At 39.7% G+C, this 72,089-nt stretch overlaps 2 protein-coding genes and 3 pseudogenes across 2 annotated transcripts; 3 read left to right on the forward strand and 2 right to left on the reverse strand.

Moving 5' to 3' along the window:
• Positions 1-2,629: 2,629 nt before the first annotated feature.
• Positions 2,630-3,964, reverse strand: LOC143570621 (uncharacterized). The gene is made up of 2 exons (XM_077056228.1): positions 2,969-3,964; positions 2,630-2,885 (listed from the first exon to the last, which is right to left on the reverse strand). The coding sequence occupies exons 1-2, from the start codon at positions 3,962-3,964 to the stop codon at positions 2,643-2,645; spliced, it is 1,239 nt and encodes a 412-aa protein (XP_076912343.1). The 3' UTR covers positions 2,630-2,642.
• An 8,798-nt stretch (positions 3,965-12,762) lies between these two features.
• LOC143570613 (UDP-glycosyltransferase 76H1-like) lies at positions 12,763-15,366 on the forward strand (annotated as a pseudogene).
• Positions 15,367-33,218: 17,852 nt separating this feature from the next.
• On the forward strand, positions 33,219-35,438 carry LOC143570622 (alanine--tRNA ligase-like; annotated as a pseudogene).
• A 4,040-nt stretch (positions 35,439-39,478) lies between these two features.
• Positions 39,479-39,916, forward strand: LOC143570623 (copper transporter 1 pseudogene; annotated as a pseudogene).
• Positions 39,917-66,282: 26,366 nt separating this feature from the next.
• On the reverse strand, positions 66,283-69,462 carry LOC143570614 (uncharacterized). Its single transcript, XM_077056223.1, has 5 exons — positions 69,310-69,462; positions 67,623-67,716; positions 67,344-67,522; positions 67,197-67,260; positions 66,283-66,635 (listed from the first exon to the last, which is right to left on the reverse strand). The coding sequence occupies exons 1-5, from the start codon at positions 69,406-69,408 to the stop codon at positions 66,619-66,621; spliced, it is 453 nt and encodes a 150-aa protein (XP_076912338.1). The 5' UTR covers positions 69,409-69,462; the 3' UTR covers positions 66,283-66,618.
• Positions 69,463-72,089: the final 2,627 nt, after the last annotated feature.

Below are 72,089 nucleotides of genomic sequence, written 5' to 3' on the forward strand. Positions count from 1 at the left end.
CGAACACCGCCGCCACCCCTTTCATCACGGGCGATGGATGAATAAACGTGATGGTGATCACAAGTTATGGGGATTTAGTGATGGAGATTTCACCTATTTCCCCTCCCCCCCCCTCTCTCACTCACTCTCTATATATATATATATATCTATATCCTTCATACTATCATCATCCCCACTAAATTTCATCACTAGTGATAAAATGTGGTGAGGTCAAGTAGCACAACACATCACCATTTGATATGGTGAGTGATGGAAATTGGACCACCCACACCCCCCTTAGATTATTTCAGTTATAACTCAATTATTTTGTCTTCTATACTCATAAACCATAGAGTTAAGTGTCATTTTATTACCCTGTGGTTTTGGTCAACTACGCAACTTTAATACATATTCTTTATTTTGTGCAAATGGCTACCTCAGTTTCAAAAAATTTGCATTTTTAGTACTTTTTTCTAATGCCGTCTATTTTTTTCCGTTAGGTTAGGGATCAGTGGCGGACCCAGGATTTTTTGTCGATGGGGGTCCCAATTTTTCGGTTTACAAAATTTTTCGGGTCGGTCGTTATTCGGGGTCGGGTCGGGTCGAGGCGAGGAACATAATAAAACACGGAACTATGGTGTAATTGGAAACGAGTAAGTAGAAAGAATCTAAATTAGAAACTAGATGAAACATACACTTTTAATTCATACCCGAAAAACATGAACGTAATCTGATGGAAGGTCTTCCAAATCAATTTTCTTAGATGTATTACTTGAAGAAGACGAGGGCTCAAACTTTCTTTTCAATGATTCTTGCATAATTAACCCTAAAGTTCAAGTTTTTAAGAAAACTAAGTCACAATCTAACAACAATATACAACATACAATAACCAACATGAGTATAAATGTATAATTATATATAAAATCAATCAACTAATTAGCCCTAAAATTACCTTTAGTTTGAGACAAATCAGAGGAAACAAAGACTTATAAGACCAAAGAGGGGTGAACAGTGGCTGGAGTGAGGCGGAGGCTGGCGGATATGGACGGAGATGGGCGGAGGCTGGCCGGAAAAAACTGAGAGGAGAGGCGTGAGTTAGGGATAACTGGATAAGCAGTGGCCAGTGGGGTTGAGAAATAGAATTGAGATGTGTGTGGAGGCCAGGAGGGTGTTAGTCTGAATGTCTGATGAGTTGGGTTACTGGGTTAGGTACTTGGGTTGGGATATGTTAAAACTTAAAACCCATGGGCCAAAAGTCAAAACTAAAATTAATATAAAGTAATTTTTTAAAAAACGAAATACATAAAAAAACGGGGAAAGAGCAAGGCTCGAACTCGGGTCATTCGTGTGGTATTGGAAGGGGGTTTCCACCAGACTAGAATGGTAATATTGATATGGGGTCCAAATGTTAATTTATATGGGGTCCTTCAAAAATTTTCTATATCGCTTCTAAATAAATTTAAAAAACATTGGTGTCCCGGGACCCGACGGCTACTATGTAGGTCCGCCCCTGTTAGGGATAATTTGGTAACTTCGTTATTTTCTTTTCTTTTAAACACTTATAGCTTGTGAACCCTAAATCCCCAAATCAAAACCATCAAAATCCAAATCATAAATCCCCAAATATCGTAAAAATTCAAACCCTATGATGATATGGAGAAAGGGTTCAGGGATTTAGGATCTGGATTTTGATGTTATGATTCTGGATTTGGGGTTTACAAGATATAAGCGTTTAAAAGAAATGAAAAAAACAATGAAAATAATGAAGTTACAAAATTATCTCTGACTTAACGGAAATAATAGACGAGGTTAGAAAAAAAGTACTAAAAATGCAAGTTTTTTGAAACTGATGTAGTCATTTGCACAAAATAAAAAATAAGTACTAAAAATGCGTAGTTGACCAAATCACATATATTAAAATGATACTTAACTCTAAACCATATAATAGTGAATTACTAACACACAGTTTTTTTAGAACAGTTTGTCCAATGTCCACTGAATTTATAATAAATCAGAGTGGGCTGAATGGTGGCCCGATTAAGTTGAAGGGGCCCATTATATCAACGGATAATTTCACATTTTCACATACAATATACATAATATGAAATGGTTAATGTAAGAATCACAAAATTAAGAAAAATTTTAAAAAACTACTATCAACCAATCAAATTTTATAATTTGTTTTAATTTTCTTTTAATTATAAGGTTGGAAATCTAAAAACGATAAAAATAAAATTATACATGATCTAGGTGCGGGTAGATCATAGCTCGACGACTCGACCTTGCTACGCCTTGGACAAGACCAAATAAGTCAAAGAGTCGAATAATAGAATGATTGGTACATGGTTTAACTATGAATAGATCGTGTCATATCTTGTCAAATCGAACAAATTGAACAGCAATTTCAAGTGGAAAATATCCTAACTTCATTAGAGATGATTGATGATTCCTATTAAGACTAGGAAGTTTGTAAAAAGATAAGAAATTCTTAATCGAGGAACCAAGTGGACGCAAAGTGGATTAATTAACATTCACGCGGACCACTATATATCCCAGTGATTGTATGGTGAAATCTCTCACCAAGTGATGCATATACATTCATGAATCATTAAAAAACATTGCTACAAGTCATTTACACCAAAATGCACCATCCTATAGGACTTTTATTTTCGTATATTTAACGGGATCCTTCCAAGAGGTAGAAGTGAATCGTACACGTCATCATCGACTTGTTTGGCAATATATGTTCTCAGTTCTGCATGACGAGACGACTTTCTGCATTCAATGACGGATATGCATATCGAGAACGCATGTAGAAGTGGTAAAGATGAGTCATAGTCAACCGAAAACATCCCTTCTTTTACTTGAGAAAGACTCAAGAATGGTCTCTTGTTTATAACATCTCCCTTCAATATAAACAATAAAAATCAACAGAATTTATTTAACAGATTTTATAAAATATGAATGTTGAAATAGAAACGAAACAAACCTGAAGAAAAAGGTCAAAACTTTCATGTCGGTTTGACCTTCTATCCGAATGCACCTTGTTAGCAAGTATTCTTAATCTGCAGCCTATATCCCAACCGTCACAATCACATCTGCCGCCAGATCTCCATCGTTCAATTAGCGGTGATGGTTCTCCTTTTCTTGGAACACTATGATGACCGCCGGGCAGAATAACCGTCATGCTAAAACAGTCTTCATTCTTTACCACATCCTCCTTTCTTGGAAACCTTACAACAATAGCTGCCAGCTCATTTTCCACCTGGACATCCAAGATTTGGCGGTCGGGTTGACCCGAGTCAACAGACGATAAAACAAACTCCCTAGTGGTACAATTAGTGATTGAAGAGTTTGAAACCTTCATTTGGGCTATTACATTAGGAAGATTCAAATAATCGTAGTCTTTATCTTTGTTGCCATGATGTAACCATCCGCTTTTCTTTTTCTTAACTTCTTGAATCGTGAAAAATGTATAAATCCATGTGTCGTGTTCATCTTTCCCGGTCGAGTTTCTTACCGTTGCTGCAACTAAATCATTGTCTTTATCATCAGTTGTGAACGTAAACAAAGGACGCCCATTTTTAATCGCCATTTGAAAACGAGCTTGTTTTCTTGATTCCGATGATGATGAATAATCCACTTTCGCATTTTCTTTAATTTTTGAATCTTGAAAATTTTCAACATCATTTACCACCTCATCGTGAATCTTCGTCTTCCCATTTGAAGAAGATGTTCCACTAGTCGAAACGCTGCCAGGCGGACGTTTATTGGCTCTGGTAACATGTTGTTTGTGATGATGATATTGCCATTGCTCTAAACGCCCCCAATCTAAAACGCCAAAATTCAAAGCTCTATCTTGAATCGGTTTCCCTCGTTCCAAATAACTTGGCAAATTCGACATGTGTTTAACGATATCTTCCATAGATTTGCTTCTTACATGTTGTCTTCGGTTGCGATTTGAAGACGACGACGACGACGCCATATCTACTAGTTTTTCAACATTCTAAACTCACTCCTAATTTAGACACATTAAAGAAAACTATGATACAAACAAGTACAAATGTACAACCAAAGCAGGTTCACCAAACTGAGCCCATTGGTGTTTAAGATCACAAATATGCATAACTGCAGCATAGTGACAGGCTGCACTTCATGAAAAAGGACAAAAAGACACTGAAAATGAGACTATGTGGTCCTTGTTCCTTAAACACATCATTAACAACAGAACAACACAATAACACAACTCATAAATGATAAACAAGACTCCTTTATGATGAGAAAGAAAACTGAATAAACATTGATTAAACCCATTAAGCTAAGCACGTTGTGTCATAATTATCATCCTTTTATTTTATATTGTTTTAGTATAAAACTATACTTTCTTTTTTGGCTACCAAGTTGTCATACCAATTAATTATTCCAGATTCTTCTGCCTTTTTCATAACTAAATTCTGCATGACTAGTAAAACTACAACTCAGTTATTCTTTTTAAAACTACTTCATAGAATGCTTATAAAATTATAGAAGAAATTGATGATTTTTAATTCCTTTTGAATTATTTACTTTTTATTTTGAACCTAACTTCAACAATAGCAAAAGGGTGTATAACCATCATACACGAAAAAAAACATCAAGATTTTAGCAAATTACTCAGTGAGGCAATTCGTCGAAAGGGTTCATATCGGATGTGAATCATTCGCTAATGGGTCCTTCAAAGGAGGTGGTGGACACGATATAAAGTGCCGGCAATTCGTGTCTTAACAGGTAAAAAAACGCGCTTAACACAAGTATCAAACACGAGTATGACTCGTTTAACTACTTTATATATCATAACTATAAGATAGTTTAAGTTTCATGTACCAATAAAGGAAAATGACTAGTGCTAATTTCAATTATTTAAGAAAATAAAAAGTAAAATCACATACCACGTTTTACTTTTTTTTTTATTAACAGGTCTTATCGTGTCTTAAACATTAAAAAGCTAATGGATTTGAGGTTTACCTGATCTTGCTTCCGGTGGTACTTCAAACAGAAACTTTACAGGAAGAAGCAAAATGAATTGGCGGGTGGTATTTAGAAAGAAGAAAACATATAATGATGTGGGCCATTGGAGTGTACCTTTGGATGTCAGCCTCAAATCAAATCTTGGTTTAAAAGTCTCATCTTTACTATTTTTGGGGTGGTTTGCATTTAAGGTTTTAATCAGTTAATAATCAGAGTCCTATTCATGATATTTTCTTAAGTGGGTACCACTAGGACACCTACACCCCTCCTATACGTCTCGTATAGGGCTATATGGAGGGCCAATACGCCACTTAGCGAAATCAAAAGTCGGGGACACCTAGAATGAGAACCAATCTCAGCATCTAAGTGAGCATTTGTTGCATCATGATATTTTGAGATGCCAACGCGTAATAGTTAGTCATGTCAAAAATATGGGTTAAAATGTTAAATGATCAACAATCGGGGCTTATTGGTGGGTTTTTTTTTAGCAAAAAAGGGTGGTGCCACTAGAAAATCCATTTCTTAATGGTTATTTGGTTTATTTGGAGGGTAAGGAATAAAAAGATTTTCCAAACGAAAACTACGAATACAGAGAAGATTTTTCACAAATATGAATAAAATTGGAGCTCGTTGTGAGAAAGTTGATTGTTGTATTGGTGTTTTTTTGGATTTTAGCTGTTTCTTATATTTTTTATTTATAAAATCTTCGCTCTTAAAAAATTTATCATTTATTTTTATCGTATAGTTATATGGAATTATGGATGGATTAAAACTTTCAATCATATAAAATATAAATCTACTAGCTTTTGAACCCGTGTATTACACAGGATTTGTAAAATAATAAAGATAAAAAGATCCATTATCTGAAAGAATGAACAAAATTATTGATAAAAAGAAGATAAAATATATATTACAAACAATAAGAAGTCTAGAATCTCAAATTTACAAATTCGATTTTTTTATATACAACACTAGGTTAGAAACCCGTGTATTACACGGGTTTGAAAAATTAAATCTTATTCATTATCTTATTATATGATTATGTTTTTTATATTGCAATAAGGTTGCTACTAAACATATCACATCCCCCTCATTTTTACTAAATATACCTCATCTCTCAAGTTTTTCATTAATACAATTCAAATTTTTTTTGTTTTTTTTGTTGTCATCTTGTTATTATTATTTTTATTGTTTTTTATATTTTAGAAATGATTTTTTTAAATAACAACATATCACCTTTTCTTATTTATAAAAAAAATTTTTATTATTTAAAAAAATGTTTTTTTCTATAATTGTTTTATTTCTTTATAAAGAGAAAACTGATTCTTGAACCCTCTTCACGCTCATGTCACGTCAAGGTAGTTGTTTTTTTAATAGTTTTTAGATATAGTTTGCATTTTTTTAAACAAATTTCATATTATGAAAGTTTTCTAATGTAGCATTTTAATGCGTGTGAATATGACCAAACATATATCACTATATACATACATACATACATGGATATTGATAATAATAAAATAATATTATTATGATAAAAAAATAAGCAAAAAAAGAGTGATATACAAAAAAAATATATAAAAACAAAAATTTTATAGTTTTTGGTTTGATATTTTAAAAGAAAACTATAAAATGTAAAAAAAAATTAAAGAGAAGTGATATGTCAAGTAAAAATGTTAAAAGAATGAAAAGTCTAGAGAATAGGATATGAGAAGTAGAGGAAATTACCAAAGTATTCAAATTGGGGGTTTAATGATGTTAATTAATTAACCATCCATAACTAATAAAAAATAAACTTGTGTGGCTTACTTCATGTCTTATGTTATAAAATTATAAGCAATGACAACTACATATTTGGTAATATCGGCAAAGAAAGTGTAATACAAATAAAGTTATAGACATTTTATAACAATTGTTTTTCAGTTTCAAACATGTCGTCTTACTAAACTTATAACTTTAGATAATATTGACACATTTTACTTAACTCCAACAATATACAAGAAACTTAAAAGTTATAGTGAGTTTTATATTTGTGTGTAAAAGTAAAAAAACGTGTACTAACCAAACCGGTTCTTATGTGTTGCGCCGAGTGTCACGACTCGTTCTTTTTGCCAGCTATAAGAGAACACAAGTAGCAAATTTGACCCGTTTACTTAAAGGGTCGAATATAAGTAGAACTTGCCCAACATGTTCCAAGTCATACTAAAAGTGGGTCTGTTTCAAGTGGAACTTGTTGTGACCTAATACGTAAATCAAAATAAAAAAAATTGTTGCAAAGGTTTTATTCACAACAAATAAGTATCTCACTAAAAATCAAACCATCATTCCTCCCTTATATCAAACAATTTTGAGATTCTTGTATAAAAGATACATACAACAAAAATAAATCATAATATTAAACAATCAACTTAAAAGAAACAAATTATTATTTCAGATGCCCTGCTGATGATCTTACAATGATTTTGTATAGAATCGCTTTGCAACACCCATAATTACAACCATTTTCCTATCATTTATAGTAGTCAATTATACTTTATGGTCTCAACTTGCAAAATTTTTAAAAAAAAAACAAAACAAAACACATGAGTTTTTTTCCTGTAATTGACAACACAACGATAGTCATCCAAGAAGATATGAATTTCGCTTCATGAATATAATGGATATAAACAAAAAATCACTATGGTACCACTGTATTACGGGGATCAAAACAACTCTATTTTTATATTAGTTTGGCCCGAAACTCTAGTTTATGCAAGTTTGTATAATACCTTGACTGCAAATGAAGTATAACAAACACAATGAATTTTACTATCAGTTAAAATGTGAAATAAAAATTCACGTAGTTATTAGATATAAAAGAGAGAGTACTGATATGGGAGATCATCAATCAATTTTCCTCATTGAGTTTTGAATAATGTCACTTTAGCAAAAGTTATCAATACATATAAAAAAGTTGATTATATAGAATTAAAAGTAAAAAGTAATCAAGCGAGATGAACCATTTTCGTATTGCTTACAGTAAAGACAAATATTGACACATTCTGAATTAGTCACTAATAAACTAAAAACATATAACAAAAATTTACACTCACTAAAATGAGTTTCATAAGTTTTACATATACTCTTTTATTCAAAATCATAGATAAATTATTAAAATGGAATGTTTAGAATATTTATTAATTGTTTAAATTAGAAAGTTTTGACTTTCAATGTTGAATAATAATCATGACACTTGGCACAAAAATAGGACAATTAGGTGCCATGTGGCACAACAATGATTTTTATTTATTATAATAGGAGATATACAAAAATTGTTTTGACCAATTACCCGTGGATAGCTATGATAATGAGATAAGAGATTAAAGAATTAAAAGAGAATTATAACCCATTTCTCAAAATTATTTTGTCCCATGACCCATGAATAAGTAAATTAGATAATTATAAATTAAATTATAACCCATTTGGCAAAATTATTTTGACCCATGACCAATGAATAATTATGATGAATGAGATGAAAGATTAGAGAATTAGAAAAAAAAAATTATAACCCATTTGACAATATGGTTTTGCTTCATAACCCATAAATAAGTAGGATGAATAAGAAGAGAGATTAGGCCAAAATAAATGTAGAATTACCACATAATAGGTAGGATGAATAAGAAGAGAGATTAGGCCAAAATAAATGTAGAATTACTACATAATCCTTATTATTTTTTTTTATTAGTATAGTTAGATTATGGATATGGATTATGTTGTTTTGGATTGGGAATATTTGGGATAAATATGTGTCAACTATAAGATAATCATTGATTATTGTGCAAGATTGTTTGGCTTCTAAAACCAAGAAGCAAAGCATTGCTTCAAAGTCTAAAGCTGATGTTGAATGCATGATTATGAATATAGCAAGCTATGAAATGATTTTATTTAAATATATAATTAAAATTAAATTTAAAATCAAGTATTCTTTACCTATAAACATGTAACGTTATGATAGAGTTGTTTTGGTAACAACTAATCAGGTCTTTTGTGACTACCAAATATTCAATAACTATCTATACGTTTTCCTTTTTAGGGTGGAAGAACTATTCCCAACATTTACCCAAAATATCAAAATCATCAACTAACCATATGATGACAGTTCATTTTTATCAAAAATACCTATAAAACAGATGTGACACTCCTAAACTTTTACGCAACTTCCAATCCGAACTCAATTTCATGTCGTTCATCATCGAGTTTCACAAACCTAATTTTCTCAAAAATAAGTCTTTTAGTAGAAAAGACCAAAATTGCAAAAACATAAAAACTTTAGGGATGTTCAATGCACTTATTATATATATAGATAAATATCAAATGTTGATGTCACAACCTTTTTTAAAAACTAAATGTTTTAGCTTATGTGTGTTTTGTTAACTTCTTTGGTGTTAATCCATGTGGCTGTACATATGCATTAACTTATTTATTTTTTATTTATTATTTTAATTTTGATGGGATGTGATTTTTTTTGGAATGTGTTATTCATACACCCTTTATAAAATGTAGTAGAGATAATATGTGTGTTAAAAAAGATGTGTGAATATCCAAAAAAGATGTGTGAATGTCCATGTGGCTGTATATATGCATCAACTTTTTCTATCTATTTATTGTTTTAAATTTGGTGGGATGAGATTTTTTTTATCTATTTGTTGTTTTAATTTTAGTGGAGTGGGACATCATGTTTTTGAAAGGCCTTTCAATTTAGATTCTTTTTTAAAATATCTTTTTTAAGTATAATAATTTGAAGAAATTAAGTTTTAGATTTTGTTTTGGTATTGTAACGAATTTAAACGACGCAAACTAAAAATGCAATGCCTCGTTTAACACCTGTGTTATTGTTTATTTAATTCCGGTATCGTAACAACCCTAGCCAATAACGGAATTATTTTTTTATGTTTACTTTTGGTACGATAACAAACCTAATCGTTACCAACCGAATATATGTCGATTCGTCGCAACGCCCGTGTTTGTTTTGTTTTTGTTTTTTTGTTTTAATTATGTTAAGTTTTCGAAATTGGCGAGCCTATAGATACCGACCAAATTTTCGTCATAGCGCAAATAATTTGCCAACCGAATAAACATCGTTTTACTTATATTATTTTTTTAACATAAGCTATGCGTTTACTAAATTATTTTTTTTTTATCAAATACCGACCAAATATGTGTCACTTTCATCATAAGTTGTACGTGTGCTAACACTATTTTGGTTGTTTTCATATAATTTTTTGATTTAGTGTAGATGTTGTGACGAACTTAGCCAATATCGAGCGAATTAGCGTCAAACCACCGTCGTAACGCGGCAGATTAGTTGAAGTTGAATGACAGCCAACAACCACATCAATTGTAATTTACTCTATTTATTACCATTTTAGTTATTGTTAAGTATTCCATATGGTAATTTTTACTCTATTTGATTGATGGAAGATTGTAATTTAACTTTTTTATCTGTTTATATTATTCTTTCCTCACTAATGTACTCTAGAATCTACATTTACATCTTTTTTCCTTGCTAATTTTGTGTTTGAAAATTTTATTTCTTTTAATAAAAACCTAAAATTTTAAAATTGATATAAATAAGTTGTCTAAACATACCGAGTTGAGTCTGAACTCGTCAAAGTCTAATCTCGACTTGTTACAGGAAGAAGCAAAATGAAGTAATCTGGTAAATTTAAAGAATTTAATGAGTTTTTGTTTACATATATTTAAGATTAAGATAAGATTAAGATTTTAAATTTGTTATATGAAATTAAAATGATTACATATATATTATCAGATGGCTCGGGCTTATTTATTACTAAACTTGGGCCTCAAGGTGGTATATGAAGCCCATTCTTTCTAATCCATTATATGGAAAGTGGTGAAACCAAAAGACGTAGAATTATAAATTTTTACTCAAGTCACCCATATATAAATCCAAATATAATTCAACTTTCCAATTTTTAAACCGCCTATGATTTATGATTATATATATAAAGTGTACAAAGTCACATTCTCCAAATTATAACACATCAACCCTAAGAAACCCCTTAATCAATGAAGTTCGATATGACAGAAGCCTCAACACAAGACTTCACACAAGTACCCCTTTTTTCTCCCCAAATTGTTCGTTTCACCATCTTGCCTACCCAAATTCTCTAACACACTCGAAGACGTTGCACGCAAGAGAGCCGAACTGTTAAACGAAACCACGAAACGTCAAGAAGCAATGCAAAAGAGAGACCAAGAACGCGTGCATCAACTCGGTAACAAATGTGCAACGTTGCAATTAAATATTAAAACTCTAGAGAGTGAAGCATATGAGATGAGGTTGAAGCTAGTGAAGCAGATATACGTGGAGGTGAGTTCGGCTAAAGAGATAAGAGCGGTGAATGAGTTGTGGTCCGGGACAGGTGCTGGAGCAAAACCGGGCATGAAGTGTTTTCGAGGATCGGTTTATGTGTCTATGAATGTTCAAAAAGATGTTATGAAGGCTATAGTTATGAAGTGTAAAATCAATGATGGACCCGTTATTCTGTTTTACACTGGGTACGATTATGTGGTATCATTGTGTTTAACTAAAGGGATTCTTTATCGGGTCGGGTCACCGAATTCTTTTTACCGGATTGAGTTGGATCGTTTTGAGTGTTTTGGGGTTTTGAATGTAAAGATGGAATAATGATTTGATTTTATTTTGTACGGGCTTTTAGTGGTGATTTAAATTTCAAATTTAGTTTTTTTTTATGAACATTGCTTAGTGTAAACTTTTTGCTTGGGAAGAAAGTATTGGTTGTATACGTTTAACTAAATATTAATTACTAGTTTTTATGTTACATAGTATAAACCACTTGTACAGAACATGCTACTAAATCAGTACTTAGAATGTTAATTCGAGGTTACAAATTCAATTGTGGTAAATGATGCGATAGGTTAATTAGAGAAGCACACCTTTGAGAATCTTTTTTGCTGTTAAAAGAATTATAAAATTACTGTTTGTTTATACTCGTAACAATTTAAGTATTTAACAACACATTAAACAGCGAGCCAAAAGCGGTCAAAAGCTCAAGACTTGAATTTGAAAAATTATACTAAAAGTTATGAACTTTTAAAAGAATTACCCATTATTCAGATGTAGCTTGGTTTGTGTTTATACGTCAAAGTTATATATTTTAATTTAAGATCATTGCATTTAAGTCTTTAAATTTAAAATATAGTTTGTATAAGTAGACGAGTTTAGATATACTAGATTTTAAATTTTTATTATGCATTTGTAATGACGTGTGACATACTTTTGTTGATTATATATATAGTTTAGTTTTAGTATCCATTTTTAATACGACCTAACCAGATACAATCCAAACCGAACCGAAAACTTCATAAATATAGCAATCGACAAATGACCACTATTTATTTTCACCCTCCATGAAAAAATTTTCTAGGTCCGCCACTACCTAAAGCGTCAAATAACTATGGATGGTTGAAATTCCGTCACATATAGACTCTGAAAAAAATAATTAAAAAATAACTCATTTAAAACCAAATTGAAACCGATTAAAACCAAACTAAACCAGCTTAAAAATTGATCATTTTTCACTTGGAATCAAGTTTTAAAACCGAACAGGTTCGAAAAAAATCCGCTTTTAATTTTTTGTTGACCAAAACCAAACAAGTGTTTTGTCACTTTGTGCACCTCTACACACATATATACAACTTTATCAACAATCAACATCAAACCAATAGGAAAAAAAAAACACAACAATCAAAAAACCAAACATATGGAACAACACAACACAAGATCACGGTGGCCACTGGTGGTGCTAGCATCATCTCCATTTCACGGCCACATGACTCCAACTCTCCAACTAGCCACAACCCTCCATGCAAAAGGCTTCCACATAGCCATTGCTCACTCGAACCTAAACCAACCTAACCCATCTAACCATCCATCCGGCTTCACATTCCTCCCCCTTTCCGGTGACTTACCGGCCATTGAAGACACTGGCAGCTTCGCTAGTTTCATTAGCATGCTCAACAACAACTGTAAGGAGTCATCCAAGGAACACTTGAGGAGATTGATAAGTGAAGGGTGTTATAAAACAATAGTTGTTGTTTATGATCATGTTATGTTTATGGGTGGAGTTGTTGCGGTTGAGCTTAATCTTGTGGCAGTCATGTTCCGTAGTAGCAGTGCAATGTATTTTTTGGCTTTTCTTGCAAGACAAAACATCTGTCAACGTGGCAAGTTTCTTGAACAAGGTAAAAATTAGGGTAACCTTATCCGACCGAACATGAGATTTTTTTTTTTTTTTGAATGTTAATGCTTTCCTCCTACTATTTACAATATACCACCATTGCCAGGAATCGAACCCTGGACCTCTCACCCAAAGGCCAAAGCCTTTACCATCCCACCAAAGTGGAGATGGCGAACATGAGATTGATGTTTGAAGTTGTACACTTGTACTTTATTCATTAACAATTATTACATAATTGAGTTTTTAAAATAAAATTTTTCTAACGGTAATTTGAATAACTGACGGTCTATTGGTTCACTTGAATATATGATTACTTGAGTACAAACTGTGGGGTGCTAGGCTGGTACGAGCTCAAAGAGAAATTAACTCGTACATCAGCTCACTCCGTCAATCTCGACCTGGACCCTGTGTTGTCAAATAAAGACTTGAATTCATTACCTTCTCCTTTTCAAACAAAGTTCCACTTGGACCGAGGTTCATTAGTTTCGAAATTAATTAACTGATGGTTGAAATTAGAACTATTAGTTTCTTATTTATTTATGTATTTATGAAAAAATAATTGAAGTCGTTGTTGATGGCATATATGATGTAGTGTAGATGTTCATAGAGCATTCATAGTTTCCTTTTCCTATACCAATTTTATCTCAATAAAACATGACAGAAAATTTAGGGGTTTTGACAATATCTCTTTGTACACTTGATTTGGGGCTCAAGCCACTTCAAACAAGGAAATATATTTAGTGTTTTAATCATACATGTATCATATAGAATTATAAACAATCAAGCCGATCTCACCTGCGCTCGAATCCGGCTCGTTTCAAGAGCTATATATGTCTAAAGTTGAGTGTGATTTGTTAATTATTTTCAAAGTCGAGCTTGATATGAGTTGGGTTCGTTTTGATTTATTTAGTATTTAATTATATTATTTACATACATATAATTACATATATAACTTTATAAATTTAAGGATTGTAAATTTTAATATATACAAATATATATTATTTGGTTATTAATGTTACAGCTTTATGTATAGTAATACTTTATTGTTTAGTTTCATATAAATAAAAGTTGTAATATTTATATAGATAATAGGGTGACTTTAAAGTTTATATGCCACGGACTCGAGCTCTAAGTCAGACTTGAGCTCGAGTCGGAGGTCGTTTGCACCTCCTTAAATAAGTAATATTGACCAAAATTAACAGTTTTTATTTACATGATATGAAATAATGCTAATTACCATTTTCTTAAAAGATTTGAAATGCAGGAGGTTGTGCCAAATCTTGATCCCCTTAGGTACAAAGACCTTCCATTTTCGAAACTGTCTATCGAAGATTGGAGACAAAACGTCGCAGCCTTCGGCCAACAAGCACAACCTTCAGCCGCTATCTGGAACACCGTCAAATTTCTCGAACATGAAGCCTTAACCCGAGTCCACAACCATTTACAAGTTCCTGTTTTCGCAGTCGGGCCTTTACACAAGATAACACCAATGCCCCCTAGTGGTTCTCACCAAGAAGACACTAGTTGTATCACATGGCTCGATAAACAACCTCCTAAATCTGTGCTTTACATAAGCTTCGGAAGCCTAGCCACAATGGATGCGAAAGTGTTGATCGAGATGGCATGGGGTTTAGCTAAAAGTAACCAACGGTTCCTATGGGCGGTTAGACGTGGCGTAGTTAGTGGATCAGAGTGGCTCGAGTTATTGCCAGACGGGTTCATAGAGGAAACGAGAGAACGAGGCTTGATTGTGAATTGGGCTCCCTAGAAGGAAGTGTTGGACCATTTTGCGGTGGGTGGGTTTTGGAGTCATTGTGGATGGAACTCGTGTTTGGAGAGTATTTCCTCAGGAGTTGTGATGATATGTCAACCACTTATTGTAGACCAAGGAGTGAACGCGCGTTATGTGAGTCACGTGTGGAAGGTCGGGCTTGAGCTGGAGCGGATCGAGAGAGCGGAGATTGAAAGAATGATTAGAAGAGTTATGGTTGATGATGAAGGAGAGGAAATGAGAGTTAGAGTAAATGACATGAAAGAAATGATTAAAGAAGCTATGGGAAATTACGGTTCTTCCAAAGAATCATTGGATGGTTTGGTGGATTACATTTTGTCATGTTGATGGTTAAGATAAAAATAAAAATAATAAGAATAATATATTAGTTAGAAATTTAAGTGTGTTTATGAGTTTAGACCAATAAGACACGTTAAACTCTTATAAAGTGATAATATAAAATATTTCAGAGTAAATATATCAAACTAAGTTAAATATTTTCTTTTATCAGATATTTTATGAACTCCTAAAACTGGATCTTTTTGTTACCAATAAAAACTTTATATGTTCTTGTCTAAGCTTATGTTAATGGGGTAAAATAACATTTTAATAGATAAACTTGTATCTATACCTATTGAAGAAACACGGATCCGATCCCCGGGTATGGGTCTTGGATCCAATGAGTTTACGGGGTAAAGTACGATAATTACAACTAAGATATGAGTAAAGCTTCCCAAAGTCCAATGACCGGAACCTGCAAAACAGACACCGTGAGTCTCGTTACAGGAAGGACAAGAGGGGGGTCTTCCTGTAACCACCCTCCGGCATGAGAATCAGTAACCTTCGTAAATGAAGAAAGTACTAAAGTAAGTAGACTAAGTGTAGTCAGAATGCAAGTGAGTGAATGAATACCTCATACCGTTTGACAAGGTATTTATAGCCGAAGGATGTAGGAAGATGATTGGGCCAGCTGTCCTCTTCCAGAAGATCTTTGATAACTGCCTGGACGCGTGTCCTCTTGTGATAGGTTGAGCTATACGTCCCATGTGCATGGGCATAACAACCTGGACACGCGTCGCCCGATGATAGGATGGATTGCACCCTGGCCATGTGCACGGTTATAACAAACTGGCCAGGTGTCCTTTATTTATTGGCTGTTCAGTCACGTATTCTCCAAGTAAGAATCATGAACCTTCTTCTAGAGAGTATTTGAGTTATGACAGCTGTCCCGCTGGCCTTGTCTTCCGGACGTTTAGGCGGATAGATATCCTATCCTACGGATGACTTTTGAGGAAGCCGGGATGCTTCCGCATGTGTTATGAGGACGTTCCTCCTTATTTGTGATATGCGGGTGATCCATGTGTCCCGCGGGTGGTTTATAAGAGGATTCTCTGTAACCCGCGGGTGATACTTAAGGGTATTTGGGTCTTTTTGGTACCCTACCTCTACAAGTCCCCCCAATCCAGTGTTTCTTTCGTGTGAAATCTTTATTCGGGTGAAATTCTGGACTTAATGCGTTTTGGGGATTTTTATTGTTCAGAAGTTAGGTAGAAAATATCTTTTGATGATATGGATAATCATGAAAAATGACAAGTTGACCACTCGCAGGCGCGTGAACAGGTGATGGGACGTTTTTTTACGGCTGTAACTGTACCCGACTGTACAACTTTTTCTCTTTTTCGAATTTCCCGTGTGACGTGGCAGTCCCTGGTTGGATGATGTTTTTCTCTCTCTACTGTTCATATCACATCGCATTAATTGCGATTGGTATAAATAGTGGGAGTTATCTTCTATTTGAAGTTTTATCGTCTTTATTCTCTAGCCATCTTTTTGCTTTTCTCTCTGATAAAGTATCAAACTTTCTTATATGTCCTCCTTGAATCTTCCTAAGATGTCAAACGTTCAAACAGAGGTTGACGAAATAGAGATTTTATGGGATTATTCTGACTATGAGAAGTTGTTAGAGACTTATGGTATTCCATTAGAGTGGGAACCAGAGTTCCCAGGCCCTGGTTCGATAGCTAGTTTCCCACCTTCTGGGAAAATGGCTTTGTATTCTGATTACTTTGTTCATGGGAATTTCCGTTTACCTATAACGAAATTCCTTGAAAAAGTGTTAATCGTCTATGGGATCCATATATCCCAACTGCATCCACGTGCTATGATGCGAATTCGTCACTACGAGTTCGTATGTATAGCACGTGATATTGTACCTCATGCTGACCGACTTCCAGTTTTTTATCGTCTTGTTAATCGTAATGGCTGGTACATATGTCAAGAAGTTTCCGATCGGCGTATCGGATACGAAGTTAAAAAGCTTTCTACGGACTGGCGGAGCAAATTCTTCTGGATTTCTGAAGACGTTATTCCTTTATCTATGATCCGCCGTCCGGTAAATTCTGCTCTCCAGAATGTTGTGACGGCTGCTCACGAAGGTCGTGACTGGTATCGTATTCTCATGACGGAACCAACACCTATGCGTGCATTGCCAGAGGAAGCCCTAGTGTGGGCAGGCATGAGCCGTTTGTGGCCGTTAGAATTTATGGAACCTATTTTTGTGGACCTACATGAACGTAAGTTATTTGTTATCGTGTTTTTTCTTACTTGATTATTCTTATAGATCAACTTTTATGTTTTCAGGTCGGAGTTCCATGCTTAATGCCCTTTTTGAGGACAAAGGGTGTGTGCGTAAAAGCATCCGCGAGGCGGGGGATCAACCCATCCTTGCTAAGACTAAGTCTCGATTCCTTTTTCCAAAAAAGGTTCGGGTTGAGCCTATCACTTCGGATGCCACCTTCGAAACAGGTGCGTATGTTTTAAACCTTCCTCCTCTTACTGCTGTTACTTCCGGCGGAACGATTGCCATCTTATCATCAAGTGATGATGATGGAGATGATTCTCGGTTTTCTGCTTCGGATGAGGAAGAAGATTCTGATGAGGGTGCTTTTGAACTTTCCTCTGTCTCATCTTTATTAGCAGAATTGGAGAAAAAGAGAGCTTTTGCAGCTTCTCAGACGAAGCACACAAATGTGAAGGTTGTGGATACTGAAGCGGGGCCATCGAAGAAAAAACGAAAGGTGCACCGTCCCAAGAAACCACAATATAGCCTTTCTGACCGCATTGATACCGTTGAAGGTATGTGTCTCTCTTCAAATACTGTATTCTTTCTATGAGTGTTTGGCTAAGTGTTGCTTTTTATGTAGATCCATTGATCTTTAGTGAGGATATATCTGAGAAGCTACTTACACCAACTCCTCATATTGAAAAACCATCGTCTCCTTCTCCGAGGGAAGATGCTGAGGTTAATCTATCCACTCCGCCGAGTGGCCTTAATGTAGAAGGTCAATCGACCCTTCCTCCCAGTGAAACTGTTGTGGAAGACAGGGTGCCAACGCCGCCAGCTGATACTGCGACAGAGGAAATTCATACCCAGTCTGGACGTGATACTCGTTTTGACTATCTGTTTCAGGCTGGGGGTGGTATTGGCGAGCAGGAAAACAATCCTGTTGTTAATGAGGAGGGTTTCCGGACTGAAGAATCTCCTCCTCGTCCTCCTCCACAACAACATTTTTCTACCCCAACTCGTCTTAAACCTTCGGGTTCCCATTATTACGGGGATACGGGTCTGGGTGACACACATGAACTGTTTGTCCCTTCATGGGGCATTACTAATGGGTCTCGATTTTCTCTCCCTGGAACTTGCATGGATTTTCTCGAACATTGTACGCCACCTACTGAGATGGCGTATCAACGCGATCTTTCCCGTCATGATCTTCATACCAATGTGGCCTATCACCTGGCCAATGCTTTAGCCGGTAGCCAAGAAGTCCTGAGTGAGTGGCGTACCTTAGGCGGGAAAGTGGGAGAGGCTCGGCGGGCCACTGAGGCTGCCAAGAAAGAGGCTGAGGAGCACCGTATTGCCGCCCAAACTACTAAGTGGAAGCAGGCTGATGCGGAGAATGCTCTTAAGAGCGAGCTAGATCGTAATGCTAGCTCCGCTCGCCGATGGAAAGAAGCTTCTGAGAAGCAAAATGCCATCCGTGAAGCTGATCGGGCAAAAGCCCAAAAGGACAAAGATGACTTAATCCGTGTTCAGGAAGCCAACTCTGCATTGGAAAATCAAGTGGCCCTTCAGGGTGCCCGAATTCATGATCTTGAGGCGGAGCTAAAGTTGCAAAAAGAGCAGGCCAAACTTAAGGATCAGAGTGCTACTGAAATTCAAGGTGCCTATGACTCTCTTCTTCAAGCTCATGAGGAAGCTGTCGCGGAATCGAAGGAGTTCCAAACGCGGTCAGAACGTGTGGAGCAGGACCGTCAATGGTTCCTTACTCGGGGCGTTGATGATGTAAGTTTTCTATATTACTTGTTAGTTTACTCTCACTTTTTGATACTGGGAACTTAAGTTTTTGTCTTAACAGGTAATCCACCATATCAAAGGAAGTAAAGAGCTGAATGATAGTTTCGCCAATGTGATGACTGCTTCTTCTTCCCTTGGGCGTGTTGCGGGCTTTCATGAAGGAGTGAGTTACACCCGAAGTAACCGTACATTCAAAGATCATCCGCTTTATGGAGTTGATGTTAAGCAAGCCCGAATTACGCGGGTAAAAGAACATGAAGATCTAGTGTTCTCGCTGCAAAAAATGCCTCCGGAGTTTGCGTCCGCTGATGACGACTTACAACTCTTGAAGATCTATCTTGGTGAAGAGTTTGAGGACGATTCTTCGGAAGATACCTCATCAAAGGGTCCGGAAGGTTAAACTTCCACAAATTCGTAGAATGGATTCGTAGGTTTTTGTAACTTGTAACGTTTTCTTTTCTCTTTTTGTAATTATTTTTTGAATAATGAGAAAAAAATCTTATCTTCTGTGGATATCCTTTTGTTCAAAGAAAATATCTTTTTTAGAAGATATTTTTGAAATCTTCAATATTTTGAAATGTTTGAAAGTTTCGGATAAATATGCTGATGTGGCGGAGAGAGAAATTTCTTGAGGGCAACTGATAAGACGTGTATGACATCGTTGACAGTCTGATTGCACTATCTTGAATTTCCCGCCTGACGTGTCAGCCATCTGGTGGTCCGCGGTTTCTCTCTCCTCTGGCACTTCATGGATCGCATTTATTGCTATTGGTATAAGTATGACCCTAGTGATTTCCATTTAAATCTTATCGCTTTCAGATTTCTCTCAAGCAGACAAAACTTTTCATCATTCTCTGAAATTTCTTCCCCTTTTCTGTGATTTCTTAATTTTCTTGAAACTGAAATGGCGAAAGAGAAGAAGAATACTCCTACTATCAGCGACGTTGTCGTATGCCTTAAAGAAGAGGACTATAATGACGTCGTTAACGTTTACGGATTAACGACGGAGTGGGAGCCGGAGCGTCCTGCTAGTGGTTCTATCGCCACTAGTCCTCCTCCGAATAAAATGGCTGTCTACGTGGATCATTTTACCACGGGGAACTTCTGGGTTCCGATTACCAAATTTGTCGGATCGGTCTTAACGACTTACGGGATTCATCTGTCCCAGATCCATCCCTTTGGGATGTTGAGGATTCGACATTTTGAGTTTTGTTGCCAAACTCATAACCTAGAACCGACTGTTGGCATGTTTGCTGTTTTTTATAAGATGACTTTTCGCGATGGGTGGTACAGTTTTGCAACCATTGAAAAGAGGACCATCGGAACGGAATGGCTCCGCAGTGTTCACAGCTGGAAGCCCAAATTTTTTCTAGATTCATGAGGATGTCATTCCTTTCAAGATGACCAAACGCAAGGCGGACGCCCCCATGCCTGTGGTTCCCGCTAGTGCCCATGAGGACCAAGCGTGGTATAAAACGCTGACATCTACGCCAACTCCCATGCGCCCAATTCATGAAGGGGCAATGGTGAGTGCCAAGATGAGCCGCTTGTGGCCATTTCCAAGTCTGGAACCGTATTACGAGGAGACTAACAAGAGTAAGTTTGTTGTTATCTCTGTTTTGTCATTAAGCATTTTCTAACTTTGTTTTTTTATGTGTAGGTGAAGGTTCCGCCTTTAGTACTTTGTTGGATCGCGAGGGGGGTATGATGGTGCGACGTCTAATCGATAAGAGGGATGCGCCTTTCCTTGAGCGCACCCGTTATAATTTTATATTCCCCACAGCTTTCCGCCCGGAACCTAAAGTTTCCGAGGCGATGTATGCCAAAGGTGAGGCATATGTTAAAGATTGTATCCAGAAAGGTGAGGGCATTTTGAACTCAAACCTATGACTGCTCTTTCTTCTAGCGGAGTGATTGTGCTCTTCTCGTCTAGCGAGGAGTCGTCACTTTGTGAAGAAGTTTGTTCAACTGATGTTAACAGAGCTGGGAACTCATCTGCAGGTCTTACTCGTCAATGTGTTGCGTCCCACCAAACGGCGGAGCAAGACGATGCTACCACTGTAGCAGAAGGTAAGAGACCTGTTGCTGAGGACGTCACTGCTGAGGGTGATCGTCCAGTTGTTGATGCGGGTGCTTCCAAAGTGGCGGGCAAGCGCAAGGTTAATCCCGTAAGATTATTTCTAAGAAGAAAAAATTTAAAAAGACAAACCCTTCCGCCTTGGGAGCGCGCCTGGACCAGCTTGATGCTGAGGATCCTTCGTTAGGTATGCAAAGTTTACCTTACGTTCTCTTTATTTATTTTTGAGTTGGAATATTTCTAGCCCACTGTTAATGGTCTTTAGTGAATCTGGATAACCTGTCTAAAGGTATTTCCAGTTTAAAGGATTCCCCTGTTCGTCCGCCACCACCGCCTCCTAATACTGCCGAGGACCCGGTAGTTGTAGCGGATGATTCGCCTTTGAAGGGTAAGGGGGTTTACACGACTGATCATGCCAAGGTGTCGCCCTCTTATAATGTTTACCGTTTTAGGGATCAAGGGGGGGGGGTAAGCACGTTCCCTTATGCTTCCCAAACTTCCCCTACTCCTGAAGAGGAAGACCCTACCCCGCATCAACCTAATTGGACCTTACGTCGGGATTCGACATTCCGTGACGTGAACGCATGTTATGAATTTCTGCGGGAGGGTCTTCCGCATGGTGAAAAGGAAAGACGTCGCCTCAGCGTCCGCCAGGAGTTGCTGAACTCTCATACTTACTATGTGGAAAATTCTATTTCCACTACCCATGAGATAACCAGAGACTGGCTGGCGATGAATGAAGAATGGGACGAACTGGCGGCCTCTGCTTCTGATGCTAAAGAAGAAGCCCTTAGGGCTATAAACGAAGCTAGAGAAACCGGCCAAGCCCTGGAGGCGGAGAAGGTCGCTCGCTCCGCAGCCGAGGAAGCTAAGGTTGCCCTCCAGGGGCAACTGGAAGAACAGGCCAAAGCAATGGCTGAACAGGCCAAGTTGATTGAGGTCTGCAGGCTGAATCAGCGGCCAAAGACAAGCGTCTTTCTGATCTTAATGCCAAAAATCGTGACCAAGCTTTGGAGTGCGCTGGTCACAAGATGGAGCTTGTGTGGGCCAAGGCAGACCAAAAATGGCTACTGGCGGAAGCTATTCCCAAGGTATGTATTCTATTCTAGCCACAAATAATCTAAGTGTTTAGAGTTATTTATACGTGATGATTTTGACAGGTCATTGCTGATGTTCGGGCTAGTGATGTGCTTGGGAATTGTGTTGCTATCCTTCTCAAAGCTTCTAAACAGGCCGGTCGCCAACTAGGCTTCCAAGAAGGTTATCAGTTTGGATTAAACTCCAAGCTTCCTGAGGAGTATGTCTTAGCTGGTCAGGATACTGTTGCCATCCTTAAGCAGAAGTCAAAGGATTTCGATTTATTGAAATTCTCCTTGACGGATCAGATATCCGGACTTACTGATAAGGAAGACAGCATCTAGCAGCTAAAGACTCTTCTAGAACTTGATGGAGAAGAGGAAGAAGAGGAAGAAGAAGGTGCGGGAAACGATAATGCAGAACACAACGATGCCGCGCCTTAGATAGATTTTTCTATTTTCTTCTTAATTAAATTCCTCTATGTCTTTGTAATCCCTTTTTGTATGAATAAAGAAGGCTTTTTATTGTATCCGGCTCACTTTGTTTATATATATTTTTTTATAATATAAGTGTTTTCGGCGGATCTTCTTTGTGTACGAATAAAGGATTATGTAATAATACAAGTCTCAAATGACTGAAATGAAAATTTTCATAACTAAGGCATAAGCCGAATTACAAGAAACGAAATTACAAAGGTTCTTAGCATCTAGTTAGGCACACAGGCCAAAAGAAAAACCAACTAAATGTAACATTTTCTCAGTTGGGCCCCATTCCAGGTTCTAGGGATCTCTGTCCTGTCCAACCTTTCGAGTTTGTAAGCACCTTTAGATAGAACTTTCTGAACTCTATAAGGTCCTTCCCAGGTAGGGGCCAACTTGCCCGAAGGCTCTTAACCCGAGGCTTCATTACTGCGGAAGACAAAGTCTCCCGCGTCAAATTCACATCTTTGGATCCGAGAGTTATAATATTTTTGCAACTGGCGTTTATAGTTATGCTCTCGGATCGATGCAAATTCCCTCCTTTCCTCAAGGAGGTTAAGGTTCATCCAGAGTTCATGATCATTATCTTCGATCATGAGAACTCTGGCGGATGGGATTTCGATTTCAGCCGGAATCATAGCCTCAGTGCCATAGGTTAGACTAAAGGGGGTTTCGGAGTTGCTGGAGTTTTTTCTGAGTGCGGAAAGCCCATAGTACATGGGGAAATTCGTCCACCCAACCCGTCCTTTTAGTTCCTAGTCTGGCCTTGATTCCTTCTTTGATGGTCCGATTAGTTCGGTCAACTTGACCATTCGCTTGCGGGTGAGCAACAGAGGTGAAGGTTTGAGAAATGTGTAATTCTTTTAGCCATTCTTGTAACCCACTATCCGCGAATTGTGTTCCGTTGTCACTAACGAGCTCTAGAGGGAGGCCAAAACGACATATGATGAATTCCCACAAGAATTTTTTAACACTCGCTGCTGTTATAGAAGCAAGTGGTTTGGCCTCCACCCATTTTGTAAAGTAGTCAATGGCTACTATTAAGAATTTGACCCGTCCAGGGGCTTCAGGGAAAGGTCCCATGATATCAATAGCCCATTTGTAAGGCCCTGTTACCGGTAGCCCTACTTTCGTGTTGGATTTACTCATAAACGCAGTTCTAAATTTCAGAGTTAATTAAAACATTCGCGGAATATAAAAGCTTTCATAAAACATTTCATAACAAAACACATCTTGTCTTAAAACGTCATCTTGTCTTTCAAAATAAACAAAACATTAAACTTAAACGTCTTGAGTCTTCCGATGACAGCCTCTTATTCAGTGCCACGTGTCTCCTCAAGCGAGCTGCCTCATCCTACTCACCTGCGTGCATACTAAAAGTCAGCTACGCTGAGTGAGTTCTAGTTAATCATACATTATACAATACACACAAACTTATATTCTTTCATTCATACTTTCATACTTTCAAACTTTCATACTTTCATACTTTCTTTTGTATTAACTTGCTTTCATATCTTACGTTATAAAGAGCATTACGCCCTACATTCCTCGAGTATTATTAGGGCTCGGTACCCTCCTTCCTCTAGTATTATTAGGGCTCGGTACCCTCTTTCCTCGAGTATTATTAGGGCTCGGTACCCTCTTTCCTCGAATATTAGTAGGGTTCGGTTACCTAGTTCTCGAATATTAGTAGGGTTCGATTCCCTCCTCGTTACCATACAACCATACATCATACCTCGAGTATTATTAGGGCCCGGTACCCTCTTCGTAACCATACAACCATACAACCATCCTTTCTTTCTTTTATTAACTTTATCACATTCATACACATAAGCATACATATCATACTTACCTTATACATAGCGTTACAACCTGACAGTACGTGCAATATCCGAAGATCGTTCACGTACCATCAAGCAATCATTCATACATTTCACATTATTCACATAAGGCATACACTTATCTCTTAGGATAAGCGTATTAACAAACATATTGAGTATGCACAAAGCCCCGAAAACATAACACATAAATGGGGCTAGAAACTCACCTGAATCCTGTTACGCTCTCCGTTAATCGTTATTCCCTTCTTGAGCTATACACCAGTAATCTCTTTTCAAGTCTTGGTACATCTTTGTAGCTCATGGATGGATTGAGTACCTTGACTTATGAGCTTTATCTAAGATTCGACTTCTAAGATCACCATGGCGTGGGATCCACATACGGTCGAACCTAGTCTTGACCCCATGAGTGTTTTCCATCAACTCATCTTGCTGGCCATAAATCCTTTCTTTCTTTACTAACCCTTCATCTACTAGCACCTCTAACTGCACCTTGATGATTTCTTCAAAAAGACTTGGGTTCATGATTAACTTGTATGAGTTTACTGTTGCAAGGACTTCCTCGTTCTTACGACTTAACGCGTCAGCGACTACATTAGCTTTACCGGGATAGTACTTAATGTCGCAGTCATAATCCTTAATCAACTCCAACCATCTTCTCTGCCTCATGTTCAATTCTTTAATGCTCGAAGAAGTACTTTAAACTCTTATGATCTGTATAGATAGTACACTTAGTACCGTACAGATAATGCATCCATATCTTAAGAGCATGCACTACAACTGCCAACTCTAAATCATGCGTCAGATAAGTACTCTCATGGACTTTCAACTGTCTGGACGCATATGCTATGACCTTCCCTCGTTGCATCAAAATGCAACCCAGTCCTTGATGCGAGGCATCAGCACAAACAACTAGGCGAACTCCATTAACTGTCTTAACACATTTTTCATTAGGTTTTTAATTTACTTTCTAATTTGCTAACTCCAGCGAACTTATCATTAAGCGAACTTACTGTAAGCGAACTTAACTCAGGCGAAGTTGGTGGTCGGTGAAGTTAACTCTAGGCGAACATATGCCAGGCGAAGTTATCAGTTAGGCGAACTTGTCACCAGGCGAAGTTATCAGTTAGGCAAACTTGGCCTTAGGCGAAGTTATCAACTAGGCGAACTTGGCCTTAGGCGAAGTTATCAGTTAGGCGAACTTGGCCTTAGGCGAAGTTATCAGCTAGGCGAACTTGCTTGCAAGCGAACTTGCATGAAGGCGAAGTTATGGCTTGCAGGAGAAGTTGCCCAGCTGCCGTCTCTGTTCAAACTTAATCACCAAAATCACCCTTATTTCATTGAGAATTTCTTGGATATTATGTTAACTAACTCCGCGATCATTCTCATGGTCTAGTTCGGGTAAAACTTAGCCCGGAAAGACATAAAGTTTGGAGCTTTCGGCTTAAAACGTTTAATAACAAGTCGCCGTACATGGTGATAGGTTTGTCAAGTTCATTTCCAACATCAAGTTTGTTACTTTACGTTTCGTTTAGACCCGATTTACTTTATGTTTAAGTTTCAAAGCTAACCGATCCTAAAAATGTAAACTTTAAGGTAAAAGGCATACCTTTACGCGTTCGGTGCGGTCGCGATTTGCTTGGTTATCTCGTATCTAGCTCGTATATCGAAGGTCTAATAATGGTTGGCTTGATTTTAGACTCGAGTCCCGTTCTCTCTCTCTCGCGGCCGTGTGAGGTGAAAGATGTGTGTGTTTTTGAGTGTGTAGAGATTAAGATGGAATGAAATGAGGTTTAGGGTTTTATGGTGGTTTAGGAGGATATTTATACCTCTTGAAGCCCGTGGACCTAAAGCCCATTACTACTTAATCCACCTTAATTAATCTAAGTCCATGATCCGTTCTCGATATTAAATAAATTGATAACGCGAAATCACTAAACGTAACTTTCTTTATTTAACATTATAATATTTTAGGATGTTACACCATTTCTGGAACGGCCAGGCTGAAGTGACTGGAACTAACCCGTTCTTTGGTTGTAGCATGTTAGGGGCATGCCTTTGACAAGAATCACACTTTCTGATTTCATTTACAGCATCCAAGTGCATCCCCGGCCAATAGTATCCGGCGTTCATTAACTTCGCCACGACCATTCGCGGGCCAGCGTGAAGACCACAAATGCCTTCATGAACTTCTCTGATTAGGTAATTCGCGTCCTCAGGATCCACACATCGTAGTAGTGGTCCGAGGAAGGAACGTCGATACAAGACACCGTCAAGTATTTGATAGTTCAAGGCTTTGTGCTTTATCTTCCGGGCCGCTGTTTTTCCTTCCGGAAGTGCTCCGGACGACAGGTATGCTGTAATCGGTGTCATCCAGGATTCTACTCCCGTTTGGATCACTAAGACCTGATGTTGCGGGACAGACGGGCGGTCAAATATTTCGATGCGGATGTCTTTGGCAAAGTGTTCGAAGTTTGTTGAGGCCAATTTACTGAGGGCATCCGCTGATCTGTTCTCACTTCTCTTTATATGAATAACTTTGCAAGAAGAGAATTGGAGCATCAGATCTTTCGCCTGTGACATATATGAAGCCATGATATCATGTTTCGCTTCGTATGTGCCGTTGATCTGTCCCGCAATCAACATGGAATCCACTCGGGCTTCCAAATGCTTAACCCCAAGCTTTTTAGCTATTCTCAAGCCTGCCAAAAAAGCTTCATATTATGCCTCGTTGTTGTTACTTTTGAAGTCCAACTTTATAGCATATGTGAATTCATGGCCTTCGGGATTGACTAGCCTGAGGCCTGCGCCACATCCCTCACTGCTTGAAGCTCCATCCGTAAATAAGGACCAAATCTGTCCTGATTCCGGAGGTGCTTGGGGTTGTTGCTCGATCAAACATTCTTTTTCTTTGTGATGCGGGACTTCTGTCACGAAGTCCGCCAGCACCTGCCCTTTGATTGCTGGCCTAGGTTTGTACTCTATTGCGTGTTCACCTAACTCGATGGCCCACTTGGCTAGTCGTCCAGAAAATTCAGGCTTGCTGAGAACGTTTTTGAGCTTATATCCAGTTAAGACATTGATGGGGTGCCCTTGAAAGTACCTGCGGAGACGTCGGGAAGCATATACTAGTGCCAAAACAAGTTTTTCCAGCATGGAATATCTTGTTTCGGGGTCTGATAACGTTCGGCTGACGTAGTAGATCGGTGTTTGAACATTTTTGCGATCTGTCAGAAGAATAGCCCCAATGGCAATGTCGGAAGCTGATAGATACAACGTTAAAGGGTCTCCCGTTTGGGGTGCTGTCAACGTGGGCAATTCCATCAAACACCTTTTAACCTCCAGAAAAGCTTGTTCCGCTTCCGCGGTCCATTTAAATTGTGCCTTCTTGTGGCAATTCCTTAAAGTTGAGATGAAAGGATGAGACTTAGCTGCATGATTTGCCAAAAAATGATTCAGAGCAACCAGTCGGCCATTGAGTGTCTGAACTTCTTTGAGGGAAGATGGAGAAGGCATGCGGGCTATAGATTGAACTTTATCTGGGTTAGCTTTGAAGCCCGCATCCGTGACAATTACTCCCAGAAACTTTCCCTCTTCTATTCCAAATGAACACTTGGCGGGATTCAACTTCATATTGATGCTCCTTAGAGTTTCGAAAGTTTCTTCGATATCCCTCAACATCTGGTCTTCCTCAACACTTTTTATTACGAGATCATCCATATACACTTCTAAGTTTCGGCCAATTTGATCTTTAAACGCTATGTCCATTAATCGTTGATATGTGGCTCCCGCATTTTTTAGTCCGAAAGGCATCATTTTGTAACAAAAAGTGCCTTGATCGGTACGAAATGCTGTTTTGTCCTCATCGCCCGCTGCCATGCGGATCTGATGGTAGCCCTTGTAGGCATCCAGGAAGTATTTGAATTTAAATGGTGCCACAGCATCAACCTTGAGATCTATTTCGGGTAGGGGATAACAATCTTTGGGACATGCTTTATTTAGATCTTTGAAATCGATACACATCCGCCATGACCCATTGCTTTTGGGGACAATAACTGGATTGGCAACCCAGGTTTGATAACGAATTTGGCGGATGATTCCAGCTTGTAGGAGGTCCTGGACTTGCTTATTCATTGCTTTTGTTTGTTCCGGACCCATCTTACGTTGTTTTTGAACAATAGGCGTAAAAAACGGGTTTACCCTTAATTTGTGCTCCGCAATGTTCCGCGGAACACCAGTCATGTCCGCGGGTTGCCATGCGAACACATCAATATTTTTCGATAATAACTGTTTTAAGAAAGTCCGTACTATCTCGGAAATAGCAGGTCCTATTGTTACAGTTTGATCAGGAAATTTGTTGTTCAAAACCCATTTCTCTGGTTCAGTCCTCATAGTTTGTTTTGGAATCTTGCTAGGTTTTGAGCTCTCTGTTGCAAAGCAGTGTCGATTAACATAAATTATTGCTATGCCGGTGTGAGTTGGGACTCCTACTGCACCGTGTGCTATGGACGGGTGACCATTGAAGTCACCAATCGCTTCTCGTCCAAGAATAATGTCATGCTTTGATGTCGCTGGTAAAACCAGAAATTCGACCTCTTCTGTCCTAGAATGAATTCCATCACTTAAGGTGACTGGGAATGAGATTACCCCTCGCGGATGCATTATTTCCCCTCCGAATCCCGATACTGGAGCGTGGATGGGTTTTAACCTTTCCTTATCATCCTCGTCAAGCTGTTCAAAACATTGTTCATACATAATGTCCGAAGTACTACCGGTGTCGAATAAGACGTATTGGAAACGGTAATGTCCGAATTGAGCAGTGATGATCAAGGGGTTTTTGTTATTCGGGACTCCTCTGATTCGAGGAAAAATCACTGGCTCATTCTTCCATTCCTCATCATCAGACTCCTTCCTCTTTTTTCTTGTATCATACCCGCCTTGTATCATATGGACGTTTAAATCTCTAACTTGCTTTTTACTCGGACCCTGGATATCCCGTGCGGGAGTTTTACCATTGTCAGGTTTTCCACCTTTTACCAAGTGTCCAAGTTTTCCAGACTTTACGGCTGCTTCAATTTCAGTTTTTAATGTTCTGCATTTATTCATATTATAACCAATGTCATCATGATACGAACAACGCTTTTTCGGGTCAAGGAATGATCTTCTCGTCAGTGGCTGCGGTTTTTTAAAATTCACATTCTCCGTTGTGAGAATTTCAGCGAGAGTCTTTGAAAGGGGAGTCCAATTATTGGGGCCTCGGTTCGAGGGTCCCGTTTTGTTTTTATTGCCTATGAGGGATTGTGCATCAAATGGTTTTGGTGCTTCCGTACTTGGCTGAAGTCTTGACCAGATAGGGCCTTTCGCCTGTCTATTTGGTCTCGGGGTTTGTAACTCGACTTTAAATTTTTGCTTTGAATTACCACTCCTTAACGTTTTCTCGGTGTTCGCATACACTTTTTCTGCAGTCATGAGATCGTCCCACTCTTTTGGCATTCCATCTCTGCCCGTAAGTGTGCGGACTAAATCATCACATCTGACGTTTTTGCGGAAGGCACCCCGAAGCATGTCTTTGCTTATACCACCGATGTTTAGGCTCTCATCATTAAATCTGGTGATAAAATCTTCTATAGACTCGTTATAGCGACGAACGACGTCTAAAATTTCTGATTGGTCTCGAGTATGTTTCTTCTGTTGACTGAACTGTTGAGAAAATTTCTTCACCAAATCGTCCAAGCTAGAAATTTCACCGTCAGGTAACTTTTCAAACCATTCTCTTGCTGCCCCTGTTAATGTCAATGCGAACATGTGACACCAATAGGGAAGTGTCCAACCACTAACACCGCCTACCGCCACAAAATTCTGGAGATGATCACTTGGATCAGTCATACCATTGTACTTACCTACCGATGTAGGTATCTTAGCATTAACAGGAAAGGGTGCTGTGGCAATGCTTGCTATGAATTTTTATTTTTCGGCGAAAGCTGCGGGGCGGTATGGTTTAGTGAAGTCTCGTTCAACATTGCTGTGGTATTCGGTATGGCGAACTATGTCATGCGGACGACTACTCCTTGCTCTGGAGCTCATTCCACTATCTCCGGTATACGTACTGTATTCACCCGGTTGATAAGTTGAATCATAGCTATCAAATTCCTCCAAGTAGGATGGCATCCGCATGTCTATGCGAGGACGAGGGCATAACCTCGGTATTTCACCAAACTCTGGCTCCGCATGCTGACTGTAACGGATCTGACTTCCTCTCACTGTAGGTGGAGGAGAAAGAGATCTCCGGGGAGATTCCTCATAATCCAGAGTACGAATGTGAAACCTTTCGTTACGTTTTCTGCGTTCATACTCAGCCACCAAACTTTGTTGTTGCGCGTGGAGCCATTCTTCAGGAGTTAACGTTCCTCTAGATCTAGAGTTACGTTGTTGAGATCTCATCCTATCAGAGTCGCTCGAGTTGTTTTCCGGATCAAATACCGACCGGTTTCGGCGGGTCTCTTCTGCAATTTGTTTGGGGTTACCCAAATTGGAACCTTCCGGTGCCGAGGCACATCCAGTGTCTGTGGGAATGAGGCCGGTCGGTGCTGTAATATTTTCTAGAGTAAATTCCCCAGGTGTTACATTGGTGATTCGTGACCCCGGTGCTGTGACACGTTCAAGAGTACGGCCACTTGGAGTCGTAATTCGTGCAAAAACACTGAGACCCGGAGGTGCTTCTGTGTTAGTTACGCGTGAATCTGGTGCAGGGGTTCCCGTCGGTCCTTCAGGATGGTTACTCATATCAAACAAACCGAAAAACCAACGAAAATTATTGCTGTTCTAACACCAAAAACGGATGGCGCCAATGAAGAAACACGGATCCAATCCCCGGGTATGGGTCCTGGATCCAATGAGTCTACGGGGTAAAGTACGATAATTACAACTAAGATATGAGTAAAGCTTCCCAAAGTCCAATGACCGGAACCTGCAAAACAGACACCGTGAGTCTCGTTACAGGAAGGACAAGAGGGGGGTCTTTCTGTAACCACCCTCCGGCGTGAGAATCAGTAACCTTCGTAAATGAAGAAAGTACTAAAGTAAGCAGACTAAGTGTAGTCAGAATGCAAGTGAGTGAATGAATACCTCATACCGTTTGACAAGGTATTTATAGCCGAAGGATGTAGGAAGATGATTGGGCCAGCTGTCCTCTTCCAGAAGATCTTTGATAACTGCCTGGACGCGTGTCCTCTTGTGATAGGTTGAGATATACGTCCCATGTGCATGGGCATAACAACCTGGACACGCGTCGCCCGATGATAGGAGGGATTGCACCCTGGCCATGTGCACGGTTATAACAAACTGGCCAGGTGTCCTTTATTTATTGTTTGTTCAGTCACGTATTCTCCAAGTAAGAATCATGAACCTTCTTCTAGAGAGTATTTGAGTTATGACAGCTGTACCGCTGGCCTTGTCTTCCGGACGTTTAGGCGGATAGATATCCTATCATACGGATGACTTTTGAGGAAGCCGGGATGCTTCCGCATGTGTTATGAGGACGTTCCTCCTTATTCGTGGTATGCGGGTGATCCATGTGTCCCGCGGGTGGTTTATAAGAGGATTTTCTGTAACCCGTGGGTGATACTTAAGGGTATTTGGGTTTTTTTGGTACCCTACCTCTACACCTATATCTGTATTTATATTTATATTACATATAAAACATTTTAGATGGAAAATATGTAATTTTACCATTTTAAGACTATGCTACACTCCGGCCGGTCAAATCGTATTTACTGTTCTCCGGCGAATTCAATTCCACACACCGACCAATGCCTTCATTACGCAAACGGTTACAACGCGATTCAATCATCCGTGTTAATGGCACCCTTCAAGATGTTGTGCTTTTTAATTAACACGCTACCTAATCTTCTCTTTCTCTCACTCTCCAGATAAACAAGGCTATTCAATTGATTTTGGTTTCAATTGGTTTTTTAATAGCCGTCTGTTACAGTCCCTGTGGCACTTGACTAGGGAACAGGTGGGTATTCAACTGAATCCTAAATTCGGTTAATATATGTCTTCAAGCACGAACGACCCTACACATACCACCAATCGCCGGTTTTATGCATGAACAACCATGGCATCTCCGACCAAGAATTGAGGTTTTCAGTTAAATTTTATTGAGTTAGAGCTGCTGGTGGTCGGGTATTAAGTTAGGGCTGCTTTTGTGTGTATCTATGAACCCAAATTAACCAAATAGTAATGGTGATAATAAGCAGAGAGGCACATATCGTTTTCTTGTTGCAAGAGGTTTGTTACTTTGTTTGATTCATTGATTCTAAGTTTTCTATATGTTTTGCAATATGTAAAGTTAGTTATCATGTTTTTGTTTCATGGAGATGATAGCTGAAGAGGAAGCAAGTTTTGGAACAACTTTACTTCATTTAAGCTTTATGTTAAACTGAAAAAACTATAAAAGGTTGCGATTTAATCAAACTCCATTTCTTGTTTGTGTATATAATTAAAGGTATATGGAATTGAGAACTTTAAGAAGACAACCCAAAAATCTTCAATCTGCTTTTTTTTTTAGTCTCCATATACTAATTTAATATTATTGCAGCAATATGCTGTTACAATTGTCATGGATCCAGATGCCACCTCTGCCCTGCATAAAAGAGGGGGTTCTACAACAAGTGGCATTTTCAAGTTCGTATGGGATAAGGTATGTACACAAGCGTGTTATGTTCGCTTGTTATCATTTGCTAGCTCATCACTGCTCTAATGGTTACATTTTGACCAATTTCAGGACCACGAAAGTGTGATAAACACAGGCTCTGTGTATGTTGATCGTGCTAATGTTGGCGATGATTCTTCAAAGCACAAGGGTTTTTTATGAACAAGGTGGTCAGGTTAGTGTTAAATTAATATGCTACAAAAGCGTTGTACCATATTATCAACTTTAATGCTTTTTTGTTATTTTATTTTAAATATTTGACACTGGATGAATTGAAGGCAAATCTGGATCATTTAAAGTCACCAACGTTCAAATTTATGGTGGTTTTGTGCTTCATCTTGGTAAAATTAGTGGCGAGTCTCGGTCCAACTCCATGTGGGTGATGAAGTGATTTGTCGGGTAAGTTATTGAATACGATTACAAATTACTTGTGACCATTCACCCGACCCCTTTAACCAGTCATATTTTGGGGAATCTTGTTTAGGTGAACTAGAAAGGCGTCGAGAATTTGCTTCTAATCATACATGTACACACGTGTTAAATTTTTGCTCTGCGGGTAATCCAAAACCAACACTTTTATAAACCTTACAATATCTTGGTAGGAAGTACTCGGGACTAATGTTGACCAAAAAGGATCAATTGTTCTTCTAGAAAAACAATGGTTTGACTTATCGCACGGGAAACCTGTTAAGCACGAAGACCTTCGAAGAACCGAATCATTTGTGAATGAACAAATTAAAACTGAGTTGCAAAGGAGCTTATGCAAAACGTGTAAACGGTTTGCGTGCTATTTTAGTGTTTTTGGTTACGTAAGTGGTTTGAAATAAAAGCTGATTTTTAAATTTTTTATTTATACAAAATACACGAATTCTAAAGTTTCATTTTGAGTGCAGGTGTATCTAGAGATCCAGTTAGGATTGTTGCTATTGGTCAAAAAGTGGAGAAATTATTGGCAGATCCTAAATATGAAGAATGGTCATCGATATCTATTGAACTATGGCGGTACACAAGTTTTTAAAATTTAGTGATTTTTGTAAATATTTTTAAATCTGTTAGATCAATTTTGTGAGTAAAACTAGGGACTCATATTTCAAATATCCGCGAGGTGAAAGCGTTTGTTTGTTTGTTTTTTTGTTAGGAAGGTATTGCTAAGGGGATCAGAATTTAGAAGAGTTATTGACGTAACAACTGAATATGCTTTTGGTGCTATTAAGTAGAAAGTTGACCTGGCATCTAAGTTGGAAGGAAGCCTGCTTGAACAGGTTGACGTATTTATGTTTTTGACTCGTTAAATTTTACATTTTTGACATATTTACATTTCTTGAAATGTTTTTCCATAGAGTGGTATTCTAAATGGTCATGTGGAGTCTGCCTTGATTCCAGTAGCAAAGAAGGCGGGTCTAAAGGCAAAAATCTCCGATCTTCAGGTAAGCTTTCTCCATTTCACATGTTGGTGTGGGGTCAGACATTGCTGCTAATTTATTTGTGTTGTTTTTACGTTTTATTTTGTTAACATGTTTTGTTTTGTGGGTAGGAAATGACATTTATGGTTTTCAGCACAGACGAACAGTCGACGAAGGCATTAGTGTGTGCAGGTGTGTCGGAAAAGAGTGAAAAAAAAGATCCACTTGAAGGTTCTAGAGTGGCTGAAGGCGGCACTGAAACCGCTAGAGGGCAAAGGTGGTCTTGCTCAAGGACGGGCAACATTTTTATTTTCGTTCGGTGGTAAATGGGTTGGCTGGGCTGGGTGGGTGAATGTGTCGGGCTGGCCCAAAATATCTAGCTGCTCATGTGGTTTTGTCTCCGGGGATCGGATATTAAACACGCCGATGAGGCACTAGACGTTGCCAAGTCAAACGCGGCTCTCAAACTTGGCTAAAAGAAAGATGTTGTGTTTAAAACAAACATTTGTACCTGCTGTCTAGCAGCATGCAGGTAACGTGATGAGCATTCACGCTTAAGCATTATTACGCACTATGGTTGGTTTGGGTTATGACGCGCTTAGGTGTTAACAAGTATTTGAATTTGATGTGTTTACTGGTGACTGTTCTATTTGTCTAAACATGTTTGGGTTGCTTCTATGGTTGTACAAGCCTCTATGCAAGTTTTTTGGCTTAACAATATGCCTTTTTTATTCTTCGATGAAACAGAAAGAATGCGTGGAACAATGTTACTCTGGAAAAAGGATCTGATCCGATAAAAGTATGTTTCAAACTTCTAATGTGTTTTGTATTGGTGTTCCAATTTGGGTTAAAAACTTAAATTGTATGCCATAACCAGCTGTTGGAAAATGGAAATGGAAATTATGGCCTTTGACATTCAATTTTGTTTGGGTCATTTGTTATTACTATCAAATATAAGAATTCTTCTTTTGTTGGCTGTCACAAGCATTGACTTTTGATACTAACTTTTGACTCGCTGATTGTTGACTAATTTGTATATGTTTATTGTTTAGGTACTATGAGGATTCTAATTATATATTTATTCATGTTGTTTGTGAGGTAGATCATTGGTGTAGAAAACATGGTTTTGATGTCAGCCGCTGACAAAATATTTAGTGCTTGTGGGAAAAAAAAATGAGACCAGCCTTATGCTTAAGGGTTTAGAGCATAACTATTTTTGTACATAGGGATTTTAATTAGCTTAGAAGGATTCGGTTCGTGAGGGTATTTACATAATCTTTGTTCTTATATGTAAAACAACTACAGACTTAATTCTCATTGCATCCCCACCGCAGCGCGCGGGCTTTCCTACTAGTATGATATATTGATATTAATCAATCCCAACCAACCATGATCAGTGTATTTAGTTTCTTGTACGTTTGTGTAATCCAATTATGTATTTTGCAAAATACGTGTGGATAATTGAACCACGAGTTAATAAAACTCTTTTAATAATAAGAAATAACTAGTATTAAAACCCCCCTAAACCGAATGGTGGGGGCGTAAATGGTAAAAGAAAAGAATAAAAAAACGTTTATCCTAGCTACGGTCTTTAACTGATTCAAGCCATTAAAAAATGAAACCAAAAAGGCTCAGCCAAACGAAAAGTAAACGTAAAAGCGTTGAAGCACGCTCACCTGTGCCTATATAATACAGTAAAGTGCATTGGAAAAAAACTAAAAGTTAAGGGTCTATATGGTAATTATAACAAAACATAAGGGTATTTCATAAAAGGTAAAAAAAGATTTATTGAAATTAAAAGGTTAAACATGTCATTACAAAAATAGGACAAAGTAGCTCTTTAAAGTAGGGATGAGCTTTTTTCCCTAAATACCCGTATCCGTACATGATCAGTACCCGTACTTGTAACCGTACCTGTACCTGTACATGTCTATTGGGTACGGGTATGGGTACACAAATTTACCGATTATAGGTACGGGTACTTTCGGGTACAGGTGCGGGTACAAGTACGGGTATTACGGGTACTGGTACCCGTTTAGAATATGTAGGGGCTTTATTAAGTTTCCAACAATTATGACTTAACTTTCAAGCGGGATTTTCGAAACATAATATATATTAGTTGAAAAAGTTTATTCTCAATTTATATGTGTATATTCATATATTGTGTATTCGTATATTTTTTATTTTATTAAAACGTGTATGTGTAATTGTGTATATAATTAAATAACATCTATTAACTTTCACTCTTGTTTTTCTATAGAATTTGAGAAAACAATAAACTAAGGAAAGGAAAAGGGAATGAATTTTATATAATGGTTAATTTGTTTCATTTTGTGTTTTGGTTGTAGTATTACGGTTTTGGTATTATAGATAATTGATTATCAGTATCGTACCCTTACCGATATCTAGTTTAGTGGAGATTTTTTTAAAAAAAGAACAAAGAGGTACAAAAGCGAGTACCGTACCCAAAGTATCTGTACTCGTACCTGTACCGGTACCGGTACCCGTACCCTATAATTCGGGTACGGGTATGGGTACCAAGATTTACTGATTTTAGGTACGGTTACTTTCGGGTACAGGTACGAGTACGGTCCCGATCCCATCCCTATTATAAAGTGTAATATAGTGAATATTAAAAATATAATTATAGAATCATATGTCAATTTCCTTTTTGTTTTACTATTCTACTTTATGTTGGAAACCAGGCTCTTGATCGAACACAAGATTGAACAACTTATTCGGCTTTTTTTATTATTATAAAACCAACCACATGAATTACAATACCTCTAACCATCTATTTATACTAAACTAATTCTAGTCCTAACCCAACACAAACTCTATTTTAGTAAACAAATAAACTCCTAGATAAACCTTATTAGTTAAAACTAATAATTATCTCTAACTTAAATATAAAATACTCAATAAACAATTCACCAAAAATTATCAACAACACGTTTGATATTTATCTCCAAAATTCAAGATTAACGTCTTCACTTTAACAATATAATATTTAGCAAAGTTCTGAATTCATCTTTTATATTTACTCTTCTGTGTAAATTCTTTTTCTAAACCGCATAGTTAATGCTAGTGTACAGGTTATCAAAACCGAGCCTCGCAAGATTCCATCAACCACCAATTAACTACTATAGCATATTAATTGAAATTTATAAACTTATAAAGAAAATACAACGTTAAACTAAAAGAGAAAAATAACTTTACACTAAGAAAAATTTGTAGTATAACATAACATTAAACATAGCATATTATAGCATATTGCGTTGTATAACACTATAACATATTATATTGTAACATGTTATTGATTTTGTTATATTACGATGAATCAAAATGTTAAACCAAACATTTAAGATTTAAGTACTACATAAGATTTAAGTACTACATAGGGTATTACGATGATTAGTATGGCATGCTGGTGTCTTTGAAAGTCAATAAACGAAGCATTGTTTGACAACAAACGAGTATCCATCAATAGAATCAAGGAAAGCATCAAGAGGTTCAGTTTTCTTTGGGTGAAAAATAGAGGGAAGTTAGTAGAGATGGATTGGGATAGATGGTGTTCTTTTTTAATTAGTTAATGATTGTATTTTCAGGTGTGCTTGTAATCCGGTGTTATAGTTGTCTATGGTCTAGTTCCTTGCAATACAGACTTATTATTTTTAATAAAACCAGCCGCTCAAAAAAAAATCAATGTATTTAATTTCTTGTACGTTTGCAAAATCTGGTTATTGTATTTTGCAAAGACGTGGATAATTGAACCACGAGTTAATAAAACTCATTTAATAATAAGAAATAACTAGTATTAAAACCCCCTGCAAGCAGCGTCGCGGGAGCGTAAAACTACAGAAGAAAAGAAAAAAACTAATTCGTTTAATTTACTTATGGTCTTTAACTCATTCAAGCCATTAAAAAAATGAAACCGAAAAGGCCCAGTCATACAAAAAGTAAACGTAAAAACATTAATCTAAAAATAACTTTACACTAAAAAAAAGGTTGTAGAATAACATAACATTATATTGTTTCGTATTGCATAACATATTATACGTATTATATTATAACATATTATTGATTTTGTTATAAATATGATGAATTCCAAAATGTTAGATAAACCATTTTATATCAACGACATTAATGCTTTCGTTGAATTTTTTCTCTCCTCGTTAATCAATTCACATTAATTAGCATTAATAACCAAGATATGTAGTACGTACATATAAAATACGTATTTGTAATACTTTGTTAAAAGTATAACACTACAACAAGGGTGTATTTTGTAACTTGTCACACCTTTTATATAGGGGTTAAGGCAACAAATCGAGGTATCCTCGGCACTAACGACTCAAATCCATTGTATCCCATGTACTACATTGTAAAAAACAACATCGTACTATCAAACTATTCCAGATACAATCGTACGACGTGATCACTATTTAAACATCAAGACCATCAATGTTTCGATGAACAAAAAATAAATACCTGAGTGTTTATAGATTGATCGATCATGGCTCTACCACCGATGAATCACGGGGCCAACATGACAATGGGCGGGCCCCGGAAAAAGAAAATGATGATGCACATGACGTTTTATTTGGGGAAAGACGCTTTGATTCTTTTTAAGGGTTGGCCCGGGACCAACACGGGCATGTATGTGTTGACACTCGCGTTCGTGTTCTTTATGGCTCTTTTGGTGGAATGGCTAGCCTATTGTAATCTTAAAATGACAAAGTCCAATGATGCGGGTACGGGTATGGCTCAAACGTTGGTGTACACTTTTCGGGTCGGGCTGGGGTTCATGGTGATGTTGGCGATAATGTCGTTTAATGTAGGGGTGTTTTTCGCGGCCGTGTTGGGACATTGTGGACATTGTTTAGGGTTTTTTTTCTTTCGGGTGGTTTTGAAGCCGACGAGTAATAATGATGCCATTTCGAATGCCTGTTAGTTAATTGTTTTTTTTTGTTCTTAGTGATGTTTAATGTACTGGTTATTGATATTTTTAATAAGACTGGATTCATGTGTTTAGATTGTGGTCTATGTTTATATTGAGGAATGTGTTGAAATGTGTTTTTTTCTAAGAAAAGACATAATGGATCTCTTTTTTTTGGTACATTTGCTGTATAGCTTGAGTTTTTATTAAAAAAAATTATATTTATATATAAATTATTATTAGAGTTAAGTGACATTTTAGTACTTGTGTTTTGGTCAATTACGCAACTTTAGTACCTATTCTTTATTTTGTGCAAATGGCTACCTCAGTTTCAAAAAACTTGCATTTTTAGTATTTTTTTTCTAACCTCGTTTATTTTTTTCGTTAAGTCAGGGTTAATTTGGTAACTTTGTTTTTTTTCTTTTCTTTTAAACGTTTATATCTTATAAACCCTAAATCCCGAAATCATAACATCAAAATCCAAATCCTAAATCCCCAAATGTCGTAAAAATTCAAACACTATGATGATATGGAGAAGGGGTTTGGGGATTTAGGATTTGGATTTTGATGTTATGATTTGCGGATATAGGGTTTACAAGATATAAGTGTATAAAAGAAAAAAAAAACAAAGAAAATAACGAAGTTATTAAATTATCCCTGGTTTAACGAAAAAAATAAACAGGGTTAAAAGAAAGGTACTAAAAATGCAATTTCTTTGAAACTGAGGTAGTCATTTGCACAAAATAAAGAATAGGTACTAAAGTTGTGTAGTTGGCCAAATCACATGTACTAAAATGACACTTAACTCTTATTATTATAACAACAAAAACAAGTTTCGAAAAGCACAAGCTCTTTGACACATATTTTTGTAATTGTTGAACCACGCGTTTAAACATGTTACAGAATAGACTTGATAACATTTAGAACATGAACTTTTATTTAATTCATCATCAGTGATTTAGTGGCATCGTCTTTGACCTCAAATATAATTAACAATATTTGCACTCTCCCACAGGCATTTGGTTCAATTGTATATTGGTGTGGAGCATGTTCTCCCTCCCCATTAAGGTCGAAGGTTTAAATCGTGCAGTAAACAAGGTTTGGTGGATTTTGAAGTAGATTAGCAGCTTAAGTAAAACGAATATTTGCTCTAGTTTTTAATGAGTATGCAAAATTATAACTACTAGCAATATTACCCGCGCGTTGCGGCGGGGTTATTTGTGTTTGGTTACCATCGTCATTTTTTGTTTAGTGACATTTAGGTATTACATTCAAATCTAGTAGCATGGTATAAGCATTATGTACGTGTCACAATAATTATATTTGTATATATATATATATATATATATATATATATATTTGTGACAATTCAAGAAACTAAAAGTAAATACCCTTAAAAGTTTGGTTCATCAGTAGGTAGTAATTTGGGGGGAAAAAACTTATGTAAGATAATACACAACCATACAAAAAGCGTTACTAACAGATTGGCTCACAGTTTAATTTAAAATCATTGAAACTGAACCACAAACACATATACGTAAAATGTTATTTTTAACTGAAAAAAAACTATGACGATATCATACTCGAATTAAAGAGAATTAAATGTTCGTTTTTATGGTGCAATTTTTAAAAAAAAAATATAAACGTACGAAAAAGTTATGACCGTTTAAAAGTTAAGGGACAAATATTGTAAATATTTTGAAAATTATGAAATGCACGTGAGTTTTTATGTTAAAAAGACTACTTTGTCCTCCTTTAAACTTGTACCATATGTTTGAAAATTTGTAATTCTCTTAAAATCAACGTCTTAATTTGCCCTTCACTCATATATTATATATAATATAGATAATATCTATTTGAGAAAAAAAGGAAAAATAAAGATGGAAACATAACAGGATATGCATACACAATGCTTTATTTCAAAATATAATTAATATATATAAAATAAGTAAATAACATAGGATAAAAGGACGGCTAAAAATATACATAAGGTAACTTAATATTACCCTCCCAATTCTAAATGTAGTATAGATAATTAGCGCTTTCGTTTGAGTAATACATTTTCCATAGTATATACCAGATGAAGAGGTATGTACCCGCCTCAACACCGAGCAAGGCGGGTCAACCCACAAGATAAAGACAAGAAGCTTGAAATCAAGACATTATGAAGGCACAAAGCCAAAACCTATGCGCATATGCCCAGGCATCATATGCCCAGGCATCATATGCCCAGGCACCACACATGCTCAGGCATCATATGCCCAGGCACACATATGCTCGCGCATCACATATGCGCGCGGCGCATCAGCGCGCGGCGCATATCACATGCTCGTGCATATCACATCTGCGCATGAAACATCTGCGCGTGAGAATAAAGAGAAGACCTCGCGCATCCTCAGGATAGGCGCGTATCACACATGCACATAATCAACCTCATCCTTATCCAAATCAGGATTAGGGCAACCCTGATTGTGCACGTCAGACAACCTTCCAGAAGGTATCTTTTTAAGGAATAAGAATATGCTGATGTTGACAGCTGCCAAATGAAAGGTGGACAACTCAGCATGACACATGTGCTACCACGTGATTACAACCAATGAGAAAGCACCAGGTGTCCCAGAGGACACGTGGCGCAGAGCAATTGGAGGAGGCCAATAAGGCTGAGCCCAATCAGTGGAAACCCTAGCACTATAAATACAGCATCAACTCCACAAGGAGAGACACTCAATCATTCACAGTTACAGCCAGTAACATCATCATTCACATTCAATCATATTCAATTACATTCAATCACAGACAGTTACATCCAGTAACACAATCACACAGAGTATTCAGCTATTAAGCAATACTCTCCAGATTTCCTTATTCTGGACATATTATTATCTTCTCCACAAATACTTATTCTCACACCGGAGGGTTACCCCAAAGAGGACCCCTCTGTCCCTTTCTGAGGGGTAAGTTGACGGTGCTGTTCATTTTGTAGGTGGAAGAACCCAGATCCAAGAGAAACCATCGGTGAGATAGCATAATCATACCCGAGGAAAGTAGACCGTCTACCAGTGAGTCGATCCACGTTTCTTCATTGGCGCCATCCGTGGGACAACGGCAATCAGATCTCATCAGATCTATATATAAAAAAAAAAAAAAATCACCATGGTTTCTGGCGTTCGTAACGTTGATCAAGTTCTGGAGGATATTGAACGTGAGGATGTTAATGAGGGACAACAGTTTCTGAGGGCGCAGCGTGATTCTACGCGCGCCACCAGTAACCGTCCTTTCATCACAACTCCTCATGGCCAGACTGAAACTCCTCCAGACGATCTTACGTTACAAAATCTTGCCGGCGCGAAACAAAAAGGACCAATGGGTCCAGAAGATGAAACAAATGATCCTAACGAATGGCTCATAAACGAGCAGCGGCGTCTAATGGACAAGTACAATGAGATGGTCAAACAGAAAAAGCTAGCCGACTTAACACAAAGGCAAGCGTTTGATAAGCAAACTGTTCATGGAACAAAAAGGCCGCGCGCGCCGGAAGAAGGACATTCTGTTCACACTGCACACACTGAGTTCAGTGATGAAGAAGTGCACAGCATGAGGAAGACGCGAGATACTCATGCAGGAGGCTCACAGCTCCGCGCGCCTGTGAACATGGCGCCTGGAGCCAGAGCCGATCTGGATCTGCAAATACCGTACAGCCCACCAGTTAGAGGGCAAGTGGACGTAACCACACCGTACAGACCAGCCATCTTGGTGAAACATTCAAAGTTCACTGAGCGCATCGCGAAGGCTCCTATCCAGCACAAAACCAAGATGCCAAGTGGTTTAGGCAAATATGACGGCACAACAGATCCAGATGATTTCTTACAAGGGTTTTACAACACGGGAAACCTAGAGAGCTGGACGATGCCAACATGGTGTCACATGTTTGCTCGCTGCCTCACGGGCGCGGCGCGTGTCTGGTTCGAGAGCTTGCCGACTGGGCAAATCGATGGGTTCGAGGAACTGTTGGAAAAGTTCCAAGCCCACTTCGTACAGCAGCGCAGACACACGCGCGACCCTGATGACATCATGCACTGCGTGCGCAGGAATGATGAAACGATTGAGGACTACATCACTCGTTTCAATCAGGAGTCTCTGGCAATCGGAGGTATCACTGAGCAACTATTGCGCGTGGCCTTTATACAAGGCGCGCGCAGTGATCAACTCCGCAGAGCTCTTGTGAGCAGAGATGGCATGCCCACCACGTGGGCCAAGTTAATGGAAGCATCGCGAGTTTTCGCGAGAAATGAAAAACAAATTGCCCAAGATAGGGCAAGAGAAAGAGCGCATCAAGGTGAGTCACCGCGCAGCAAAGAAAAACGGGGCAAACAGAACTCTGTATGGTCCAGGTTGCAACCAACCAGTTTTTCTTCCACAGAAAAGCAGGCGCAACCAAGCTCACCCCAGCCCCAAAAAGACGTTCGTAATCGCGGGGAGAGTGACAAGAGGGAGGGCGGCAGAGATCCGAGCAGACCTCTGCCAAGAATATGGACTCCCCTCACTAAAACGCCTTCACAGGTGTTAAGCAGTGAGAATGTCCAATTCAAAAGCCCTAAGCCACTACACTACAAGGGACCATCAGACAGTGGCAAGTACTGTGAATTTCACAAGTCCACAGGGCACAACACTGATGCATGCCACCACTTGAAGGATGCAATCGAAAAGGATGTGAAATAAGGCAAGCTGGCTCACCTGGTGAAAGACTCAAGACCAGAAAACGAACAACCAGGAGCCTCAGCCAGCAAAAAGTACAAAAGAATTTGTGTAGCCGAGGGAGGAAGGCAAGGGCAAGTATCAAGAAAGAGAAGCGCGCAAATCCAAGGAGATTGGCGCGAGCAACAAGTCATCTTCCCAAGAATCAGGGGAGGCCCTTCAATTAGCAGTCCTCTGGTCATCACTACACACATTGCTCACTACGAAGTGTCAAAAGTCCTGGTGGACACTAGCAGCGAGTCAGACATCATGTATGAGCAATGTTTCAGGAAACTGGATCCGGCAGACCAGGCAAGGCTTGAAATTGTGAATGCCCCGATCTCGGGTGTTTCAAATGAAATCATTCATCCCCTAGGTCAAATACAATTTGAACTAACCATGGGGGATGAAAAACACAAGCGAGCCGAAGTTGTCAACTTCTTGGTCTTGCCCACCACTTCATGCCACAATATGATCTTGGGTAGGGAAACGATTGCCCAATTCAACGCCATACCGTCGCCAGCGCACGGCGCATTGGGGTTCCCAACACCAACAGGTGTAACTTTTGTATACCGAGATCATTTGTGCGCAGTGACAAGTACTCCGCGGGAAGGGAGGATGAAACTTCCAATGGCAGACAACGCGCCAGAGGAATGGATTCTCAACCCAAAATTCCCGGAGCAGAAGATCACAATTGGCGCAACGATATCAGACGACACGAGATTGAGAATGAAAATGTTGCTCACAGCATATATGTCGGTCTTCGCGTGGCAACACTTTGATATGACTGGGGTTCCGCGAGACCTGGCGCAACATTCTCTCAACACGTTCAAATCTGTAGAGCCAATTGCTCAAAAAAATAGAGTAATGGGGGATGAGAAGGCGAGGGCCATGAATGAGCAAGTTGAGGATCTACTGCGCGCAAACATCATCCGCCCGATACGATACCAGACGTGGGTAGCCAATCCTGTGATGGTAAAGAAAAGTAACGGGTCGTGGAGGATGTGCATTGACTTCAAAGACCTCAACAAAGCGTGCCCAAAAGATTGTTACCCCCTCCCAAACATCGACGCAAAGGTGGACTCCGTGGCGCCATTCAAGCTAAAATGTTTCCTGGATGCCTACAAAGGCTATCACCAGATTCAAATGGCACCACAAGATGAGGACAAGACCGCCTTCAGAACCGAAAAGGGTGTTTTTTGCTACACAAAAATGCCCTTTGGTTTGAAGAATGCGGGCGCCACCTACCAAAGACTTATGGATGCCGTTTTCAGTGAGCAAATCGGGAGAAACCTAGAAGTCTATGTGGATGATCTGGTGATCAAGAGCAGGGAGGAAAAGTAAATGCTCAAAGACATCGAAGAAACCCTTGGGCGCCTAAAGGAAGTAAACATGAAGCTCAATCCGAGCAAATGTACTTTCGGCGTACTAGAGGGAAAATTTCTAGGTGTAATGGTCACCAAGGATGGTTTCAAGGTGAACCCTGAGAAGGTGGAGGCCATCCTTGACATGCCCTCGCCATCCACCATGAAAGAGGTCCAGAAGCTGAATGGTTGTGACAATCGTCAATTTCAGGTTAACCCCGTTAACTCAACTCCGTCAATTCAAACTTTAAGATCGTTGAATCTATAACGCATACTTCATTACATTTAAACTAGGGTTTAAATGACGCTTAACATTTACTACATGTGTAGTCTTTCGGGATTTGCACCGAAACGCAAACGAGTTGACGCGAGCGATTGATAAATAAACGACAAACGTCAAAACACTAATTATGTGATTATTATGTGTTAGATATATGTGTGTTACTTGATTGTTATGTGGAATGTTAAACAAGAAACAGGAACCAACTATTTAGGCTAGAGATGTAACATTTGGAAGTTTAGGGACTAGAGTGTAACTTGTATATCTATAAATATATCATTATCACAAACCCTAACTCCTCTCCTTCCCCTCACAAAAACCGACGGCAGCTAGACCCCCCCCCCTTCCGTGCGATCGGCTCACAAACACACACCAAACACTTGGTTTTAATCTTGGGTTTTCACAATTGAAGCATCCTACACCCGTTTCTAATCATCTCCTACCTTCCTCTTGCTTGTATTGGTGTTTTGAAGGTATAACTTGCAAACCCTAGGTCCGACTTTTTCCTATGCATGGTGTTCATATGATTCTTGTTTATTTGATGGTGTATTAGTGATGATTTGATAACTAGTTTTGATAGTATTGCATGATTCATTGTTGTCTTTGGTTTGAGTTAAAACACAAACCCTAATCTTGTATGTATGGTGTAATTGATATGCATGGATAGTAGTTATAGTGTCTAGAGGGTTATATGGATGCATGATAGTTCATAGATTGTTATTATGTTGAGTTTTGATGTGAACAGATTCTGGACAGAATGTATATACGATGTTTAAGTGACTGTAACGAAGTGTAAACATGAAAATTGATTGAGATTGTGGGTACTTCAGTAAACTAGGTTGAGTCTAGTTTCTATAAAGTATAAATTCGTAATTTTTGGATAAGTGGAAGTATACTTTTATGATTTTACAAAAACGTGATGCAAAGCTGAGCTGTTAGACCTGCTGTTAGGTTATGTTGTAAATGTTATATCTCAGGAACTACGAGGCCAATTGGGTTGGTTCCACTTCTGGAAGTTGACTCATTGAGTTAGGAACCAAACCCAAGTGGTCTTGCATTTATTGAATTTTTCGTTTAACGAGAATTGCAAATAACATTCTGTTGCGCATGAATCTGACTGATATGAGTTTGCTGTAATGTTTTGGTCATTATAAGAAAAATATGTGGAATAAAAATAAGATAAAATATGTTCTGGAAACCTAAGATATGTATGCTTCTGTGGTGATTTTTGGTGAATTAATTGAGACGTTATGATCGGTGAAATAGTACAATCTTTCAAGTAGAAATTCTGTCATAATGAAACTAACTGCTGAGTTGTGTAAAAATGCATGAAATATGATAGTTTTTATATATTTGTTATGTTTTGACCAAAATACCCTTGCGGGGAATAGTTGCTAATTGATTTCCATGAATTGACCAAATTGCCCTTATGGGGAATAATGGTTAGTTAATTTTGTTTGTTGACCAAAATGCCCTTACGGGGATAATTGCTAGTAAAGTATGTTATTAGTACGTGACACGAAAGTAATTGCTCACTCATGTATCGTATCACAATTGTACTTGTTTAAGTCACACACGATTCACAAACGAAACACGAAATCTGTTACGTGCATAGGTATTATGTGCCGAGTCTAGAGACTCGTTAAACGTACCGATACTTAGAAAATCTCTTTGTTATTTAGAACGCTAGAGAGTTTCTACGACGCGCATCACTTGGTGATCTATATCGGGATATTCTTCGCAAACAGTGAGTTTCACTTACCCCGCTCTTTGAACTGTTTTCAAACGTTTTTCACTTGGGGGAGATAACATACTCCGATAAACATATTTTCTGAGATAAACGCATATTTAGATTTTGTTATAAATTATATATCACTTGTAAAGGCTAAGCGGCAAACGTAACATTTGAAGTCCCACACATCGGACCGGTTAATATTTGGAATAGCGAGTCACTGTTGAGTAGTACTACTGGGTTTGACAAACCCCACCCGACGTTAAGCTCAACTGGAGGTTGAGTGGGTGTAATTTTGGCTAACACTTACCATGGTCTGGATTGACCTGGTGACGGGCACTTGATAAACAGTCAGCTTCGGTCGCGAACCACTTAGCGATACTTGTTGTATAGATTAGCTACCTATCGATATATAATTTGACATAACACTATCTGGTAATGCAAAACACTTAAACGTCGTAACGAGGTTACGCAACACTTAAACGTCGTAACGAGGTTACGCAACACTGAAACGCCGTAACGAGGTTACGCAACACTTAAACGTCGTAACGGGGTTACGCAACACTGAAACGCCGTAACGAGGTTACGCAAAACGCTAAACGATTTATCTTATTTAACTTGTGAACTCACCAACCTTGTGTTGACACTTTTAGTATGTTATTCTCAGGTAGCCGAGGCGGGCGCTCGGTTTAGGAGCATGCATTAATTGAAACCATCTTTATTCTGCAAACTTAATTTTTAACAGTTACATTTGGTTTTAAGTCGTCCTGCGTGACACAACTTTTGAATTAAGGTTTTACGCTTCCGCACTTATTTACATTTAAACGTTTTTCTTTGGTTTGATTATAACTAATGATTCCGATCCTGCCAGTTCACACCCTCTGACGGTAAAACTCCGTTAGTGGATTTTGAGGGTGTGACAGATTGGTATCAGAGCCATTGGTTATAGCGAACTAGAAGCTGCATGCATACTAGACTATAACCGCGACGACCCATTAGTTATAATGATACGCACTGCATAGGTTTGTGTAGTCTGGTAATCTTATCTCCTTATCTCTTTCACTCATACGCGCGCATACACGGCTTACCTGTAGGAATGTCGACGCCACCCTCATCGTCATCCGATTCGATGACGCATGCTCACGGGAAGGAACCGCAGTTACCTACTGCCTCGCCACCCCGTGTAGTCCCGGAATTCGAAGCTCCTGCACCGAAGAGGTACCGCCTATCCGGAGGCCTGTATGAAAACGACGTTAGCTGGGATTGGTACCCCAACATGATCAGACGTATGGTCTACCGTGAACAAGTTCCCCCATTGCCTCACCCGAACCACCCTGCTTACCCTAACACTCTACCACCCATAACCGAACCTGTGGAGCGAGTTCTCGCAGCTGTCGTTTCTTGTTTGGAGCGTGATGTGGGTTACATGCGCTACACGAGAGAAAATGTTTCCAGACTGTTTAAAGACGGAACCGAGACTCAGGAATAGATTGCCCGCATGGCAGCGGCAATGAAAGAAATGCAAGAGACTAGTGAGCAACAAACGAAGGTTATGATGAAGATGCAAGCCGAGATGATAGACTTGCAAGAGCAACTCCAAGAAGCAAGGACCCGAACCGAGATAGCACTCGAGCGTTGCGATGACCTACAAATGCAACTTGCTCAGAACGCAGCAGAACCTGAGGCAGAGCCTGAGGCCGAGCCCGAGGCAGAGCCTGAAGTAGAACCTGAAGAAGATCCCGAAGAGGAGCCTGAGGAGGATCCCGAGGAAGATCCCGAGGAGGAACCCGAAGAAGAACCGGAGGAAGAACCGGCTGAGGAGGAGGCACACTCGGATGTGTCCTCAGGCGACGACATCTCGGGATGATAATACCTAGATGGCTGGAAGAAACGCTGGACAAGGACGTGGTAACATCAACTTGACTGCAGCTGAACCCCAAACTCTGCTGAACGATCATGCAGCGGCCGCTTTAGCTGCACACGTTCAGAATCAAACAGGAGGTCCGAATGGAACATGTACCTTCAAGAACTACCTAGACTGCAAGCCCAGTACGTTTAAGGGCACTGAGGGAGCTATAGGCTTCCTGCGTTGGGCTGAGAAGGCCGAGTCGGCCTTTGAGATGTGTAACTGTCCCCCTGCCAGTAGGGTCAAATTCGCTGCTGGGACACTTGAGGATTCCGCCCTCACTTGGTGGAATTCGAACGTCCAGATCCTTGGATTGGAACTGGCTAACGCGATGAACTGGGAGGAGTTCAAAAACATGATGCGAGAGGAGTACTGTCCGAGGGAGGAAATTTCGAAGTTAGAATCGGTATTTTGGTCGTTGAAGATGGTGGGTTCGGAGATTGAAGCCTACACTACTCGTTCGCACGAGTTGGCTGTGATGTGTCCGCGGATGGTGGATCCGCCGAGCAAGAGGATAGAGATGTACATTGATGGGTTAGCACCACAGATTCAGGGTATGGTGACGTCTTCCAGACCAGCCACGATCCAACAAGCGATCCGTTTAGCTCACAAACTGACGGATCAGGCTGTGACCCAAGGTGCGTTACCACCTAGGGGTTCGACCGTTAAAGCCCGTGACAACCAGAGTAACGACAATAACAGCAACAGCAACCCGAACAGCGGGAATAGGAAGTTTGACAACACCGATCTTCATCCTCAAACCTCCCACCGCAACACCACTACCGTAAGCCCGAATTTACTCGGAGTTTTAACACTCAGAATCACAACAACAACAACGGTAGCGGGCAGGTTTCGAGCGGGTATGCTGGGAAATACCCGAAGTGCAACAGGTGCAATTATCATCATGTTGGCCAGTGTGACCGTGCCAAGTGTCAGAGATGCGGAAAGATGGGTCACCAAGCGAAAGAATGTAGAGGAGACCTTGTGGCAAAGGGTGCTCCTAAGCCACCGATGACGACTAAGGGATGTTTTGAATGTGGACAGGAAGGTCATTTCCGGAAGGATTGCCCCAAGCTGAAACAGAATGACAATAATGGGGGTAATGGAAGTGGCAGTAATGGTGGAGGAAATGGCAAAGGAAGAGCGTTTGTGATTGGATCGGGTCAAGCCCGCAATGATCCGCATGTGGTGTCTGGTAAGTTCCCTGTAAACGATTGTTTTGCTTCTGTTTTGTTTGACACTGGAGCTGATAGGAGTTTTGTGTCAAAAACTTTTAGCCAACTTTTAGACCTTACTCCAACCCCGTTAGACGCTAAGTTTCCTGTTGAATTAGCTAACGGTAAAACTGTAGTAACAACTCATATACTTGCGGGATGTAAGTTGAAACTGTCAGGTCATGTCTTTGACATCGACCTTATTCCTTTTACGCTTAGTAGTTTCGATGTCGTTGTCGGCATGGACTGGTTATCCGAGAATCGAGCGGAGATTATATGCCATGATAAGATAGTCCATATTACCACCCCTTCCGGCGAGATCATTTCGGTCCGAGGCGAGAGAAGCGGCATGACCACCAGCGTCATTACCCTTTTGAAGGCACAGAAGTATCTACGAAAGGGTCATCCGGCAATTTTGGCGCAGATTGTTGAGAAACCCGCGGAGGAGAAACGAATTGAAGACATACCGGTTGTGCGAGACTTTCCGGAAGTTTTCCCGGAGGATTTTCCCGGACTCCCTCCTATTCGTCAAGTCGAATTTCAAATCGAGTTGACACCCGGTGCAGCACCCATAGCACGAGCCCCGTATCGACTCGCACCGGCGGAACTTCAGGAGTTGTCCACTCAGTTGCAAGATTTGTTGGATAAAGGTTTTATCCGACCTAGCTCATCGCCATGGGGAGCCCCTGTCTTGTTTGTCCGAAAGAAAGACGGGACTTTCCGAATGTGCATCGACTACCGGGAGTTGAACAAGGTGACGGTCAAGAACCGTTATCCTTTACCCCGAATTGATGATTTGTTTGACCAGCTTCAGGGATCGAGTTACTACTCGAAGATCGATCTACGATCCGGTTACCACCAGCTGAGAGTGCGCGAAGAAGATATTTCAAAGACGGCTTTCAGAACACGGTATGGTCACTACGAGTTTTCGGTTATGCCTTTTGGCCTAACCAACGCACCAGCCGTATTTATGGATCTCATGAATCGAGTATGCAAGGCGTACCTCGACAAGTTCGTGATTGTTTTCATTGATGATATTCTCGTCTACTCCAAGAACGAGACTGACCACGAAGAGCACTTAAGGATAATTCTGGAACTACTGAAGAAGGAACAACTGTATGCTAAACTCTCGAAATGTGAATTTTGGCTTCGCGAGGTTCACTTTTTAGGACATGTGATCAACGAGAATGGTATCCATGTCGATCCCGGTAAGGTAGAGGCCATCAAAAACTGGGAAGCACCCAAGACTCCGACTGAGGTGCGGCAATTCCTAGGACTGGCCGGCTACTACCGGCGTTTCATCGAGGGATTTTCAAAGATTGCTCAACCCCTCACCGCCTTGACCCACAAGGGCACTAAGTACAATTGGGGTGACGCGCAAGAATCCGCTTTCCAACTGTTGAAAACCAAGCTTTGTAGCGCCCCTATTTTAGCTCTCCCCGAGGGAACGGAAAATTTTGAGGTACACTGTGACGCATCTATACAAGGTCTCGGTTGTGTGCTGATGCAACTCGAGAAGGTTATAGCCTACGCCTCTAGACAACTACGGGTTCACGAGAAGAACTACACGACCCACGATTTGGAACTCGGAGCGGTAGTGTTTGCTCTTAAGATATGGAGGCATTACTTGTACGGTACCAAGTTTACCATTTACACCGACCACAAGAGTCTCCAACATATCTACGATCAGAAGGAGCTGAACATGCGACAGCGTCGTTGGGTCGAGCTGCTTAAAGATTATGATTGTGCCATCAAGTACCACCCTGGCAAGGCCAATGTGGTGGCCGACGCCCTCAGCAGAAAAGAAACAGATAAACCCAGACGGGTGAGAGCATTGCAACTCACGATTCATGCCAGCTTACCCGATCAGATTCGCGATGCGCAACTGGAAGCTTTGAAAGATGATAATCTTCCATCGGAACTCATGCGGGGCATGAACAAGCAACTTGAAACCAGATCGGACGGGGTCCGATATTTTGAGAACCGGATTTGGGTTCCACGATACGGAGAGTTGAGAACTCTAGTGATGGACGAAGCTCATAAGTCCCGATATTCTATCCACCCTGGCTCAGATAAAATGTATCATGATTTAAAGGCACTTTACTGGTGGCCGAACATGAAAGCCGACATTGCCACCTACGTGAGCAAATGCTTGACTTGTGCCAGAGTCAAGATAGAATACCAGAAACCATCTGGTCTTCTGCAACAACCGGAACTCCCAATGTGGAAATGGGAACACATCTCAATGGATTTTATTACGGGTTTGCCTAAGACGCCGACGGGATGCGATACCATCTGGGTGATCGTTGACCGGTTGACTAAATCGGCACACTTCCTAGCAATTAAGGAAACGGACAAAATGCAAAGACTGACTCGCGTATACATGAAAGAAGTGGTGTCTAGACACGGAGTGCCTGTCTCGATCATTTCCGATCGAGATTCTCGTTTCACCTCGCACTTTTGGAAGTCGCTGCAAAGCGCACTGGGCACCCGTCTCGATATGAGTACAGCAAACCATCCTCAGACGGATGGGCAAAGTGAACGGACTATTCAGACCCTGGAGGATATGTTGCGTGCATGCGTTTTAGATTTCGGAAAAAGTTGGGAACCCCACTTACCCTTGGTAGAGTTTTCGTATAATAACAGCTACCACGCAAGTATTAAGGCAGCGCCGTTTGAAGCGCTGTACGGACGGAAGTGTCGATCACCACTCTGCTGGGCAGAGGTGGGTGACAGCCAAATCACTGGTCCGGAACTGGTACTCGAAACCTCGGAAAAGATTGTTCAAATCCGAAATCGCATGGCAGCAGCACGAGATCGCCAAAAGAGTTACGCCGACAAGCGCCGAAAACCTCTCGAATTTCAAGTGAACGATCGGGTGTTACTCAAAGTCTCACCTTGGAAAGGTGTGGTTCGCTTTGGGAAGCGAAACAAACTCAACCCACGGTATGTTGGTCCGTACCGGATAACTGAGCGCATTGGTCCGGTGGCGTACCGACTGGACCTACCAACAGAACTCAGTGGCGTACACGATGTATTCCACGTATCAAATTTGAAGAAATGCCTATCTGATGAAACCCAAGTAGTCCCTTTGGAGGAACTACAAGTTGATGAACAGTTACGGTTCATTGAGGAACCAGTCGAGGTTTTGGATTGGGAAACCAAAACGCTCAAACACAGCAAAATTCCAATCGTTAAGGTTCGTTGGAACTCGAGACGTGGACCGGAGTTCACATGGGAACGCGAGGATCACATGATGAAAAAGTATCCTCACCTTTTTGAAGGGCTAACCAAACACCGAAAACCGCGAAACCCGGCAAACCGTCAAACATCACCGGAGGTATGAACTAAATTTCGGGACGAAATTTCTTTCTACTAGGGGATGATATGACAAACTGAAAATTTTCTTATTTTTTTTTTCAGACACTCATCACGACTTGACTCAAATTTTCGGGACGAAAATTCTTTAACATGGGAATGATGTGACAATCGTCAATTTCAGGTTAACCCCGTTAACTCAACTCCGTCAATTCAAACTTTAAGATCGTTGAATCTATAACGCATACTTCATTACATTTAAACTAGGGTTTAAATGACGCTTAACATTTACTACATGTGTAGTCTTTCGGGATTTGCACCGAAACGCAAACGAGTTGACGCGAGCGATTGATAAATAAACGACAAACGTCAAAACACTAATTATGTGATTATTATGTGTTAGATATATGTGTGTTACTTGATTGTTATGTGGAATGTTAAACAAGAAACAGGAACCAACTATTTAGGCTAGAGATGTAACATTTGGAAGTTTAGGGACTAGAGTGTGACTTGTATATCTATAAATATATCATTATCACAAACCCTAACTCCTCTCCTTCCCCTCACAAAAACCGACGGCAGCTAGACCCCCCCCCTCCGTGCGATCGGCTCACAAACACACACCAAACACTTGGTTTTAATCTTGGGTTTTCACAATTGAAGCATCCTACACCCGTTTCTAATCATCTCCTACCTTCCTCTTGCTTGTATTGGTGTTTTGAAGGTATAACTTGCAAACCCTAGGTCCGACTTTTTCCTATGCATGGTGTTCATATGATTCTTGTTTATTTGATGGTGTATTAGTGATGATTTGATAACTAGTTTTGATAGTATTGCATGATTCATTGTTGTCTTTGGTTTGAGTTAAAACACAAACCCTAATCTTGTATGTATGGTGTAATTGATATGCATGGATAGTAGTTATAGTGTCTAGAGGGTTATATGGATGCATGATAGTTCATAGATTGTTATTATGTTGAGTTTTGATGTGAACAGATTCTGGACAGAATGTATATACGATGTTTAAGTGACTGTAACGAAGTGTAAACGTGAAAATTGATTGAGATTGTGGGTACTGCAGTAAACTAGGTTGAGTCTAGTTTCTATAAAGTATAAATTCGTAATTTTTGGATAAGTGGAAGTATACTTTTATGATTTTACAAAAACGTGATGCAAAGCTGAGCTGTTAGACCTGCTGTTAGGTTATGTTGTAAATGTTATATCTCAGGAACTACGAGGCCAATTGGGTTGGTTCCACTTCTGGAAGTTGACTCATTGAGTTAGGAACCAAACCCAAGTGGTCTTGCATTTATTGGATTTTTCGTTTAACGAGAATTGCAAATAACATTCTGTTGCGCATGAATCTGACTGATATGAGTTTGCTGTAATGTTTTGGTCATTATAAGAAAAATATGTGGAATAAAAATAAGATAAAATATGTTCTGGAAACCTAAGATATGTATGTTTCTGTGGTGATTTTTGGTGAGTTAATTGAGACGTTATGATCGGTGAAATAGTACAATCTTTCAAGTAGAAATTCTGTCATAATGAAACTAACTGCTGAGTTGTGTAAAAATGCATGAAATATGATAGTTTTTATATATTTGTTATGTTTTGACCAAAATACCCTTGCGGGGAATAGTTGCTAATTGATTTCCATGAATTGACCAAATTGCCCTTATGGGGAATAATGGTTAGTTAATTTTGTTTGTTGACCAAAATGCCCTTACGGGGATAATTGCTAGTAAAGTATGTTATTAGTACGTGACACGAAAGTAATTGCTCACTCATGTATCGTATCACAATTGTACTTGTTTAAGTCACACACGATTCACAAACGAAACACGAAATCTGTTACGTGCATAGGTATTATGTGCCGAGTCTAGAGACTCGTTAAACGTACCGATACTTAGAAAATCTCTTTGTTATTTAGAACGCTAGAGAGTTTCTACGACGCGCATCACTTGGTGATCTATATCGGGATATTCTTCGCAAACAGTGAGTTTCACTTACCCCGCTCTTTGAACTGTTTTCAAACGTTTTTCACTTGGGGGAGATAACATACTCCGATAAACATATTTTCTGAGATAAACGCATATTTAAGATTTTGTTATAAATTATATATCACTTGTAAAGGCTAGGCGGCAAACGTAACATTTGAAGTCCCACACATCGGACCGGTTAATATTTGGAATAGCGAGTCACTGTTGAGTAGTACTACTGGGTTTGACAAACCCCACCCGACGTTAAGCTCAACTGGAGGTTGAGTGGGTGTAATTTTGGCTAACACTTACCATGGTCTGGATTGACCTGGTGACGGGCACTTGATAAACAGTCAGCTTCGGTCGCGAACCACTTAGCGATACTTGTTGTATAGATTAGCTACCTATCGATATATAATTTGACATAACACTATCTGGTAATGCAAAACACTTAAACGTCGTAACGAGGTTACGCAACACTTAAACGTCGTAACGAGGTTACGCAACACTGAAACGCCGTAACGAGGTTACGCAACACTTAAACGTCGTAACGGGGTTACGCAACACTGAAACGCCGTAACGAGGTTACGCAAAACGCTAAACGATTTATCTTATTTAACTTGTGAACTCACCAACCTTGTGTTGACACTTTTAGTATGTTATTCTCAGGTAGCCGAGGCGGGCGCGCGGTTTAGGAGCATGCATTAATTGAAACCATCTTTATTCTGCAAACTTAATTTTTAACAGTTACATTTGGTTTTAAGTCGTCCTGCGTGACACAACTTTTGAATTAAGGTTTTACGCTTCCGCACTTATTTACATTTAAACGTTTTTCTTTGGTTTGATTATAACTAATGATTCCGATCCTGCCAGTTCACACCCTCTGACGGTAAAACTCCGTTAGTGGATTTTGAGGGTGTGACAATGGTAGATTGGTTTCAATCAACAGGTTCCTAGCGAACCATGCAACCAAATCTACCCCATTTGTCAATACATTGAGAAACTGCTTAAAGAAAAGCCAGTTCAAATGGACTCCTGAGGCCGAACAAGCTTTCAGTGAGATTAAAGAATGTTTGATAAATCTGCCCGCGCTCACAGCTCCACTTCCTAGTGAAACTTTGACATTGTACCTATCAGCAGGAGAGCGCGCCATCGGCGCAGTATTATTGGTGGATCGCAAGGGAATCCAAACGCCAATATACTATGTGAGTCGGGTGCTGACAGATCCTGAAACGCGCTACTCCATCATGGAGAAGTTAGTTTTATCACTAACACACGCGTCGCGCAAGCTTCATAGATATTTCAATGGTCATCCCATTGAAGTTCTGACTGGTTACAACATCCAGCAAGTCTTGCGACGCCCCGCGCTCTCGGGAAGGCTGACAAAGTGGGCGCTGGAATTAGGCGAGCACACGATCGCCTATAAGCCCCGTCCAGCAATAAAGGGACAAATCTTGGCTGATTTCATTGCCGAGGTCCCCGAAGGAAAAGTTGAAGAGGCTCAGCGCGAGGTAGACCCTCTGCGAGCCAATGATGAAGAAAATGTTTGGAGATTGTTCACTGACGGAGCTTCAAACAACGAAGGGTCCGGCGCAGGCCTAAAACTGGTGGATCCAGAGAATCATGAATATACTTACGCCATCAGGTTGGACTTCAAGAGCACCAACAATGAGGCTGAGTATGAAGCCCTGCTGGCAGGCCTGCGCATCGCGCACAAATTCGGGGTTAAAAAGCTAGAGGCCCATGTTGATTCATACTTGGTAGCAGCACAGGTCAATGGCCTTTATGATGCCAAGGAGAACACCATGCCTCTATATCTAGAGCAGGCGAAAAAGCTCATCGAGCAATTTGACTGCTTCAGAATCATTCATATTCCGCGCAGTGAAAACAAATCTGCAGACGCGCTGACTAAGATGGCATCAACCAGTTTTGATCACTTTGGCAAAGATGTCAGGGTAGAAGTAATGAGCAACCCGTCGGTGGTAGCGAAGTCTGTCCTGGTAACTCATACAACCCCTTCATCATGGATAACTCCAATAATGGAATTCTTGAAGGAGGGAAAGGTACCAGATGATCGCGCACAAGCGAGGAAGATAAGACACAAGGCGCAGAACTATGAACTGCTTGATGGTACATTATATCGACGCTCTTATCTTGGGCCGCTCATGAAATGCCTAGATGCTGAGGAAGCAAGCTATGTGATCAGAGAGATACATGAAGGAATCTGTGGAATACATGCTGGCCCGCGCATGGTGGTTGCCAAGGCAATGAGCGCAGGTTACTATTGGCCTGGCATGTACTTGGACGCTCTAAAAGAGATCCAAAAATGCAAAGCATGTCAGAGCTATGCGCCAAACACCATGCGGCCAAAGAACAACTTGATTCCGGTGACCTCCGCATGGCCTTTCCACAAATGGGCAATCGACATTGTGGGTCCCCTACCGCAAGCGCCTGGGCGAGTAAAATTTTTGGTAGTGGCAGTAGACTATTTCACAAAATGGGTTGAAGCCAAGCCACTAGCAAAAATAACAGCCGAAGCGATGAAGCAGTTTATCTGGAGCCACATCATATGCCGTTTTGGCTTGCCCATGGAAATTGTGAGCGATAATGGCAAACAATTCACTGACAAGAAGTTATCAAACTGGCTCAAGGAATTGCGCATCAACCAAATTTTCACTTCAGTTTATCACCCTCAGGGGAATGGACAAGTGGAACGCGCGAACCAAAGCTTGTTAAATGGGCTGAAGAAAAGGTTGGAGGGAGAATCCCATTCTTGGGTCGAAGAGCTACCTAATGTCCTGTGGGCACACAGGACATTAAGCAAAACCAGCAATGGCGAATCCCCGTTCAGCCTAACCTATGGAACAGAGGCAATGATTCCGGCGGAAATTGGATGCCCATCCCATAGAGTGCTCATGATGAGCAAAATTGATAACGAGCGCGAAAGAAGGTTGGATCTCAACTTACTTGAAGGGCGCAGAGAGACGGCTATCATCAGTGAAGCCAAGTACAAGAAAAAACTGGAAAAATATTACAACCAGCGCGTGAAAGAATGCCACTTCAAGAAAAATGATTTTGTCCTTCGAAACAATGAAGCTAGCCGCGCGATACCCCCAGGAAAAATGTCACCCAATTGGGAGGGACCGTATCAAATCTCAGAAGAATTGGGGAAAGGCGCATATGCTTTAAAAGATTTGAATGGAAAGAAGATCCCGCGCGCATGGAACGCGGCACAGTTTAGAAAATGTTTCATGTAAAAATGTCAAGTTTGTAATCAAGGCTTTTTAAAGCCACTATGAATAATGATACGCGCTATCTTCTCTTAATGTGGATTATATTACCTTTTGCATACATGTTTCACACTTCCCTTTATTAGTTTTGAGCAATATGACAACATTGTATTGACATCAAAATGAAATAAAACGAAGTAAAACATACATGCGCGAGCTTCAAGCTCAAACGCGTTAACGAGTCTTAACTCTAAAACGTCAGGGCCTTAGCCCAATTCTATTACCTTTTGCATACATGTTTCACACTTCCCTTTATTAATTTTGAGCAATATGACAACATTGTATTGACATCAAAACAAAATAAAACGAAGTAAAACATACATGCGCGAGCAACAAGCTCAAACGCGTTGACGAGTCTTAACTCTAAAACGTCAGGGCCTTAGCCCAATAATGTGAGCCTTAGCTCAAATCACTCACAACATCCATCCCACATACTGCGCAGCCTGACCATAAAATACCTAAAAACAACTAAGGCAAAACAAATGCCAAAACATAGTTGTTAAGGTTTCAGGTCGAGGTCGCGCATGCAATTGTAATGGATATCTGAGCAACACATATTGATACGTAAAGGCTAAAAAACTCATAATTCCATGCGCGATAACGTCGCGCAAAACAGGAATAATGAAAACGCCAAGACACGTGTCAACAATATCAAGATATGGCAAAATCACTTACAATATGACAAGGGTTAAGTATAATAAATTCCTTACAACCTTGTTCTTATTCCAACGTGCAAGCATATCTTATATTCAACAAGCAAACATTCGATATAAAGAGATGAATGGGAATGCGCAAGATGCGAAGAAGGGAAAAACAAAATTTCATTCTAAAGCATTGAAATTTACAAGTTTACAAGATGAGATACAAATTACAAATAAAAATAAAAAACATGAAAGGCTTCTCAAGTCTCCACGTCGACGTCAGCCTCTTCATAATCCTCATCATCGCCCTCAGCATCTGGCGCAGCCTGCTCCTCGTCTTCTCCAAACTGACCATAGTCAAGTTGTTCATCTTGAATGGAGTCTTCTAGCACAACAGTGTCAGGAGCGGATCCTTTGGCCACGCCAGAGCCGCTAGCAACGCCAGCTTTCGCCGCGCCATCGCCGCCACCAGCACCTTCGCACTCGTCAAGTAATTTCTTTAGCGCGACGAGATCGGGCTGGTCAGCAAGCGCGGATATCTGCAAATCATAAGCAAAAATATGAGTACAAAAAGACTTAGAAAATAAGTCAAGGCAATCTTATTAAGGTTAAAATACCTGCGCAAGGATGGGAATGGGAGTGTTCATGTACTTCTCCCCCATCGCGGTCATTTCCGCGCAGGCAGCGTTGCTCTGATAAGGGTACTCGGATGGGTTCTTCTTCAACATGCCATATTCGTAACCATCCGTGAACCCTTCAGCTCGGCCCACCAAGCGCGCGGCAGCGTTGCAATCCATCACCAGGGCCTAAAACTCACCTGAATATTTCATCGCGTAAGCGCAACGAGTCATGCCCTGTGAGATCAGCCAGTGGCGATCCTGCGCGAGGCCAGCAACAGACGTCTCGAGGGCAGGAACCTGAGAGTTTAATAACTCAACAGTTTCCTTAGTCTTTTTCAGCTCCTCTTTGTCGGACGCTGCTGCCGCCAAGGTTTCTTCTTTTTCCGCCTGCGCAGAATCAAATGCTTCCTGGCTAGACGCTGCCATCGCCAAGGCCTCATCTTTATCGGCCTGCGCGGCCGCCAGCTCCTTCTTCAGGCGCGCAACCTCACTCTCCAGTGATGATTTTTCAGTGATAGACTGGACAAGAGCTTGGTCACGCGCCTCCGCCTCCAGTTCCAAGTCGCGCGCTCTGCGCGCGAACTTGTCCGCGTCCGCCTCCGCCGCCTGCAGCTTCTCCCGCGCAGCCTGAAGCTCATGACCGCGCTTCACGAAGGCGCTGTTAGCACTGGCTCGGTTCTCACTGAGCTCGGCTTGGAGCTTCTCAGCTCGCTCGCGAGCATCAGAAAGATGCCAAGCAGACACCTTAGCCTCTTGCTTGGCTTCCGCAAGAGCATCACGTACTTTTACGTAATCAGAGCGAAGCTCTTGGGAGGCAGCAAAGAAGGCCGACCCAGCAAACATATGGTCGTTGAGCAGGTCGTCGCGAGCGCGGTCCTCCTGGAACCTCCTTTCAGTTGGAGGCACAGCATGAGCCCAGAATTCCGCACACACACCCATGGACGGAAAGGTGCTGTCTTCAGTTATATTCCATCTCGGGCGGTAAATGTGATCGGCTTCCTGCAAAAGCAAAGTAATTACTAAGTTATAAAAACATTAAGATGGAAGTCCGCACAGCGGAACAAAAAATAACCTATACCTGCGGGGATGAAGCAGAAAAGTCATCGCCAGCCCTACGAGAAGGCTCCGCCGCGAAACCTCGTGGCGCAGCAGGGCTGGCGGGAGCGCCAGCGGGTTCTTCAACACCAAACTCCTCATCCTCCTCGGAAACAGGCCTTTTCTCCTGCGACCTGGAGCCAAAATCGGTCTCGCGAGGAGGGATGTGCGCAGGAGGAGGTGAGGGAGGTCTCGACGCCGCCAGGTCGGCGCGCAAAACGGCCTCCTGCTCCTTAGTAATGCCGATGAGGGGAGATTCATCGCTTGCAGGAGCAGGAGCAGAGCCAACGGCGCTGGCACCGGCGCCAAGAGTGCCGCCAGAAGCTTGTGCGCCAGCTACGGCTTCTGTGAAAATATCAACAAAAAGAAATGGTTAAGGACTTGATCTAAAAGAAAGTCAGAAAACAAGAACGCAATACGTACCTTGGCGCAACTCCGTTCGCGCAGCAAACATCGCCATGAAGTCCATTCTACCCTTCTTTGAGGGTAAAACGGGGGACTTCGAAGCGACCTCCGGCGCAGCCTCGGCATCTTGTTGCGCTGTCGCCGGCTCTACAAACATTTGAGTAAGACAAGATTCATTAGTAATCCGATAAGGATCGCGCTAATAGAAACATAAAGGATAAGCAAAGTTTACCTGTCGCGGGCGTTTCAGCCGCGCGAAGGGAGGAGGTAGTGGCACCATGCCTCAGATGGACAGGAGGTCTGCCCACTTTTTGAGGCAGGGAAGACAAGGAAACCTTGGTGGTAAACTCCTGGGTTTTCCCAAATCCTCCCGCCCGAGTAGGAGGATCCTGAACAACAGGGGCAACATCTTTCTTCTGTTTCTTACTGGCCCCTGTGCCAGTTTTCCCCTTAGCTTTACGCTTTAGTTGGGGCGCCTCCTCCTCCTCCTCCTCCTCTTCCGCGAGCTCCAGCTCGTAGTTTTCGAGCGCATCTACAATACACACAACAGAAGTGTTAGCAAAATTTGGTATTATAAAGGAAAATGCATAAGTACAAAGGCTTACCAGGCGCATCGCTGTCGAAGACAAATCCCAGATCAACAGGGATGAACATGTCATCAAAGCGATCAGGGAAACCAACCTCCCCAGCGCCAAGCGCGACGGAGCCACCCTCCATGTGCTCATCATAGGCAGCATGGATATACTCCTTGGTGACTGCACAAAACAAGTCAAATGAGTTCAGCAAAAAGAATTATATTCGCGCAGAAGTAAAGCAATGAGATAAAACTTACATAACCCGTCGACTTGGATAACGGGCTCAAGCGCGCTGTCCGCCCACCTCTTGCTCATACCAACCCCCACTAGCGCCTCCTAACAAATGTTCTTGGCGGGGGATGGTTCAGCGGTCAGCTTATTAACCCAGGCGCCAGTTGGGTTCTTGAGGACACCCACATCCGCAGGCGCAGAAGAAATCGCGCGCATGGTCATGCGGATGGGGATCACACCAGCCCTTATGTAAAAGAACCTCTCAGACCAGTCATGAAGGCTCTTGAATGAAACAGTGGAGCACTTCACCTTCTGACTGCGAGGAATAAAAGAGAACCAACTGTCTTGGATCTTGGGCTTGTAAAAAAACTGAAAGCGCCGAGGGGTGGGCTCCTCGCGCTGGGATTTGCACATGAACTCAAAGTGAGTCATGCGCACAAGTCCAAACGGATGGACTTGGGATATATGAATCCCATAAAACTGAAGCAGTGCACCCACAAACCTTGTCATCGGGAGACGAAGGTTGCAGTGGGTGAAAAAATGGCTATATAGGGATATATAGCCGGTAGGCGGGTCCGCCGCCGTTTGCCCGGCCACAGGCAACATGCAGCCAAACAGGGTGGGAAAACCCTGAGAGGCGATAAGGCTGTCAAGATCAGCCTGCCTCAATTTGCAGGGGATTTCATTCCACCACTTCACCGCCTTGGTCCTCCCTACCTCCTCCGATGAGCCCTCAGCAGCCTTCTTCCCCTTGCCGGTCTTCTTCAATGTAGACATTACTAACGATTTTCTACGGCAATGGATGGGGGAGATTGTATTGTCTGAACTATCAGACATACAACTGTAAAATCGAACAAGGGAAACTTCTGAACAACAGAAATATGGAAGCAGAAGGAAAGTAATAGAATGCAAGAAAGAAAAGCTTAGAAGAATAAACAACAAGATGAAGGATATAAAAAACTCTAAGGGCTGGCTTTTATAGGCCCAAGGAGAGAGAAAATTTCGTGCTGATCGGACTTCACGCGCCCCCACTCGCAGGTCTTGGCCAATGCGAGCGCGACACGTGTCCCTGACACTGTGTGAGGGGACATGATAGGAAACTATACGGCTGCTGCCAGAGTTCACGCGCCACCACTCGCAGGAACGGACCAACGCGAGCGCGACACGTGTCCCTGACAGCATGTGAGGGGACACGAAAGGCAACTGTAGCACCTCGAGCACACGAAAGGTCTGACATGTCTCCATCACTGACCCACGTCAGCAACAACCAACCACGTTCAGGGACGATTCGTTTGCACCCAAGAGGATAGAATTTCGCGCAATGACGACTAATAAGAAGAAAAGACAAAACCCCTACCAAAAGAGCAAACTATTGAGTCTAACATCTATCTTACCTCGCTCGCGCGAGACAAGACACACATTAGACTGGGGGGGCTTGAAGAGGTATGTACCCGCCTCAACACCGAGCAAGGCGGGTCAACCCACAAGATAAAGACAAGAAGCTTGAAATCAAGACATTATGAAGGCACAAAGCCAAAACCTATGCGCATGACGCATATCACATATGCCCAGGCATCATATGCCCAGGCACCACACATGCTCAGGCATCATATGCCCAGGCACACATATGCTCGCGCATCACATATGCGCGCGGCGCATCAGCGCGCGGCGCATATCACATGCTCGTGCATATCACATCTGCGCATGAAACATCTGCGCGTGAGAATAAAGAGAAGACCTCGCGCATCCTCAGGATAGGCGCGTATCACACATGCACATAATCAACCTCATCCTTATCCAACTCAGGATTAGGGCAACCCTGATTGTGCACGTCAGACAACCTTCCAGAAGGTATCTTTTTAAGGAATAAGAATATGCTGATGTTGACAGCTGCCAAATGAAAGGTGGACAACTCAGCATGACACATGTGCTACCACGTGATTACAACCAATGAGAAAGCACTAGGTGTCCCAGAGGACACGTGGCGCAGAGCAATTGGAGGAGGCCAACAAGGCTGAGCCCAATCAGTGGAAACCCTAGCACTATAAATACAGCATCAACTCCACAAGGAGAGACACTCAATCATTCACAGTTACAGCCAGTAACATCATCATTCATTCACATTCAATCATATTCAATTACATTCAATCACAGACAGTTACATCCAGTAACACAATCACACAGAGTATTCAGCTATTAAGCAAATACTCTCCAGATTTCCTTAATCTGTCATTATTATCTTCTCCCACAAAATACTTATTCTCACACCGGAGGGTTACCCCAAAGAGGACCCCTCTGTCCCTTTCTGAGGGGTAAGTTGACGGTGCTGTTCATTTTGTAGGTGGAAGAACCCAGATCCAAGAGAAACCATCGGTGAAATAGTATAATCACACCCGAGGAAAGTAGATCGTCTACCAGTGAGTCGATCCACGTTTCTTCACCAGACTCAACCAAACCCACATTATGTAGATTTTGACCCAAAGCAAATTGTGTGGTTAACATTGCATAATATTATACATGACAAAATGAATCTTTAACTTTGGGTCAGTTCTTTTCCATGGTATGATACTCAACAAAAACCACATATGCGGATTTTGATCCAAACCGAAGCAAATTGCGTGGTTAACATTGCATAATATCAGGCATGGCAAAATGAACCCAATTACCTAACTTTGGGTCAGTTTGAGTAATATCTTTTCCATAGCATGATAATAAAAACTACATTATGCAGATTTTGATCCAAACTGAAGCAAATTGTGTGGTTGACATCGCATAATATAAGGGTGTTACCCGTGTTAAACAATGATAAGTTGGACTATTTCAGACAACAAGAAGTTTACAGTTGGGTTTATTTGTGTTTTACTAGGTGGATCTCGTCTGTAAATAGCCACGTGACACAACAACCTCTAAAGGTATAAATTGCACAAACAAATTAGTACTCAAACCATATCTCCGGAAGAACATACCTATAAAACTTTCTTATTCAGGTCCACAAACATTTAGAATCACTTGTTCTTCGAATAAGTGAACTCATGTCTATACGTCGCGCCCTTTGGAAGTGAGAACTACGATAAAACCAAGGTCTCACCACCACTAAAGAAAAAAAAGAAAGGTGAACAAATAACTATATCATCATCTTCCACATAGACCTCAAACTACTACCAGGCCTCCATTAGCATTAGTTTCCTGCATCATTACTATCCAACTTATTTAAACACTATTCAGCAGCCATGTCAGTTATTCTAACAAAGACACTTATTATAAGTAAAGGATGCCTTTTATAGTAAGTGAAGCATCTATATTGATACTACGCGAGTGGGACACAACATCTTAATAGTAAAGCGATCCTGCACAAATGCGGTATAAACAGGTTTAAAGATACAAATAAATCAAGGACATTTCACAAACTAAAACCGTATATACAATTGATTAGAGGTGACAATTTGGACCCGTGTACTTATGAATGGGTCAATTCTAGTTATAAATGGCTAAAATTAAATAAAATAAAGCTAAAAAGGAAAAGGGGTTTGATACATACTTTTAAAAATTTACACATTTAGACCAGACATTTTCAAATCCGTAACGCATTCAGTCCCTGCTCACAGATGGGCTTAATCTTATCTGTTAAATGACTGAAATTACCAATCTACCCTTGTATTTTAGTAAACCAAAGAAATTTAGAGTTCTCCATACATGAGTATTACTGAAATAATATATCTTTTTTAATCATATTCAACACTAATTATTTCTGAAAAATGTAAAGCTTTTGCACAAAGAAAGTGTTTTTAAGTCAAATCAATCCTTACCAAAAAAACATGTTTTTATACGTTTAACCCTCCCGACACAAGGGTTTTGCCACCTCTATAGTAAAAAAATTGTTAATATTCTTAGGTATGGTTAGAACTCACCTTGCCACCAGTTTCCTCTAGTAGCACTCTGCAGATCATCTTTTGGGTCATCGTTTATGAGAAACTAAAATAATATATCGTTTAATACATTTTTTAAAATATACACATTTAGACCAGACATTTTAATCGAATGTATGCTGGACTCACTTTAGTGTAAGATTTGGAGGTGAGATCAGTTGAAGAACGGACATACATATCTTCATGTCCACCATAGTAAATTGATGAACTCAAGGGACACGGTTCTATTTTTTCTTGAAAGATTGACCTTCTCTCCATGTTCATTACATCACTATTTGCATTCACGGTGTTCTTAGCAACATTCTTTGCTGCTCCAGAAAAATAAAATTAAGGTTATATAACCTGATTCAATTTCAACCGCTTTTTGAACAATTGAACCATGTAACATTGAGATTAAGATTATCTAACCTGAAGTTCCATGAACTGTGGACCAGACTTGGCTATCCAAGGCGTCATATTGCATAGGTTTCGAGCATAGCACACAACTGAAGTTTCCTGTCATCTGAAAGAAAATAAATGATGAACTATAACTTACTGGATATTGAGACTTTTTACGTAATTATGCATCGATGTTTTAAAAAAACGAATGACATGTATGAAACTATGAATAAATGACAAAAAACATAGATCACACACAAGAAAAAGAAATCCAGTCACGGCATTTAGTTATCTGCATACAATGCCCTACTCATAACTACAATCAGATGACTGATAAATAAACTTGACACAAAAATGATGAAACATAACGTTTCAAAGCCACTGCCTTTTATTCATCATTTGCAGCTTAACATTGGGTATGTCCAACATAAATTGACAAGCAGACAAGAATAGAGAATACATAACAGGAAATCTTGGTTGTTTCTTTACCCAATAGTCCGATACAAGGAGATAGTTTACACACTTTCACGATATTTTTAAATAACGCACGAGTACAATTGTAAAAGTATGTTGACATTATATTAATAGAAAATAAAAGGATCCAATTACAATAGAGAAGAAGGTAAGCGGGCAACAAGCTGCGCAGCCACCATATTTTAAATGGCAAATCCGATCCTACTGAAAACATTACATGCCATTATCCCTTTTAAAAACAAGAAGCAAACGAATCAAATTAAAGTTGAACTAGTTTATGATAGCCAAAATGAAACAATCAAAGCAACAGAACAAGATGTTTTCCTAAATCCCATATGTAAAAGTAAATATCACAAAAATTTAAGATTCCGATCTCACGCATTTGATTTTTTTTTATTGCTTTGGTTTCGGAACTGTATGCATACGTATATATAAACACGTTACAACCCCTATATCTACAACTATTAGAAACTCAAAATCATGTTCTACTTATCACACACTCGTAAACATATCCTTGGTAATACACTAATACAAGATTCATCCCGTAATGTAGCCGTAGACCATACTCTTTTAATGCAGCATCAATGGTTGATTTAAATGTTGGTATCCAGTAACTGCAACGTAGTCAGTCAATCCACAATGTCCCCCCTGATCATAATAAAATCAAAACTGTAAGACGACGACACCGGTTTACTGTTTGTTACTTTGATTCACAGATAACCAGTGCTCTTATTAGGGCTGTTCAAGCATTCAAGACCGGACCGACCCGAGTAAAAACCATTGCTCTTAATTACTAGGTGGTTTTGGAAAACTAGGTTCTCATATACATACACATGATTACCTGTAAAGCTAAGCTGGTTTTTGAAAAACCACATTTCAGTTACTTCTACCGGCTCTCTCTAGAATTTATTATTATTATTATTATTATTATTATTATTATTATTATTATTATTATTATGTTTCAGATAATTAGGTATAACAATATTATGAGCATTGCTAGGGTTTAAGTTTAACTACAAATTTGGGTATCAACAACAAACTGACGTTCAAATAATGCAACAGGAAGAAACACAAGTAATTGAAATTGAAATTGAAATGAAAACCAAAATAATCGATAGAAACAATTCAATTTATTAATTATTAAACATGATGATGATACGAAGATGAAACAATAATAATAATAATAATAATGATGATAATAACAAAAAGAGATTAAACAACGTGAATCATATTGAATACAAACCGTGGAGGGAGGAGGGAATACTGAAGCGAATATTCCGGTGGATGAGTCATCGTGACCGAAGATTTGCGAAGGCGAAGAATTGTTGTGGTTTTCTTCCATTGAATTGTTAAATAAAAAATTGAAGGTTTGGAAATAAAGAAAACAGAGGATAAGGAAACACCCAAAATGGTATGGAAGGAAGAAGAAACAGAACACGTGGTGGTCACGTGTCAGACCTTGAATCTTTCTACTTTTTAACATATTCTCAGTTGTATTTAATTAAGGGTGTGCAAACCGGTGACTCTGTGAGACTTGACCTGGACTTATTAGCGGTATTTTTATTTTTTAGGACCCGGGACTTGACGGTATTGTAAACTGGTGGGTCTAATTTGTTCAGGTCTCGTGGTTTTTGTAAGGAGAAGATGGTCACACATGCGAGACCTAACTAGAACCTATTTTAGTATTATTAAGACCCGAAAATCGACCCCTGTTGTAGATAACCAGATCTGATTGGTTTGAGTCTCACGGGTCTTTCTTGGCTTATGTAAGGAGAAAACGGCCACGCCCTCGAGAACCAACGCATGCCCGTTTAGTGGTATTCTTAGGTCACGGGAGCTGACCTAATTGTAAATAATTGGGTCAGATCTCACTGGTCTTACACGATTTATGCTTATTGATCCTGGTTTTATTTATTTCTTTTGTATGATAAATAATAGTATTATTTTTGTTCATTTTTCATTTGTATTTTTAGGAGAACTTGCTTGTAAAAAGGTGAACAAGGTGTTTGGAGGAAACCCATTACCTTATATAACCATTTATACATATCTCGGATTTTGGAAAATTAAATGAGTGATGAGCAAGATGGTGGTCACCCTTGCCACACAAAAGTGAGTGATGAGGGGTAGGGGTGTTCACGGTCCGGTTTTCGCAGTTTTTAGGTCAAACCGCAAACCAAACCGTTAGTAACGGTTTTTAGTTTTGCAAACCATAACCAAACCGTAGAACTTTTAAACCGATCCGAACCAAACCGTTACTAACGGCTTGGTTCCTGTTTGGTTTCACGGTTTGGGCCATTCGGATTTTTGTACAAATTGTTCAACAAAGGTATGATATATTTATAGTAAAGTTGTCAATAATTTGCAAAAATCAAACATGTTTAAAGACAATTTGTTCACGGTAAGTTTAAACACAAGTTGTTCGAAACATGCATCAAAATAACTATGTGACCAAACTTTAAAAAGTTAACGGTTTGGCTTAGCACATTTTCTAATTCATTGCAAGTACGCAGTTACTAAATATTATATACATTACTAGTTTAACAAATATATTCATATATAATCTTAGATATATTAAGAAATTAAATATAATTAACTTATACTGTACGGTCCGGTTTTATACGGTTGGTTTTCGGTATAAACGATAAACCAAACCGTTCGCTACGGTTTGAATTTTTTGAAACCGACCAACCGAAACTTAAGAAAAAAAACCAACCATGAAACCGAATCGATGACCGGTTTGGGCGGTTTCACGGTTTCAAACCGAACCGTGAACACCCCTAACGAGGGGCGACGTGGTGTTTACTAAGATTACGCACATGCCACATATGTCATACGTTTGTTTTTCTGAATTTGATTTAGATTGTCATGAGAGGTTAAGTAATCACCACTAGTAGTGTCGCCGCAAATTTGAATCTTGATGGAACCCCTTTTGTTTCAGGGCCCTATGAAGTACAAGAATGGAACCACGGGTCAAGATCGCCAGCCCCATACTCACCACTATTAATAAAAATCGAGAAATATGAGTTCGTTGCTAATCTAAGTCCATTACAACTCTCACGCGACAATAATATGCATTATTTCTGTAAAGAAATTTAAAAAGATGTTCCTTAAACACCTACACCCATAAGGTTCAGCTAACTTGTGAACTATTAAAGCTAACTTGACCCTGAATTAGTAAAGCTAACTTTCCGAAGTTATTCAAGCGAAACTTATAATATATAATATATATAAACGAAAACATAAAAATACTATGTGTCGCGATGTGGTCGCTCCCCCTTTTTTTGGAGTCATCAGATTTGCTTGATTTTTAAATTGAGGCTTCTCATGCATTTGACCCGAATTCATGGGTATGGGTCTTATCAAACCCATATATTCCTTAAACGGGTTATAACATTTCATTAAATTAAAAATTATTCTCATCAAATTATTGATGTAAAAATCCTATAAAATAGGATATACTAAAAATTAGTATCTTATCTATTTTAAAAAATATATATATATATATTATTTAAATTAAAAAACCAATTTTATAGTAAAAAAAATAAACGAGTCTCCATAAGTATATTATTAACTTTCATAAATATTATTTATAATTAAAAAACAATTTTATAGTAAAAAAAATAAATGAGTCTTGGGTTTCATTAAAACCATATAGCTTTTAAAAGTATATTATTTACTTTCATAAATATTATTTATAATTAAAAAACCAATTTTATAGTAAAAAAAATAAACGGGTCTTGGGTCTCATCAAAACCATAAATATTATTTATAATTAAACCGGGTTATAACATCCCATTTATTTGTGAAACAATTTATCATCAAACATAAGTATATTATTAACTTTTATATAATAAAAAATATAAATTAAAAAAATAAATAAATATTAGAACAAACAATATAAAACAACCCCGTAATACGGGGGATAAAAACTAGTTTTATCATAAAGACAAGATAACTCAATATTTGATGGTCGATCCAAATACAAAACCATATCATGTCTTGCAATCATTCGGCTCATATCAA

The sequence above is a fragment of the Bidens hawaiensis genome, unplaced genomic scaffold, assembly GCF_021521415.1.
Source record: "Bidens hawaiensis isolate Kalapana, Puna unplaced genomic scaffold, B.hawaiensis_p1.1 tig00025013_1, whole genome shotgun sequence".
Classification (NCBI taxonomy): Eukaryota; Viridiplantae; Streptophyta; class Magnoliopsida; order Asterales; family Asteraceae; genus Bidens; species Bidens hawaiensis.

What these genes read in the sequence shown, in the direction of transcription:
- LOC143570621 (XM_077056228.1), bottom strand. Translation starts at nt 3,964, where the DNA reads ATGGCGTCGTCGTCGTCGTCTTCAAATCGCAACCGAAGACAACATGTA. An exon ending in GTTTTGACCTTTTTCTTCAG is followed by an intron (nt 2,886 to 2,968) that starts GTTTGTTTCGTT and finishes TTTATATTGAAG; the next exon opens with GGAGATGTTATAAACAAGAG.
- LOC143570614 (XM_077056223.1), bottom strand. Translation starts at nt 69,408, where the DNA reads ATGGAAGAAAACCACAACAATTCTTCGCCTTCGCAAATCTTCGGTCAC. An exon ending in TATTCCCTCCTCCCTCCACG is followed by an intron (nt 67,717 to 69,309) that starts GTTTGTATTCAA and finishes ATTTTCTTTCAG; the next exon opens with ATGACAGGAAACTTCAGTTG. An exon ending in CACAGTTCATGGAACTTCAG is followed by an intron (nt 67,523 to 67,622) that starts GTTAGATAATCT and finishes TTTCTGGAGCAG; the next exon opens with CAAAGAATGTTGCTAAGAAC.